Below are 72089 nucleotides of genomic sequence, written 5' to 3'. Positions count from 1 at the left end.
TTTAGGTTTGGAACCCATGATGTTAGAATTTACGTCTAATATTTGTCAGCAAAAACATTCTAGTGCGTTAAACTAACGAGTGGACCAATAGTGCAACAATATAAGCGCGCATGAAAACAATGTATATATACGGACATACAAAACCATGGACAGAAAACTTACACAATGTGATCGGCGAAAACAGAGAAATTGATGATTGTATAAGCGGCTGCAAATACGATCTCTCAGAATCGAAGAGGCCAACATTGCTTTGTCTTCTCATCTTGGAGAACATGCAAGAACTGAGCAAAGAAGTTTCTGGTTTTCTCTCTCTGAGAATTTGAACGTGAAAGAAAAATGAGGAAGATGAATGGGGATATATTTATAGACCCCCAAGAATGTTAAAAGTCGAACTAATCTGAGCCATTGGCCAGATTCCGTATCAGATCTGACGGCCAGGGACAAATGAAATGATAGTACCATAAAGTTGGCAGGCAAACGAACGTGGGCAGAGTTTCAAGGCACTCAAGTACTTTGATTGGCTAATACCCAACTGACGCGTGTCCATACTCGAGTGTATTTGATGGTACGGTTCCCAATGGGAGTAGTTCAAAATTTTCTTTCTCATGGGATTCGAACTAATACTTTTGAGGGGGAAAAATGTTACACCCAGATTTCGAGACCAGAGTATGACCTCGAAAAACTGGATTCATCAAATATAAGCTCGAAATTTATGAAACACATTGCATGGTCCAGTTGTAAAAACTCCGAAGTAAATGGCAATCTCGAAGACGTAACCTTGGGATTCTTTCTAGGCTCGAAATGGCATGACATCGGGATACATCCGTTATCGAGTGCCTTTAGATTGAGCAGCCCGAGCTTAAGAAGTGTAAGCTCGAGTGTGATAGAACCGATAGTATTTATCTGCTCCAAACAGGTCTAGGAGTAAGATGGCAAGTTCGTAACAAGTCCATAAGTCTTGACAGTCACGATGTTGATCGCTGACCTCGAAGATTCAATGAGTCACCTAAGATAGCCCGTTGTGTATGTATGAACATATTTATTGTTGTAAAATCCCAACATTAAGGGGATATTATTTAGTTTGTTATTCATTCCCAGGTCTTCAGGGGGCGTTTCCTTGTATATAGAAGATATAGCATTTAATGTCATTATTTTAAATTGATATACAGAATATCTTCCCAAAATATGTGGGAACAGACTCTGTAACCTTCCCTATAAATAGAGAAGGAATGACCATTTGTAAGGGATCGATAATCTGAGATCTTGAGAGAAAACTCTGGGTAATTCATCCTTGAAGAATTTCCAGAAAACTCTAAGTCTTAATAACACAAACTCGTGGACTAGGTAGATTTAACTGCTGAACCACGTAAAAACCTTCTTGTTCCTCTTTACTATTTGTTCGCACCATAGTTTATATTGTTTAATTGCTCTACGATTTAAGTTGACGAAAAACGGTGTCAACACCATTTTTCTAAATGCTCATGTTAAAGTTCTATCAATTAAATTCACATATTCTTATGCTAAATTCAATTTCAAGAACATAATTTTAAGTATCAATCCTTCAAGTTTGCATAGTGAATAAAATATCCCTAAATTATCCACTAATCAACAACATAGTTATCAACATGCATCAACTAAGCCTATCCACTAATTTAAACCCTTCCAGAATTCAAATTAGCTTGTAACCCACTCAAGTTTATCAATCTCTAGCAATAATTAGCAATAGATATAGCTTAATTGAATAAGAGCAACTTAGCATAAATTTAAAATCAACAATTTGGGGTTTCACTACAAATTAGGGTTCATCGATATCCTAGCTTTAAAAAGTTAGTTCATACTCAAAATCAGCAAAGAACCATGAACATCCACCATATTGTTCTATTAGTTCAAAACTTAGAGAAATAATACAAAATCAAAATAGAAGAAAGAGAGAGATTTTAGCCCCCAATGGTGGAAAGTTTCTTCTTCTCCTCCTTTATTCTTGTTTATCTTCTCTTCTCCACATTCTCCCTTCTTTTCTTAGTGTTTTTCAGCTCAAAAATGCAGAAAATATGGTCTTCAATGGTGTTGGGTGGCTGGGTCTTTGTTAAAGATGATCATTCTCTCTCTAGGGTTCCAAAAATGGGTATAAACCCTTCTCTTTTTCTTCTACACATGGGGACCACCTTTCCCCTAAAAAAAACATCAGTTATTTACCACCTCATCCTCCATCTCATCATGTCATTCCACCTCATTTAATGACTTGCCAAGTATGCATAACTTATGCTGTTGACTGTGCACACTTTGCTACAGCAAAGTTGAAATGATGCTACAACAAAGTAACAGGATTTCAGCTCCAAGATACTTTCTTTGCACATTTTTCACCAAGCTTTCCAAGCATCCTTTCTTTTTTCCTTCAAAAATAGATATCACATTTTTTTAGATCATAATCTCATTATTTTCCCACAAGATTTATCATTAATTAAAACAAAATACACAAACAAAAATTAAAAGATGAAATGACTAAAACCACACAATAACAACACAAACATTCTATTTCACTTAGATTTTTAAGTTCAAAAGCTCAATTAATAATTCTAAAATATAGAGTTATCAGTATACGTGTGCATATGATATATATATAAGTATGTGTATATTTATATATAAGTTGCATGATTAATAATATTACATATTAACGTTTATGTCTCGATGTTTTCTTGAACATATAAATTGTTTATATGAGAATTTTTTTGTGTTTAATAAACTAGGCCCACCACGCCATTTTTCACTGTGCACTCTGATTATTTTTCCAAAAAAATACCCCTCCCATTATATCAAGAATCTCTTTTACCTTCTCTTCCTCTCTCTTTTCTCTCTCTCTCTCTCTCTCACGAAATCCTAAAAAAAACCATAGATTTGTATCATTTTATTACTGAAATCGTTGTTAGCCATCTCCAGTGTCTTTGTGAAGTCCCCAATATCAAAGGCAGCATCCATTTTGAGGATTTTTGGAGGAGAAAAACCATGGGTAAGAAAATTGTTCATTTTTTGTGTTGGGTATTATTTGTTTACTTTTTTTTTGTTATTTCAAATAGATCTGAGCCTATATTGGTTTGTTTTTTGGGTTTCACGATCTGCATTTTTTTTTGGATTTTCTGAAACTTTTTTACTCGATAACATCTCAATAGGGACTCGATGCTATGTAGAAGACGGTTCTTTCATGAGCTCGATGTTGCTCGATATAGTTTGATTATAGCTTGATAGTTTTAGGCTTTGTTGCTCGATTGTGCTCGATGGCAACTCGATAGGGGTTCGATTGGACCCTAGAATATTTGGTTTAGTAGTTTTCTCGATATGTGCTCGATAGGGGCACGATAATTGGCAAATGGGTATATAATGTTTAGAGTTTGTTGCGGCTCGATTGTGGCTCAATGGTGAGTGCTCGATAGGGGCTCGATGAAGGTTTTGGTTAGGGTTATGTTCAGTTTAAGAACGCTTAGCTCGATAATATTATTTTTCATGACTTTGTGAAGAATTTACTGTTTTTTTTTAACAATTTCTTTGTTTTTTTTCCAACACAGGTTCCATTGTCTATGTTTTTGTATCTTATAATGGTGTTTTGGAATTAGAAAGGAAGAAGTGGATTTTCAAGGACCCTCAATGCATGGTGATACCAATGGAGGATAATGTAACGTACTTGCAACTTCTTGACATATTGCACAAGGAACTTAAAGTTGATAAACACATGTATGGGTTGAAATTGGAGGTTCCTTACACATGCGACGACCAACCGTTTACACCCGTTCATGTTGAAAGTGATCTTGGTATCCGTGCATTCTTAGGAGTAACATCTAAAGAAAGGTTAGCCTTGTGTGTCACTCCTGTTAAGAAGATTGTCATTGCAGATCCATATTCCACTCCTGGTTCCAGTGTTAATAAAGTTCATAGTGAGGTGGATACTTTTGTTCCAGAAAGAGATCTTGTCGGAGATCCTGCTGGACTTGAGGGAGCTACTTTAGGAGGTCCTATTGGTGACCTAAGGGACAACCAGTATGAGTACGACCCTTATGTGAATGATGATCTAGTAGCTAAACATAACGAGGACTCATGGTACATTTCAGAGGCATATTATAGTGTCAAAGTGTCGATTGACATGTATGATGATTTGAAAGTCGAACAAGTACAAGAACAACCAATACGTCTTATTGCACGGGCGAACCCACCAAGTCAAGGATGTCGAACACCTGGCACTAGCTCTAGTCGTTCTGGTGGAATAGAATATAACAATACAGGGAACGTTCCAATATTTTCAATAGAAGATCACAGAATATGGAGTGCTCCCATGTTTACAAAAGAAGATATTATGGCCCCTGGACGATCTGAAACACCCTCATCCGGTGTACCATTGGGAGGACTACACCTTGGGAAGACTTTTGAGAACAAGATGGCTTTGAAAACCAAAGTGACTCTCTTGGCAATGAAGAATAATTTTGAGTTTATGGTTAAGAATTCTGGTATTGATGTGTTGTATATCACCTGCAAAGATCCTGGTTGTGGTTGGAGAATAAGGGGGAAAAAAGTAGCGCGATCGGAGATGTTTGAGATCAATGTTTATAATAGTGTACATGCAAAGCTAGGCTATAAACTTTTTTTCACATTTGGACTTGTTGTTATTATTAACTTAGCTTGTTTTCCCTTCTTTTTTATTTAATTTTTTCTTACAAGTTATGTTTAGCTTGGTTGTAGCTTGACATGAACTCAATGTTAAGTCGATAGTGGCTCGATATGAACTCGATAATAGTATAATCTCACTGTTCGATAAAAGTTAGATATAGCTCGATGACAGCTCGATAGATGATATATGAAAGTTACAAAAAAAATATAAACAACAAAACACAAAATGACACATGTAAAGACCCTGTATATATACAGTCTTCAACAAAAAATGAAGAGCATATCATAATCGCTCTTATAATATATGTCCAAAAAAAACAAAATATACATGTTTCATACAAAAGCCAGTCAAGGTCGCACATTTTGATACCACAAGTCTGTCGTCCACTTATTCCTAAACAACTCTATATTTTCATCACAGATGGTTTCCAATGGAATGCCGACAATGAGATGCTCAATATGCTTGACAACATGCACACCACAATCTCCACTGTAGAAAAAATATAAACATTAAGTGTACAATAATATAATTTTCCTTACTAACAGATATAGTATGAAGATGATGTTCTTTACCTTCTCTTTGATTGAGTGAGCTCGTGTTGCTATCGGCAACGCCGTATGAACTGATGCAGCTTCTTTCCTGTTGCAAGAATCTTCAACATCAAGCTATCAGTGAACAGTTTACTCTGCAGCAACAAAGAATGAAACAACAAGCATCATGGCTTCATAACTTCCTCCATCTTTTCGTCACTAATCACCGAGATGTCTGAATCATAAAACAGTGAGTGTCCAACTAGAAATAGAAGCCTCAATGGCAAACCAATGTTGCTGTTCATAGTTCTGGCACCAATATACACTCTGAACTCCTCCCCAAGATGCCAGAAACCGCTGCTCGATGCCGGTCACCATGGAAAACACATCAGAATCCCACAAGAACTTTTTTTTGTTGGTACTCATCTTGTATTGATGATATTGGGCAGGTATCACTTGTGAAAAATAAACGTTCATCACAACAGCATTCTGGCGATATGTCATGGGAAAAAACTAGCAACGCCTACGAAGCATGTGATGTGCCACATTAATATGCTACAAAGAGAGTACAGTAGAAAAAGTTAGCAAAGATCATCATAAATGGCTAAAAAATAGTGCAAAAATGAATAAATTGAGTTATAATCGTGCACTACCGAGCTTATATCGAACTAAACATCGAACTCATCGATTCCATATCGAACCCCATCGAGCTCATATCGAGTTAATATCAGACAGTAAACAATAACCCTACAATACCCCCATCGATCTATTATCGAGCTCCCATCGAGCTAATGTCAATCAGTAAACAACAACCCCAGTTTAACACCCCAATCGATCTACTATCGAGCCTCATCAAGATAATGTCAAATAGTAAACAACAACCCTATTTTAACACCCCCATCGATCTATTATCAAGCTCTATCGAGTTCCTATCGAGCTAATCTCAAACAGTAAACAACAGCCCTAGTTCAACAACCTCATCGATCTACTATCAAGCTCCATCAAGCTAATCTCAAATAGTAAACAACAGCCCTAGATTAACACCCCTATCGATCTTCTATCGAGCTCCTATCGAGCTAATCTCAAACAGTAAACAGCAACCCTAGTTCAACACCCTCATTGATCTACTGTCGATATCCATCGAGATAATCTCAAACAGTAAACAACAGCCCTATCGAGCTCTTGGCAACCCCCATCGAGCCCTTATCGAGCTTTCATCGAACCTTATCGAGCTTTCATCGAACCTTATCGAGTCAATAAAACAGAACTTGTAAAAAATAAAAACAAAAAAAAAAATTGTTATGTTAACAGTCAATAAATAAATGTTACAAGAATCAAAACGTTTCACATAATTATTTCAGTATCATAGTCTATAGGAATTCTTCTTTAGTGTATTTATTTTGTATTAAATTAGGTCTATGATGAAATACTGTATATATACACTGTTATTATATTGTAAATAGTATCATAAAAAATAAAAACATTTTCTTCTCTCTATTTCGTTATGGTATCAGAGCCATAATGCTCTTTTTTTTTCTGGCGACCTACACTTCATCTTCTCCGGCGGAGTCCTCTGCAAGTCCAGTGTGCTCTTCTGTCCAAGCGCATCTCTGTCAAAACTAGGTGCATGTTCCAGTGGTCGCTGCTCCCTTCGTTTCTGCTTAGCCCAGGTCTGATGGCTCCTCTGATCTTCTTCTTCTCTGGCTAAAACTGGGTTCCCAACCTCTCAAGAACAGTCCTCGGCAATGTCCCCTTTCGAATCAGTTTGGCTCATTTTTTTCCATGCTTGGTTCATTTTTTGTCTTTTTCGAAGTTTGTGGCCTAAGCACGTAACGTCCCCTACAGAATCAGTTCTCAGCACGTTTTTCAAAATCTTTTGGCACATTTTGTTCTGGGCAATTATTTTTTGGTATTCTAGTTTTTTTTTACACGTTTCTTAGAATTTTTTTCTTGTTACTGCATCTTAAGTGCTTCAGGTCCCTTTTTTTCACAATGGTCACCACCAATGAGGTATCCTCTCAAACAAGTGGCACTCTTCAGCTAGTCCACTCAACCTCTCCTGCCCATTCCAGCGGTTCTATTGGGTCGATCTATAGCCATGACAATAACTCTCTTCATATCACTGCCCATAAACTTGATGGAAAAAATTATTTGCAGTGGCCCAATCAGTCAAGCTTGTTATTTTTTATCGTGGGAAACTTGGATATATCACTGGTGATCTCCCTACACCACCTTAAACTGATTCCAAGTATGCAATATGGCAAGCTGAAAATTCTATAGTTCTTGCGTGGCTAATCAATTCCTGGATCCCAAAATCAGCCCTAGATATTTATTCTTTAAGACCACTAAATAAGTGTGGGATGCTGCTCGAAAGATGTATTCTGATATTGGTAACGCTTCTCAAATTTTCAAAATTAGCATCAAACTCAAAGAAATCAAGCAAGGTACTCAAACTGTTACCCAATATTTTTTGAATTTACAAGACTTATGGCGGGAACTCGATCTGTATCTAGATACCACACCTCTGTGTGCTACCTGCACTATGATACAACGACATCAGTTAGAAAAAGAGCGAGTTTTTGAGTTTCTTACTGGCCTAAACAACAGTCTTGATGAAGTACGGGGTCAGTTGGTCAGTCGTTCCCCATTTCTTGACACTGAAGAAGCATTCTTGGAAGTACGTCATGAAGAAGCACGACGTTGTGTTATGCTTAATGATCCTAACTTGTAGCCCATAGAAAGCTCTGCCCTTGTCTCAAAATCAGGCTCACCTCCACATGGTAGACACAATCCTGACCCACAGCCTAATCACAAGGGTGACAGACCTTGGTGTGATCATTGCCAACGTCACGATCACTTGTTGGGAACTTCATGGAAAACTGCCAAACTGGACTCCTCGTCGCCAGAATGATAAAAAGGCCGACCAAACTCAGTCTGAGAATAAAACTAATCAGAGTAATACTGTTGTCCCTTCCTTCAGTAACGAACAACTCGAACAGTTGTATACTCTCCTGAGTCAATATTCCATCGCACCAAAAACTGGATCCAAATCTCATAGTGCTTCAATAGCACACTCTGGCAATTTCTCTTCTGTTGCCCAAACTTCATGGATAATCGATTCAGGTGCAACTGATCACATGACAGGTTTACCTCATTTGTTTGATTCTTATTGTCCCTACTCTACTACCTCTAGTGTTAAGATTGCAGATGGTACTCACTCACCTATTGTAGGAATTGGCACCATAAAATTGTCTACTGGTTTATTTCTTAAATCAGTTCTCTATGTTCCTTCTTTACAATGCAACTTAATCTCTGTTCAAAAATTAACCTTTGATAATCGTTGTCTCACTAAATTTATGTCTGATTCTTGTCAATTTCAGGATCTATCATCGGGGAGGACGATTGGCAATGCTAGGATTCGTGACAGACTTTATTTCTTTCAGCACCCGAACAAAGAGGAGCCTTTTTTGGACTGTTTAACTTCAAGTTCTATTTCTAATTCTGTTTTTTTATTCAACTTCTCAAAAAATTATGTTGTGGCATTGTCGACTTGGACATCCAAGTTTTTTATACTTAAACCATTTGTTTCCTTCTTTGCTTATCAATAAAAATGTTGCTAATTTTCAATGTGATATTTTCCAACTTGCTAAACATACTAATGTTTCCTTTCCTCACAAACTATACACACCCTCTAGCTCTTTCTCTCTTATTCATAGTGATGTATGGGGACCATCCAAGGTCACTACCTCTTCAGGTAAGTGTTGATTTATTACATTCATTGATGACCATACACGAATCACTTAGTTTATCTCCTTAAGCACAAATTCGAAGCCTGTCAGGTGTTCCAAAACTTCCACAAAATGATCCAAACATAGTACCAGACATCTATTTGGACAGTTCGTACTGATAACGGTAATGAATACTTCAATACCACTCTCGGTCCCTATCTTCTACATAATGAGATTGTTCACCAGAGCTCGTGTGTGGATACTCCGCAACAGAATGGAGCAGTCGAAAGAAAAAATCGTCACCTCTTAGAAGTAACTCGTGCCATTATGTTCAACATGCATGTTCCAAAATATCTTTGGGGTGATGTTGTACTCACTGCTACTTATCTAATCATTCACCTTCCCAATAGGCCTCTTCAGTTCAAGAGACCATAATCTATTCTTTAGTCTCTCTATCCTCACATTTCTACAAATACTCTGCCAATCAAAGTCTTTGGCTGCACCACCTTTGTCCACGTGTACTCCCAACACCCGAGTAAACTTGATCCCAAAGCCATAAAAACATTTTTCCTAGGATATTCTCCTACACAGAAAGGCTATCATTGTTATTGTCCCCTCACCAAGAAATTCTACATCTCCAGTTATGTCACATTTTTCGAAAATTCTCCATACTTCATTCCCACCTCGCTTCAAGGGGAGCACATTCTTCATGAGCAAGAAGCTCAGTGGTTGTGGGGTCTAGAATTACCCCTAGACATTTCCTTTCCTCTAGAGCACATTCCTGAACCGGAAAATCATCCATCTTCTCCTCCATCTTCTCATCCATATTCTCTTTCTCAAGATCAAAACATGCAGAAAGAAATTTGGGTATATACCAGAAGAGAAAGAAATAAAAAAGTAACGAATTCTCATCACAGTCAAGAGGCCGATCAAGTGATCGAACCATCTCTCCAAAAAGATTCAGGTACTCTACCCTCAAATACTCAATCAGATTTAGATATTTCTATTGCATTAAGAAAGGGAACTAGATCTTGCACCCAACACCCTATTTCAAAATTCATCTCTTATGCAAAATTATCATCTCCATTTAAAGCTTTTACCACTAGTCTATCAAATGTTGTGATTCCTAGGAACATCAGTGAAGCACTTGGTACTCCTCAATGGAAGACAACAGTTCTCGAAGAGATGAAAGCACTTGAGCAGAATATAACTTGGAGATTAGTGGAGTTACCACCAGACAAGAAAGTAATAGGGTGCAAGTGGGTGTTCACGGTCAAATATAATGCAAATGGGTCTATTGAGAGGTACAAAGCACGGTTAGTTTCCAAGGGTTTTACTCAGACCTACGAAATTGACTACACTGAAACCTTCGCTCCAGTTGCCAAACTCAATACCATCAGAGTATTGCTCTCGCTTGCAGTCAACTTGAATTGGGAATTGCATCAACTTGATGTAAAAAATACTTTCTTAAATGGTGAGCTGGAAGAAGAAGTGTACATGAGTCAGCCTCCGGGTTTTGAAGAATCTCCCAATACAACAAAAGTTTGCAAGCTAAACAAATCACTCCACAGTCTAAAACAATCTCCTCGAGCATGGTTCAATCGGTTCCTAAAAGTAATCAAAGGACCCGGATACATACAAGGTCAGCTTGACCATACTCTCTTCATCAAACACTCAGAAAGAGGGAAAATGTCAGTTCTAATTGTGTATGTTGATGAAATCATTGTCACTGACGACCATACTGAAAAGATGATTCAGATTAAAGAAATGTTAGCAAAGGAGTTTGAAGTCAAGGATCTCGATGTTCTTAGGTATCTTCTGGGAATGGAATTTGCTAGGAGAAAAAAAGAGATTTCTGTTTCCCAAAGAAAATACACTCTTGATCTCTTAAATGAGACAGGAATGCTAGGCAGTAAACCTAGCAAAACTCCAATCGAGCTTGGAGACAAGGGGAAAATGTTTGAAGGAAGTCTAGTTGACAAAGGGAGATACCAACAACTTGTAGGGAAGCTTATCTACCTCTCACATACCAGACCAAATATTTCCTTTGCAGTAAGTCTGGTCAGTCCATATATGCATGATCCATGTCAGGGACATCTTATTGCAGTATATAGAATTATGAGGTATCTAAAGAAAACACCAGGAAAAAAGCCTTTTCTTCAGAAAGACCACTGAAAGGAAGTTGGAAGTATTCATAGATGCAGATTGGGTTGGATCAGTTGATGATAGAAAGTCTACATCTAGGTATTGTACAATTGTATAGGGCAATGTGGTAACATGGCGAAGTAAAAAGAAAACGGTGGTTGCAAGAAGTAGTGCAGAAGCAGAATATAGAGCCATAGCCCACGGAGTGTGCGAAGCAATATGGATCAAACGACTGTTAGGGGAATTGAAGATTGAATATGAAGCTCCCATTCAGCTTTACTGTGATAATATGTCTACCATCAGTATTGCATATAACCCTATACATCATGACAGAGCTAAACACGTGGAAGTGGATCGTCACTTTATAAAAGAAAAGATCGATGGAGGAATTGTTAGCATAAGATATGTTCATACGGATCAACAGTTGGCTAGCATTCTCACAAAGGGGTTATCCGAGCGAGCATTTGATTTCCTAGTAAACAAGCTTGGGCTCATCAATATCTATAGTCCAGCTCGAGGGGAAGTGTTAACAGTCAATAAATAATCGTTACAAGCATCAAAACGTTTCACATAATTGTTTTAGTTTCATAGTCTATAGGAATTCCTCTTTAGTGTATTTATTTTGTATTAAATGAGGTCTGTGATGAATCCTGTATATATACAGTGTTATTGTATTGTAAATAGTATCAGATTAAATAAAAACATTTTCTTCTCTCTATTTCTTCATGTTAACTATTTAAATAGATGGCTTACCCCATCATTGAGCCACAACTGGGGTATCTTCCACGTCAGAAACCATGCTGGACCGTGATTCCTAGTCTGCACATCCCTCGGGGTCTGGTTGGGGATGTCTCCAAGCAGCCACTTGCTAACTGTCTTATATTGTTTGCGATTTGGCTTCTTGAAAGGGTCCAACACAATTGCCTCCTGTGTAGCCACCTATGTAGGTGCAACTGCATCAGTGCGAGGTCTTTTCCTTGTGGGATCAGTGTAGTCCATAAACCATTATGGCTTGCGTCTTTCGCGTCTAGTCCTTTGAAACCGAACCCCAACAACTTCCTCAGGGTTGACAATCATGACTCTCGAAGTTGCAGGATCAGGTGTCACAATGATGGTGGGAGGAGTGGTTGGATCATCAACATAGTCATCTGGAATATCTAGTGACTCTGAGTCTGAATCTGCCTTGGAGCCCCTCGGTCTCCCCTTAATAAACGTCAGGATCTGACTGACCGCGTCCATGGTCACTGACTGGTTCTTCAGGAGGGTCTCCTATTGACCCTCGACTCTATCCAACTGCTCGATCAACTAAGCTAAAATAGGGGCTGAGGCTGGGGCTGCAAATGGGGCAACAGGAGGGGTGGGACCTGCAACCTCCTCCTCCTCCGGGACAACATCATCAAATATCTTCGCTGCCTCGACTATCTAAGAAACTATCTCGGCAACTTTCTCAAAAGTTGCATCCTCCTCCTCCTCATCAGCCTCCCTGAGATCCTGGCCAAACCCGGGATAAAGGGGAAGATCTCACTCTATCAACGATAAATGAAAGTCCTTTTCTATTGGTCGGGGCTTCAACATCGGAAGGAAGATCAACTACAGACAACATAAAACATTTGGTTAACTCAAATAATCATAAAAGATAAGCATATAGATAAAAAATAATAGTTTAATGTTAATCAAATATAAGTTACATTCTTCTACGATAACATCGGTGAGAGGACAGACTTGGTGAAATCCTTGTTCTTACGATGCAACTAACTAAGCATCCTCGGGACCATGTTTCCCGAGCTCACAAAAAACTCTGTCGCAAGCTGCTGAATAGCCTCATATGCCCAATATTGTAAGGTCGGGGCATAACCATACATAATGTACTTGGACTCTTGCTGCACCTTGGCATCCTTCTTGTTTTCATAGTTTGCCTTTTGCTTCAGCATGTCCTTCTTACAAGACTGTAAAAGCCTCTCATAAGAGTACTTCCCCCATGGATAGCTGAAGAAGTAGTCTATGTCCTCAACCATCTCCAGAATATCTCGCCATACATGCAACTTGCCCTCTATGGCATTTAGAACCCCCTCAACCAACAAACATAGACAAAGCTTGTACACATCTTCCACAACAGTACAAGTCTTGAAAGCATTGTCTACCTGTGAGAGCTTTACTTTCTCAGCATCATTGAAATACTCCTTTATCAAGCGGTCGCTGAGATTACGCTCCTCCAACTCTTCTGGTACGAGAAGATACTAAAATTCAACCCCGTCACCAGGGAAAATTCTCCCATGCCGAATCTACAAGACTTCGATCCCAAAAAGAAATGCACCTCATCTTCTTTATTACTGACAATTTTCCTCAAAAGCAGCTGATGCACCAAAACTCCTGAGAAATTAAACTCGGAAGCCAAAAAGCACTGCTTGAAAGGAGATTCTTTAGCCCTTTCTATTAGCTCTAGGTCCACAAACCTAGTCTTAATGTGATTTAAAGTGCTGCTACCTCGATATGTGACTCAACCAGGAAAGTGATCTACAAATGGAAAAAGCAACTTAGGCAGCTGCAACAACACATGAAAAAAATTGGTAAGAAAACAGAATTGGGAAAAAAAATTTTAAAAAAATCATCAAAAACTGAAATAAACACTCTCATCGAGTTGTTATCGAACCCTATCGAGCTATACATCGAGCCTCTACCGAACTGCCATCAAGCCACTATTAAAACTAATCTTTTAGGTTACCATCGATCTTATATCGATCTAATATCGAGCTTCCATCGAGCCTAACTATATCAAGCCTACTATCGAGTTCATATCGAGCAACTATCGAACCATTCAAACTAAGCTCATATCGAACAACTATCGAATCATTCAAACTACCCTATCGAGCTCATATCGAGTAACTATCGAACCATTCAAACTACCCTATCAAGCTAGTTTCATCTATTACCACAGATCAATCGAGCCATCATCGAATCTATCTAGCCATTGGTTCAAACCCAGAAAAAAAAATCCCAAAAAACAATGAACACAATCCACAGATTCAAGAATATGCTCTATCAAAAATTGAAATGGGTTCAAGATTTTACCTTTGATTGTCAAACTTTGGAGGAAATAATGGCTCGAGGTCGACGCGGGTCTTGGTTTCACTGTGGGTCTCGAGGTTGATGGAGAGAGGGGGTCTCAGTTTCGCTGTGGGTCTCGAGGTTAGGGGCTCGCGAGGTTGGGGGCTCGACAGGGTTCTAGGACTTTTGTGAGTGAGAGAGAAACCGAGAGAGTAGAGAGAAAAGTGAGAGGTTGATTTTTTTGGGTGTGGAAAAATGAGAAGGATATTTTAGAAAATAAGGGAATGTTTAGCATCAATTTGAAATTGTGAATAGTGCTAGAATTGTTATATAATTGTAAATATTAGTATGTATAAAAAATAAAATCTCCCAATCGTGACCACACCATTTATGATTGCAAAGCCAGCCGCCAAGGGTAGCTTAGTTGCAACATTCAGTGGTGTTGTGCAGTGCAATCCCATAGTTAACCACAAATTACGATTTTCATTTTACACCTCTAATTAAGCAAACACAATTACTATTAATTATATCCAATTCTAATTAAAATGTGATTTTCCAAAAAAAGGAATTAATGAAAATGTAATAGTTGCATAAAGTACTTATGGAAGGGATTTTAGAATTTTAAAGGGAAATTATTTACAAAACAGTTTCAGAAGAAAAAAGGTGGTGATGGAACTAACATGTCATGCCTTTTCAAAACAACAAAAAAAACTGTCATGCAAAACAACATGATGTCAGATTAAGCTGCTTTTAGTATATTATTATTATTATATACAACAGTTTTATAAATAATTTCATAAAACAACATGATGTCAGATTAAGCTGCTTTTAGTATATTATTATTATTATATACAACAGTTTACCTACAACCGGGGTACATAGAACAACTTCATATTGATCTCAGTATCAGTCAAGGACTTTTGTGATATGCTCTAGTACATAAATGTCACTCAGAAGCATCCCTCCCATATATAGTGAACAAAAAATTGTGTCAAATTTTGAACTTCTTTTTCATAAATACCCCTGTCTTTCCAAGAACCAGAGAGCCCCTTCTGCAGCATGTTCAGCTGCTGCTTTCTTCTTGGGATGTTCTCCGCTACAGCATTCCAAAACCATATCAGAAGCTTCTTCTATTTCGACCAAAACCCTGTAAGTAAATCTGGAAAAAAAATGATACTTTTTATTCAAGCAACTTGTACAAAATGCAAAGAAAAAAAACAGAAAAAATTCCTGCTCAAAGTAATGGTCACATGTCATTATACTTACAACTTTAAGTGGCCAGGTCCCTCCTCTTTGCAGCATTCAAATTGAGGAGGCTTCCAAGAGTTAGCAGTGCAAACTTCGTACAAACGGGATTTTGCTGTAATAGTCGTTTCACTCTGCGAACCACCTGAAGATTATTTTTAAAAGTGAACGATTTCGTGATAATGCTCAAAACTTGATACCTAGAAGAGCTCTACAAAATATGTATATAAATATATATCAAATGTACCTGATGTCTGGGAGTCAGAGTCTAAGTCATCAATTTTACTAGCTTGGCCATTAGATAGGGGGTGCTTTTTGGTAGGTGCCTTGCATATTGAATTATTTTTCAGTTCATTTGTGGAACGATCTTCAGTAACAAACTTGAAGATGACGGGTTCTTCTATAATTAGATTGTCAAACTTAACGGAATCAGTGGATGGTGTTACATCTGTTGGGACTTCATCATATCCAATGAGCTTAGCTTCCTTCTTAGAGCTTGACTCTAAGACTTTCTCCAAGGATCTAGACTTGGAAATGACACCTTGAGCCTGCACATCAAGAAAATTCCCCAAGAAACTAAAACCAATGTTTAAAAAACACAACTTGAGGTAGTGAAGCAAATCGGCTTCACTATCATGCAAGTGTGACTGGTCAATCAACAAACTATCACTGGCTTTATGAAGAGCTAGATTGTTCACACAAAACAAGTTTATCATTAATGCAGAATAAAAACCAAATAACAACTAGAAGAACCAAAATATGGAATCACGTCAGTCCCACATGACACATGCCCAAGTAATCAAGTAAACAATATAATGATAAATAACTCCAATAATATGTAATTTTTTTCCAAATCTTCTCCACACAAAATCTACTTTTTAAAAAAATTCTTATATTCCTCTCCAACCAAATCTCAAAAGACAGGTTATTTATTTTTAAATTTTTGCATGTAAATTTAGTGTATTTTATTTTGGCTGCAACAATTTTTTTTTTTTCAAAAAATATCTAGTTCTAATTTTATTTGCCTCCTTAATTTTTTTCTCTATTTTTCCTTACTACACATAGAGGATGACTCCACCACTGAATATATCACATCTACGTCCAATAGGAAAATCTTAGCAAAATAATCATGAAACATTTAAAAATGGCAAGGGCATGTGAATAGTGAAGTCTCATAATTCTTCATCAAGGTAAATTCATAATACAAAATATAAAAAATACCGTCTCAAAATATAAAAATCACCTAACACTAGAAAATTCATTTTAACATCTAATATAAATTTAGAAGGGGAAAAGATGTTGGGGAATAGATAGAAAAAGAAGAAAAGAATGATAAATATATATATATATATATATGGAGATTAGATAGAAAAGAGAACAAAGAGAGCAATCTCAGTGATTTATAATTGATAAACAACCTATCTAACCTAATTGTTCCCCATTAAACAACACCTAATAATAATGATAAAATATACTTATCTAGCAATATCCAATTATCTTAATAATATAAATCCTAATTATCTAATACATAATAACTGATTAAGCACATGATGTCCTAAATTGAGCCAGCCTCTAGAGGTTTGGTGGGTGAATTTGTATGTAAGAGGTGCAAGAGGCCCCATAAATGTATCTTTTTTCTTTAAAAAAAATCCAGAATTGAGGCCAAGGTTAGTTTCTTGTTGTAGTAACCAATATAATAGTCCCAAACCTTCAAGAAAAGGAGGAATCAATTCAAGAAAATTTCTAGTATGCATGCTACCTGACGCATCACACAAGATTCACATTAAAATAAGGAATAAAAAGAAGACTCATTTCGTAGCTTTAAATAAATAAAGAAAATTTACCCTCAACTTTGCAACTATTTGTTCAGCAGCAATTTTCTTTGCTTCCTTTATGCTCTTGTTGGTTGCAGAAGCAGTTGCATAATCATTATCATTGCCCTTCACTTTTGCTTCTACTGTATATAGGCCATCTTTCTTTGTCACTGAAAATAAAGTATCCCCAGGACCAAAAGACGATTGGAAAAGTTCTTGCAATTCCCTTAAAGGATTAAGCTGCAAAGTGGAAAAGCTTATAATTCGATCCAGAAAGGATAACATTATACTCCAAACACAGTTCAAATTGAAACCCGTGTCAAGTAGAATGGCACCAACACAGGATTCAACCAAGTCACCCAAGGCCTGAAATCAATCAATACAAACTTTAAAAATACAGCCTGATCCTTCAGTGAAGAGCATAGCTAAGTCACTATTAACAAACAAAGAGAATTTGTCGAGAGTATGGGGCACATCTTATTTGTCAAAAAAGTAAAAATATGTCTAGATGTATACCTTAGGGCATTTTGGCCCATTTTTCAATGTAGGCCTCTGGATAGAGTCGACATAATTTTCTATGTCTTTGGATAGGCTACTGGAGTCACAGATAAGAAAATTTTGGAAACATCGATCAACTGCAACATTTGCAAAGGCTTCGTTATTCACATACTCTGATCTCAAATCTGTCAACTGACCAGGCTTCAGTTCTGGATAAACTGAATACAGGTAGGAAGTGATCAAATAATCCAAGACGGCATCTCCTAGAAACTCCAATCTCTGGTCAAAAGAACATTGTTTAAATTCCTCAACGTAAAATGCTGCAAGTTCTAGCTAGTCTGCAAAGCTCATCAGTGAGAGAGAAAATTATTGTCTAACACATAAATATAATAGGTACCTGGTAGCAGCCTCCTGCATGCTTGGTGTACGAAGGATGTATAAATGCCTGTAGAAGAAGACCCCTATGGACAAACTGGTACCCTAATGAACTCTCCAGAGCTTTAGTGTTCATTTCGGCAGCAAGTGTGATGTATTTATCGCTTGCTCTGCAAATATCAGTAACTTGTGAGGCTTGAAAGTCCACTTCTATGCCAATCCATCTAAGGAATGCAATTGCAGCCTTAAAGCCACTGTCTACAAGAAATGCTCCAACAAGAGCTTCAACAACATCAGCAACAGTTTTCTTGCGCAACCAGTGGTGACCTTTGCTGCATCTGACCTCACTAGTATTTGTCTTATTGACCGTGCTATTTAAATATTGAGAATGAATACTTTCCTCTTTTTCCTTGGTACATACTGTTGGACATGGACGGCCCAATGCAAAGAACTCACAGGGATCAAATTGTTGATCACGTATGTATACCTTAAATAAGAATTCAAGAAAATGCAAATAAGCCAATACTACTATTGACATAAAAAAGAAAATACATGCAATACCCTGCAAGAGAGCTGACAGCATCAAACTAGTTTTTCAGTGTTTTCAAAGTAGCATACCAAGTTCAGAATTGACCTCACTAACTAAATAAAAAAAATCAAATAAGAAACAAAATAAAAGATTACGGACAGGACAATCTACTTTATGTCAAACTAAAGTTACCATACTCTATCACGAGTGGAGTGAAGAAAGCAGATGGATTGCCTTGATGTATAAACAATTTAGATGAATTCTGGGAAATAAAGAACATATACAGAGAGCTCTTAACCATACCTGTAAGTTGCTCTTACACGCTAGCTTGCATAAATTCAAATTGTTTACTATGTTGGATCGCTTATTTGTAAGTTGACCTTCATCAAGAGTACCATGCAAGAGAAATAGACGCCTTCCAACAGCAAATTTGAGAAAAGCATCACCAAGTACTTCAAGCCTCTCAAGAGAAAAACGCTCCTGGCACTTCTCTGTGGTTAGTGCTTCAAGAACCTAATATGAAGATTCATAACAGTTAGTAGGAAATCAGTTCATGTCTAGCTAGACAGTCACAATTATATGATGAGCACTGTAATGAACATGTTGGAAAAATTCACTGCTTATACAACAAGTATCAGCCAGTAACTCCTTACTCTGTGAGAAGTAACTTCAGATGCCTCGGGGAATGAAATAGATAACTGGTTCTTCAGTTCAATGGCAACAAGAAGGTTTTCCAAGCGATGCATAACTGAAGGTAACAGAGAAACTGAACTCCCAATATCTTTTGAAAAGCCTATAATCTTCAACTCACAAAGCTCGGGAGGAAAATCGTTTAAGAACTCGTCTAGGTGATTTGACACTGTTCAAAATGAGACAATATTCCAAATAATTATTAGTGTAGAGGGTAGGAAAGAGAAGAGGGAAAATAAAAATGAATCTAGAATGAAGAAGAAAAAGAAAAGCTTTCTTAGACAACATAATCTCTCAAGGTGAAAAAAAGTAAGAAAAGAAGTTGTGAACTCTGCACAATGATGAAAGCACCTCACGTGTAAAATGATAAATTACAACTCCAATTCATGTCTGCCATCAACTTTACTTAATTCTTTTTTGGCATATGACCAATTCTTCTTGCCCAACAGCTTTTGTTTTCCCTATTTCTATGAATGTATCATATTTCCCCAGTTGAATTTTAATTTTCTAGCACCACATAGTGCTATACATAGTTCCTATTAAGAAACCCAATACCTTAATATTCTTGTGGAAAAATAAAACTTCTCGAAAGTTACCATGGTACTTATTCGCACCTTTCGAAGTTTACACTTGCCTGTGCTGCTCTCTCTCTCTCTATATATATATATATTATATATATATATGTCTAGAAGAAGAAAAAACTGAAGCAATTACAGTCTTGTATTGTAATTCACCCTTCTCACTCTTCAGACAATTATCTCAAGGTTAGAATCACAGTGCAACCATGGTTTGGTTCATTTCATCATCGTTTAAATACCAAACTAAGTTGTCTACAAGTTGAAATATCACTGCTAAAACAAATATTATTTAGTACTCAAAACATATGGTTGGTTCTTAACCCTTTGCAATCAAGTATATTAGATATATAAATGATCAAGTATAACATGTATAAACAATGTAATTGGTGCAATGTAAAAATGTGCAGCGTTATATTTTTCTATGAGAGAGTATAATACACAATTAAATATAGTCCAACTGCATGCATAGTAACCATCAGAATCTTAATTCTGATGTGAAAACCAAATCAAACAAAAAAGGTTACCCGAATCATCGTTCTTCCGGTTGTGCAGCAAGTTGTGAAGAGAAAAAAGAGGTTTTGCCCGCAAAAAAGGTTGTTCAGGGTATTTAAGTGTGATGCCAAACCTGACTCCCCGAGTAAACAAGAAAAACCTTAGTAAAAGAACTAAACTATATTTATATGTGAGGATATAATCCACTCAATATTATGAGTGCCAAACTCCCATTACATTTTTGCAACAAATATCATGTCAATAGACTGATATTTCAATTAAGATGATGAAGAATATGCAAGAGGAAGACAGAATTATTTAACGTGTACAATCATTAAGAAATTATTCAAATGAGTAAGACTTGCTACATACCTTTCAACTAAATGATTCATATAGGTTAAAGTACTCGAATCTTTGTATGGGCTGTGCCCATTCTTTTCATGGACAATGTCAGCAACAAAGTAAAAGCTTTTCGTATGAGTAGCATAAACCAAACTATTCTCAATATCACTTATTTTTCTGCGACCATCAGCAAGTTGCAAGTTAACATCTGATGCAAGAATATTTTTTTCCACAGTATTTCCTGGACTTCTGAAAAGTGGGGATGATAAACATTTTCTGATGATCTTCCAATCTATGCTCAGCGTATTTTCATTGCCATAAAAAGTTACTGGGAGCAACAAGTAGAAGGTCCGGGAGTCTAATTTAGAAAAGACATTCGTTCCCAATGGAACAAATTGAGAAACAAATTCCTCGCGCTCAAGAATGACCTTGAGAAACATTTCTTGAAATTTCTCTGCTCGAATAATCTGTAAAATTACAAAAGTAGAATATATTAACAAGACTTCAGCATATTAAATTTTATCTCAACATAACTCCCTACCTCATCTTCATAAAATTCTGTAACTCCCGATGGGACCAGCTTTGTCAGCACTGACCTCCCACGAGCCAATTGAAGCTCAAGTTCCATTTTCACAGCCTCGACTGGGAGACTAGCCTTGACAAATAAACCAAATTTTTTATAAATCCTATCCGCAGGATTAGGGGTAAATTCAATATAGTATGAGTGCAGATAAACAGGAGCCTCTGTGTTATGCCATGGCTCCTTTAGCAGAGCAGGAACTAGCATCTCATGCAATTCTACTCGTCCTCTGTCATCTGCAACAAAGAAAATTGATAATATTTGGTAAAACAGAAGGCAAGAGCAAGAGAAAACAATATTTTAATGCTTATTGTGGCTTAACCTTCAGAGCTATCAGAATCAGAAGAATCGAGCAATGGCTCTTCCAAATTCACATTCTCTTGCATTGGCAAAAGAAAGTCACTTATTGCACCCATTTTATGCAACTCTTCAATTGCTTTGAGACAAGCATCCTTTTTAGCAGCTTCTCTTGAGGATTGTGGTGTGCTGAAAATTACATGTATTGGAGCATTGGAAGGTAAAACTATATGACAGACAGTTCCTTCCAGATCATCTAGAAAAAAGAACTTTGGTTTAGGGTCAAAATACCTGCAAGCACAGATGGGTGCATCAAACATTGCCATACAATTTTCAAAAGCTTTCAAGTACTCAAAATTAAGATATGACTAGCAAAATAAAAACAATGCATTGAGCACAAGGGCATACTCATCATGTGGAAGTTTTGAACAATATTGGTGCAGTAATGATATGCTATGTCCAGAACTTATGGAAGCCCCAGAAGAATCAACTCTGTATACTCTTTCTTCCAAGCCAATAAACGTCTCATTCGATGTTCTGCAAGCGATTTCACAATTCATATGATGTTCATCTTGTTTGAAGTTTTCTATCAGATCTAGCTCTTTCTGATCACCACTGCAACAGCAAGAAAAACAACAATTACTTCAAAGAAAAAAAAAAGATGAGGAAACAAACCATTGTTCCAAGAACATATGCTTCAGAAAAGCACCTGTCCACCAAAAATGCATATTCAGACTCGGCCATTCGTGCACGACCTCTTGATTGTATAAAGCTAGAAACAGTCTCTGGGAGATCAAATCGTATCACCAGGCAGCATGTCTGAATATCAAGTCCTTCTTCACCTACTTTGGTTGCAATCAATAAATTCAACTGCCAAAGAAATCAGCTATAAAGAAATTAATATCTATAATCCATTAGAATAGAGTTGCATTAAAAGACATAATATTTCATTGACATACTGACAAACATGAAAAAGGAGGCCCCAAACTTTTCCAACAACGATTACATCAAAAACGAGAAAAACACATGAAAGATGATATGCTATTAAGCATTCTAGTTTTCCATTGAGAATTGGGATCACATGGCAGATAAGAACTGTAGAAATAATCTGAATTATTTGTTAGTGTTTTACAGTTCATTAGTTAGTATTTTACAACTAAAATGTAATTAATGTGTAAATTACTTTATACCTAGAATATAGCTTCGTACTCAGCCTATTTAAAGACTATTCCTTTAGAAATGAAAATAACAATCAAGAGTATATTTCTCACTCGTCGCCTTAGTGTGTCATCAGACGTCACTTTCAATGAAGAGCAACTTTTTTATCTCAACACTTCGCTTCAGGGAGAGATTGTTAGTGATACTCACTGTTGGGATACTAGTATACCAATTGATAGGACCTGAATTCAGTCCACCCATTAAGTCTAATCCGCCAATTGAGTCTAGTCCACCCATCGAGTTTAATCTGCCAATTGATTCTAACTCTGCGCTAAATTCTGAACAAAACACTCCTGAAATGTAAAAGACAGACCAAATAAATGCAGAAAAAAGAGGAGTTGATTTATACTAGACGACGGGACAAACATCAAGTAATACCGCCATTTACGGATCTCGTCTCCCATGAGTCTGAACCAATGACAAATCCCAATGTAAGTGATTTTTTGAGCCCAATTTCATTTGATTCTAATCCTAGTTCGAGTGTGATAGAATCAGATCTTCCCATTGCACAAAGGGAGTGAGGAATTGTACTTTACATCCTATATCTAAGTATGTGTGCTATAGCAGACTCACACCAAAATTCAGAGCATTTGCTGCCAAAATTAAGGAGATAATTATTCCAAAGAATATTGATGAAGCCTTGTCCTTGTCCATTCCTGAGTGGAAGAAAGCGGTCGAAGAGGAAATAGGGGCGTTGGAAAAAATGCAACCTAGAAATAGTTGCTCAGCCGAAAGACAAGCATGTGGTAGGATGCAAGTGGGTATTCACAGTGAAATACAAAGATGATGGTACTATAGAAAGATACAAGGCAGGGTTGGTTGCAAAGGGGTTCACTCAAACTTGCGGGGCGGACTATACAGAGACATTTGCACCAATGGAAAAACTAAACACAGTAAGAATTCTCCTATCAATAGCTTCTAATCTTGATTGGCCATTGCTGCAACTTGATATTAAGAACGCCCTTCTAAACATAAATTTAGAGGAAGAGATTTATATGAAGATTCCTCCTGGCCTCGAAGGAAAATATGGAAAAGAAACAGCATGTTACTTAAAGAAAACTCTCTATGGCTTGAAGCAGTCACCACGAGCATGCTTTGAGAGGTTCAATCGAATGATTAAGAAGCATGGGTATAAACAAGGTCAATCGGATCATACTCTATTCTTCAAACTTTCACAAGATGGTAAAATTGTAATTCTTATTATCTATGTTGATGATATGATTCTAACTGAAAATGACCTTAATGGAATGGATGAGCTTACAAGACTACTAGCCCAAGAATATGAGGTAAAAGATCTTGGTCAGATGAGATACTTTCTGGGTATGGAGTTTGCAAGAACCAAACAAGGGATTTCAATCTCTCAACGTAAGTATGTTATTGATCTACTCAAAGAGACAAGTATGCTCAAATGTAAACTAGCAGCAACACCAGTGGAACCCAAAGGAAAGTACAAGAAGAAAGAAAAGGAGAAACATGTAGACAAAGGGATGTATCAACGACTAGTGAGAAAATTGATCTATTTGTCTCACACTAGACCTGACATTGCCTTTGCAGTTAGCTTGATCAGTCAGTATATGCACAACCTTTTAGAAGAACACTTGAAGGCAGTTTACAGGATATTACAGTATCTAAAGATGACACTAGGAAAAGGTCTGTTGTTAAAAAAAATGGAGAATGAGGCATAGAAGCTTTCACAGATGCAGATTGGGCAGGTTCAATTGAAAACAGAAGATCAACATCTGGATATTGTACAAAGGTATGGGGAAACCTTGTTACTTGGAGAAGCAAGAAACAACATTTTGTCGCAAGAAGCAATGTTGAAGCTAAGCTTAGAGCTCTTGCTCAAGGAGTATGTGAATTGATCTTGATCAAACGAGTTCTTGAAGAACTACAACTTCAAAGGATGAATCCTTTGAAACCATACAGCGACAATAAATCAGCTATTAATATAGCACACAATCATTTCATAAAATATAAATCATCATGATAGAACCAAACATGTGGAGGTGGACCATCATTTCATAAATTAAAAAATTGAAGAAAAAAAAGTGTTGTTTATGTGCCAAGCAAACAACAAGCTGTTGATTTGTTAACAAAAGGATTATCAAAAAAAAGCTTTGATAAGCAAGTGTGCAAGCTGGGCATGCGGAACTTGTATGCACCGACTTAAAGGAGGGTGTAGAATAATCTAAATTATTTGTTAGTGTTTTACAGCTAAGATGTAATTAATATGTAAATTAGTTTATACCTGGAATATACCTTTGTACTCAACTTATTGAAAGGCTATTTCTTTAGAAATGAAAATAACAATCAAGAGTATATTTTTCTACAAGACCAATTAAGACTTAATGATATGGAGAAAGTAGGCCTAGGGAAGATATTCTTCAAGATGCATTAGTATAAAAGAATCTGCCATTAGCAAGAAGCCATTACGTCCTACCTCTCCAAACCGAAACTTCTCTAGAATGATGTTCAATGTCTTGCGAGACATACCCTTGAGTCCAGCATTTACTCCTACAAGGAAATCACATTTCCAATATGCCAAAAACTTGAGGCTTTGCAGCATGCATGCTAAGGATCTTGCAGTGACAATCCTATTAACAAAAACTATACATTTCATATTTGGTTGTAACCTGAAAAGTCAAGGGGAAACCATATTAAAAAATATAGCCACAAGACATAAAACATATCCTCAAAGCCATATCAGAAAGACAACTAGAAAACGTAAATCCATCTGTTTCTCTAAGAATACAACGTCAAATCCACGATTAACACTTTTTATTTTTACTTTTGAAAAGATACAAAGATCACATGTCCATGGGTGACCTCCGCCCAAGTTTATTAAAAATCCTCACTTATGGCGGAGGAAAATCGTTAACAATCAAGATTAAATAAAAAAAAAAGCAAAACAAAGATAAATTTTGCAAAACCAAAACATAACTAGTACTATTAACTTCTACTGAAATCAAGAAAAGATATGTGGAAATAATGCTTCTATATTTTATTGAATTAGAGTTATGCCTTTAAATAGGCACTATACAGAGAATGAGAAGATATTTAGTAGTTAATACCGAATATCCTAGCATAATTACAACAAAAAATAGGGTAACAAAATGAGCCTACAATAATCTAAATGTGGAAACTATACAAAATATAAAGCTAGGTTTCCCATTCTAAAAAGGGATACCGAATAATATTTCCTACACCCTCCCTCAAGCTGGTACATAGAGATTTCACATGCCTAGCTTGCACACTAACTCATTGAAACTTTCTTTAAACAAACCCTTGGTCAGTATATCTGCCTGTTGGTGCTTGCTGGGAATGTAGACAACACAATTCCTTTTCATCAATTTTTTCTTTGATAAAGTGTCTATCCACTTCAACATGTTTAGTTCTGTCGTGATGAATTGGGTTATGTGCAATGCTAATGGCTGATTTACCATCACCATACAACTTCAATGGATCAATCCTTTGAAGTTTTAGTTCTTCGAGTATGCGTTTAATCCAGATTAGTTCACATACTCCTTGAGCGAGAGCTGTAAGTTCTGTTTCAGCACTACTTCGAACTATCACTGGTTGCTTCTTACTCCTCCAAGCAACCAAGTTCCCCCAAACTTTAGTGCAATAACCAGTTGTTGATCTTCTATCCTCAACTGATCCTGCCCAATCCGCATCTGTGAAGGCCTCAACACCTCGCTCTTTATCTTTCTTAAACAATAACCCAGTCCCTGGTGTTTTCTTTAGATAGCGCAAGACTCTATACATAGCTTCCAAGTGTTCTTCTAAAAGATTGTGCATGTATTGACTAACCAAGCTTACAACAAATGCAATAGCAGGTCTTGTGTAAGATAGATCAGTTTGCCCACTAGCCGCTAATACATACCTTTGTCGACTGTCTTCCTTTTTTCCTTTATGTACTTGCCTCTTGGTTCAATCGGTGTTGCAATAGGTTTACAGCCACTCATTCCAATTTCTTTGAGAAGATCCAGAATATATATTTCCTCTGAGATACCGAAATACCTTGTTTTGTTCTTGTAACCTCCATTCCGAGAAAGTACTTCATTGGCCCAAGATCTTTAACTTCAAATTCCTGGACTAGCACTCCCTTGAGTCTTCCTTGCTCTTCATAATCATCACTTGTTATTATCATGTCCCTTGAGTATTCCCCTCTTGTGTGTGTTTGAAAAACAGGGTATGATCTGACTGAGCCTGTTTATATCCATGCTTTCTTATCACCTGATTAAATCTTTCAAACCACGCCCTTGGAGATTGCTTTAGGCCATAGAATGACTTTTTCAAGTAACAAACATTCTCTATTCCATATCTTCCTTCGAACCAGGAGGAATCTTCATGAAAACCTCTTCTTCCAAATGTCCATTGAGAAAAGCGTTTTAATGTCAAGTTGTTGTAAGGGCCAATCAAGATTGGCAGTAACAGATAATAATACCATTACTGTATTTAACTTGGCAACCAGAGCAAATATCTCATTATAGTCCACCCCATATGTCTGAGTGAACCATTTTGCAACAAGTCTTGCTTTGTACCAGTCTATTGTTCCATCTGCCTTGTGTTTGACTGTAAAGACCCACTTACACCCTACCACATGTTTGTCTCGAGGTCGTTTGATTATTTTTCATGCGGTGTTGGCTTCTAGTGCCCCAATTTCCTCATCCACTGCTTTCTTCCAGTCTTCCTATGTGAGAGCCTCGGTAATAGTCTTGGGAATCACTACTTGCTCGACTTTTGCTAAAAAAGCTTTATAGTGAGGATTCAGTCTACTATAACAGACATATCTTGACATTGGATGTTGAGTACAACTTCTAACGCCTTTCCTTTAGGCAATTGGTAACTCAGACTCGGGTTCTACCATACCTGAAGACTCAATATTAGAAATATCAGTAGGTACAAAAGGGTTAAGAGGAGAATTACTTACATCAGGATTGGTCTAAGTCAGAGTCATGAGATGTTGGAGCAGTAGTTTACTATATTACTTGATGATTTCTTGGTCGCCGAGAATAAACTAGGAGTTCCTTAGTTTTGGGCGACTAAGGTTGTGACGACTAAGGTTGTTGCTCAGAAGATAATTCAAGAATAGTCTTAGGAAGACAAGTATCCCAACTAGAAACATCACTTACAGTCCCTCCCTGAAGTGAATAGTTGGGATAAAAAGGTTGCTCTTCATTGAATGTAACATCTAAGGAGACGTACATACGTCGAGTAGAAGAGTCGTAGCACTTCTACCTTTTTTGGTAGAAGAGTCCCAAAAAAATACATTTTAGAGCTCAGGGATCAAACTTAGAACGATTAGGACAAAGAACATGAACATAAGAGATACATCCAAACGTTTTTAAAGGAAGATTGGAAACAAGTGGTGTATATGGATATTTTTTAAGAAGCACTGAGAGAGGAGTGTTATATTTTAACACTCAAGAGGGCATTCTATTGATGAGATATACGGCTGTAAGAATAGCCTCACCCTAGAAATGTTTTGGGACAGAATTTGTAAACATTAGGGCTCTAGCAATTTCTAAAAGATGCCTATTTTTGCGTTCAGCAACCCCATTTTGTTGAGGTGTGCCTGCACACAAGCTTTTATGCATAATACCATGAGATAAAAGATAATCACCCAAGATTGAATTAAAATATTCAATTCCACTATATGTGACTTGTAGATTTTCATTGAATTGAGTTTTTATCATAGAGTGAAAAAATTTGAATGTCATGGCAGCATCAGATTTAGTTTTAAGGAGAAATACCCAACTAACACATGTGATCATCAATGAAAGTAATAAACCATCTAGTATTTGTAGTATTTGTTATTCGAGATGGTCCCCATATATCACTATGAATAAGAGTAAATGGTTGGGTGGATTTGTATGGTATAGAATAAAAAACAGCATGTGTGTGTTCGGCCAATTGACAAATTTCACATTGAAATAAGCTCAAGTTTTTATTTCGAAACAACTTAGGAAATAAGTACTTTAAATATGAAAAACTAGGGTGGCCTAACCTATAATGCCACCTCATAATATCATTGTCACTAGAAGAAATACAACCAGAAACAAGAGCTTTATTGACTTGAACAGGAGGAAACAGATCAAGGTAATACAGCCCACTACATGCCTTCGCATTCCCAATCGTCTTCCTCGATGACATATCCTGAAAAGTACAACAAAGTGGTGAGAAAGAAGCAAAACACAACTGGTCATGAGTGATTTTACTAACAGAAAGAAGATTACAAGAGAGATTAGGAACATGGAAAACATCTCGTAGAACAAGAGAAGGAGAGAATTGTATAGTTCCTTTATCAGCCACAGAAGAAAGGGAGCCATTAGCAATTTTAATTTTTTGAGTACCTGGACAAGGAGTATAAGTATTGAACTGATTGGGCTGACCAGTCATGTGATCCGAGGCCCCCGAGTCCACAATCCAGGCAGTATTTTGAACATTGATAGCAGTGGAAGTACCTGGATTGGAGGTGGACAAAGGATCAACTGTAGGGACAGCAGGAGCAGTGCTTAGAAGTTGATGTAGCTGAGTAATCTGAGCTGGAGTGAATGGAAAAGGCTCTGGTGGAGCGGCAACCAAGGCTTGACTGTCAGAGTTGGGATGATTTGAGGGACGAGGCTTTCAATCAGTTGGTTTACCATAGATTTGCCGACATTTTTTCTTGGTATGACCAACCTTGTTGCAGTGGGAACACCATGGACATTCACATCTATTTCCACGAGGGTCATCACCATCCTTAATGTGTCGGGCAGCAAGAGAAGATTGATCAATTTCAGCAGCGACTTGGGGTCCCGTCTTGACTCTCTTCCTGCTCTCCTCCCGTCGAACCTCGACAAAAGCCTCACGGATGGTGGGAAGAGGATTCTTGCCTATGAGACGACCACGCACCTCATCAAGGTCTCGGTCAAGGCCATAGAGAAAGTCAAAAAGTCTCTCGATCAAGCAATTTTTTATAGAAAGAAGCATCAACAGAACATTTCCATTCAGGAACATAAAAAAGATCTATTTCTTGCCAAAGATTATAAAGGATGCCATAGTATTGTGTTACCGTAATGGAATTTTGTCGCTGATCCCGAAGTCGGGATTTGAGTTCAAAAACCTGGGCAAAATTTTCCAAGTCCGAGAAAGCCTCCTGAACAGTGTCCCACACATCTTTAGCAGTAGAAAGGAATAAATAAGTCTTACCAATGTCCACTTCCATTGAGTTGACAAGCCAGGCCATGATGAGAGTTTTCGAACTCCCACTTAGCATAAGAGGGATCATCAGCCTAAGGAGTAGGAACAAAACCAGTGAGATATCCCAAGCGTCCACGTCCTCGAAGGTACATCTTCACGGATTGAGACTATTGTAGAAAGTTCTGACCATTCAGCTTGTGTATGGTAATTTGGAGAGAGTTTTGGCGATCAAAGGATGTGGAAGAGACATCAGAGGGGGTTTTGTTGATAATGGAATCGACTGAGGTGTCATCAGTGACAGCGGCAGTGGGATTTTGAGTGTTTGGATGGGTTACAGTGGCCATGAGGGAAGAAAGAAGCAAAAAAAGAAAACAAGACAAAGGCAGAGAGCAACGGCAGCTTTAGGGTTAGGCTTTTAGGCTCTGGTACCATGTGGAAATAATGCTTCTATATTTTATTGAATTAGAGTTATGCCTTTAAATAGGCACTGTACAGAGAATGAGAAGATATTTGGTAGTTAATACCGAATATCCTAACATAATTACAGCAAAGAATAGGGTAACAAAATAAGCCTACAATAATCTAAATATGGAAACTATACAAAATATACAACTAGGTTTCCCATTCTAAAAAGGGATACCGAATAATATTTCCTACTCAATAAACCCTCAAATCCACTATAACACTAATATTGAAGAGCAGTATATAAATAAGATGTACTATACTATACTATAACACAGATTCTCTATCATTAATGTGCCTATTCTGACAATACTTAAGCCTGCAAAAATTCTTGGTACAGATTGCAGATTTCTAAGAAGAATCAACTTCTTTCCATTACTCTATATCAGAACCAATTCCCCTGAAATAGCTAGAAATATTATCTCCTTTCTGCTTGGAACTAGCAAATTTACCTAATAAATACTAAAAAAAAACTAGGTAAGAGAATATAGTTAAGCCTTTGTTGATTTTGTGCTCTAGACCATTGGTTTTAGAAATCATGCCAAGCCACAACTTGAAGAGGAAAAAGGATAATTCAAACTCTCCACATTGTCTGTGGTCGTGAACATTTTAATTTTATTCTCGAGCAATATATCTTATTAACCATATTTTAAGAAGTTGTTTTCAATGTCTCTTATCTTATCAATAGACTTCCCTCAAGCTCTTAATTTCAAAATCTTCTAAATATACTCTTCTTTCGTTCTATCTTAAGACTCGTCTTTTTACCAATTCACCTATCAAGACCTTCAGTTGCACAACATTTTTCATGTCTCAATACGTAACTGCAGCAAAATTGAAACACGAGCCCACAAATGTATCTTCATTAGATACTCTCCATATATAAATATATATGTATACATATACATTTACTGGCCAACTACTAAAAAAAATGTTTGTCACCCTTAATGCAACATTCTTTGAAGTTCAGTTCTAATATCCAAATCATAATCGTAAAGAGAATTTTAGTGAAGATGATCTTTAAGAAACTTCTTTTCTCTTCCTATTTTAAAAGACCCACTATCTTCAACCGTTCTTTCATCTTCACCCTCGTTAACTCCAAACAGTACATCACTCTTACCTATGATGTCACCAACTTGAGGAGTGTTGGAACTTGGAAGATCTATCTTTAATGGTAGATCAGACATGTATTGCATTGTATATTTTATAGCTATGATGAGGTGTATTACAGCTTGTGTATCACAGATTTGATATATTGTTTCCCTTTTAGTTCTAGTTTCCTTGGATTAATGTGTAATGTAATTAGATAATGCAGTGTTTTATTTTTGTTTCCAAACTTGTAAATGGTGGGATTAAACCTAATTTGGAGAATTGGAGACTGAAAATCTCCCTAGGCTATTATATTTTTTCTTCATGGAATAAGATTTTTATCAGATTGATTTCACATCATATTACGATAATGTTTGTGAAGAAATAAATACAAACCTGAAGGAGGAAAGAATTTCAATAAGTTTTAAAAGCTTGCTCGAGAAAAATGGCTCTTTTAATATCTCCAAGCAAGATAGATCAGATCCAACACCATCTGCAATAATCACAGTAATCCTAATCAGAAATAATACCAAAATACGATGCCGGTTTTCGTATCAAATTCTTTTTTCCGCTTACTAATTTAGATTATTTGTCATTCTAAAACAAAAATACCAAAAGTATTATATACTACACAACAAAATATAAAAATAAAACCACAGTATATTGTTAAACTGTCTATTCATCTAGAAGTGAATAACAATAAACTGATTTTAATACCTCTCCTACAGTCAGAATCAAGAGCATTTGCAGCCTTGGAAAGATATAAATCACACAAAGAATGATCACGATAATTTTCTTTGGCCTCTATTAGTGTATTCCGTTCAGAATGATCACCCTTCAAAAGAATGCGAATTGCCTTGGAAGAAGGGAAAACAGAAAACCAAGTTTAAACATGCCAGCAACCAAAGAACTTACAGGCAAAACCAACTGGGTCAACTAAATCAACGGATTAATAGAATAAGAGATGTAGAAAGCATGATTTATTTTATCCTCAAAAATCATATCTAAGTAGTTAATCACCGGTGATATATAAAATATTACAGGTTAATTTCAATAAACTCATCAACAACATAAGAAAGCACAGTAATTTCTATGATGATTAATAAGCCGTATACCATACACAGAAGTACAGAAAAGAGAAGCCTAAAAAGTTGTATAAATAAGTATATAGATCCCAGTAACATAACCTTATCTTTACCATTTTTTTAAGCAACATAACCTTGTCTTAGATATATATACTTATATTAGGAAGTATAACATACCCTTATTTCTAAGAAACGACTGAGAGAACAAAGAAAAGTTAGTGGAATTTATAGGAGCTTACTTGTAATGCTCCCCAAACGCCGAGACTTCTCAAGCAGAATATCATATTATCATGTAGTCTGTTTAGCAGTTTTTTTGTGCTCTTCAGACTTTGAAAGTCATCAGTAATGTTCCTACTAAGTGTTGATATGCACTGTAATACATCAAAAGAAAATGCAAGAAAGATGTGATGTCATTTGGAAACGTTATTCCTTTCTAAAGCTAGATGTAATGAGAATAACATACCTCACGTTTCACGTTTTCAAGTTTACTATGATAAGAGTTGGATGAGTCATTCATAGAACCATAATGATATACTCTAACTTTTGCAGATGCCACAAAACTATCCAAGTCTTTTTTATCTTTGACTGAATAAACCTTTACAAGGAGATTGAAAAGGGGATGTTAAATATATAAATTTGAGAACTTTAAACAATATAATAGCTTGAGGGCATTATCTTTTTTCTATTTTTTTAATAAGAAACAAAACCTTATAAAATAGCCTCATAGAGAATAGGTATCACTAATAACATGGGTGGGTCTTAGGTGGCTGTGTTTGTTTTGGGTCTGATGAAATCCAAAAAGAAAAATCTCTGGTGGTGGCAGATACATATCTGGCAGCACCAGCCATGGTCGTTTCAACCATGGAAGAAACAGAGCCGGAGGTTCAGCTCTAATACCATGTAAGCAGGGAAAAAAAATATTCCCTGATGTTTTTATTGAACCGCACACACCCTCTAAATAAAAAGGATAAAAAACAACAAATCATCAAATCTGATTCTTTTTTTTCGTAAAGAGACAAAGGTCACATGTACACAATACAACAGAATGAAAGACAACCTGGAATCAAATTCCCATATCTGATCCAATTACACAAAATAGGTGCAAATCAGCAATATTAATATACATATAATAGGAGTTAATATACTATCCTCCTAAAAATCACAAACATAATATCTATCTTTCAACACTCAATTCTATAGTCTAAACCAGATAGCTCCTTCATCCCCTTCTACATTACTGAACATTCTTTTATTATTTTTTTCCCCAATCATACAGAATACAACAGAATGAAAGACAACCTGGAATCAAATTCCCATATCTGATCCAATTACACAAAATAGGTGCAAATCAGCAATATTAATATACATATAATAGGAGTTAATATACTATCCTCCTAAAAATCACAAACATAATATCTATCTTTCAACACTCAATTCTATAGTCTAAACCAGATAGCTCCTTCATCCCCTTCTACATTACTGAACATTCTTTTATTATTTTTTTCCCCAATCATACAGCCCAAAAAATATCAAGTACAACCTCATTCCACAGCCTCTTTCTCAACGCCAAAACACCCGTGTCGCAACCTAAGCCCCTCCATATGCCTTGATAAGACACTGGCCGTGTCCAATCAACTCCCCTATGTTGTAGAAACTTGAACCAAACAACTCCAATAAAGGAGAAATGTAGAAGTAGATGGTCGCTAGACTGGGCGTTCCTTTCACACCATGCACACCAATTCGGGGAAATAAGGATGACTTACATCGGTGTAAGTTCACACAAGTACTTAACTTATTTAGAGCACCCAAACACCTTCACTTTTGTTAAAGCCAGAGATTTCTATATGAATAAAGAAGATTTGAAGTGGAAAATACATATGAACCATCATGCTTCAAAATCCTTCAATTGGCCACTGTAGTACAATGATTATAAGAATATAACACTGGAACTAACTGTAAAACTTGTAGAAGCTCCCTCTCACTTAAGTTCTTTAGGAACTTGAGAACCCGCAAGGACCTGCTTGATCTTTCCACTTTTATTTTAAACTAGGCTCTTTCACCTACCTAAAATATTTAGAGACCAGAAAACTATTATAATTGCTATGTAGGCACCCAACAAAGACTCGAACCTCAGACCATGTGGGAACAAACCATATGCCTAACCACTTGAGCTACCCCTTCCACTCTTTCATTTTTCTTTTAGTCTATAATAAAATTATTTTGTGAACTAACAAGGGAACTCAATAGTGTATGGAACAACAGTCAGTCATTTGATGGGCCATAAATCTTCTCCCAATCTAAGTTCCCTTTTTTTTTCAAAAAAAAAACATCAGAACTTGTGACCCGTTTGAAGAACTTATTGTATTATAATGAAATAAACTTTCACAGGCTTCTAAAAGAGAAGATTAGCAAAACTATCTAAGTCTATCAAAGCACTAAAAAAGATTTACAAGAAAAAGCCACAAAATTTTCACAAGTCCAAATCCTTTTATAGGAAGCAGAAGCATCACGAAAATTTTCAATCAAGTACAGTGTAATTATATGCTAGTTGATTAAATTACTTTGTAATCAGCATAAATAAGTCAATTACAATTGATTTGTCATCTATTAAATTATCAAATAAATACAATTTCAAATTTCTTTGTTCACTGTAACAAGAGGTGAAGAGATATTTACTTATGTTTTATTGAGAAATAAACAAATATTTATATACAAAGTAGGAACCTATTATAGGAAACTAGGAGAATATAGGAAACTAATTAATCATAATTTACAACTAATTTTACAGCTAATATTCACTTATGTTTTATTGAGAAATAAACATAGGGAAGCTATTCTAGGAAACTAGGAGAATATAGGAAACTAATTAATCCTAATTTATAACTAATTTTACAGCTAATATATACAGCTAACACTCCCCCTCATGCTGGAACATATATGTTAATCATGTCCAACTTGTTACAAAAATAATCAACCCACATCCCATTTATTGCTTTTGTGAAGATGTCCCCTTGTCGTTCGCTAGTCTTCATATATCCTCTGGAGATCAAGTCTTGCTAAATTTTCTCACCAACAAAATGACAATCAATTTCAATGTGCTTAGTCCGCTCGTGGAATACAGGATTAGATGCAATATGATGAACAGCTTGGCTATCACACCACAATTTTGTTGGTACCAAAGTCTTAAGTCCTACTTCAGTCAATAATTGATAGATCCACATTGCCTCACATAGACTGTGCCATAGCCCTATATTTCAACTCTACACTGGATCGTGACACAATATTTTGTTTCTTACTCTTCCAATAGACCAAATTCTCTCCAACAAAAATGCAATAACCTGGAGTGGACCTTGGAACCTACCCAATCTGCATCTGAGAAACACTCAATAATAATGTGTCCATGATCTGCGTACACAATACCTCGTCCTGGTACTCCTTTTAAGTAACACAAAATTTGCTTTAACGATGCCCAATGATGAATTGTTGGAGATGACATGAACTAACTGACAACACTAACTGAGAATGCAATATTTGGACAGGTCACAGTAAGATAATTCAACTTTCCAACCAACCTGCGATAATTTTCAGGATCTTCAAATGGTTCCCCATCTCTTGTAAAGTGCACATTAAGACTCATTGGAGTACTATAAGGTTTTGCTCCCAATTTTCCTGTCTCAGCCAACAAGTCAAGGATATCTTTTCTTTAAAATAGAAAAATACCTTGTTTACTCCGAGTGACCTCAACTCCCAAGAAATACTTGAGCATCCCCAAATCTTTCGTATGAAACTGAGTACGAAAGAAAGATTTAAGAGATGAGATTCCTCTAGTATCATTTCCAGTAATAACAATATCATCCATACACAACTAACAGAATGATACTGGCAACTGATCGTTTATAGAAACATAGAATGGTCCAACTTACTTTTCAACATACCGAATTTCTCAACAGCTAGACTAAATTTACTAAACCAAACACAAGGACTTTGTTTTAAACCATATAAAGATTTTCGAAGACGAAAAACTCATCCCGACTCCTCTGAGCAACAAAACCAGGAGATTGCTCCATATACACCTCCTCCTGAAGATCTCCATGAAGAAAAACATTCTCGATATCTAGCTGATATAAAGGTCAATGATGAGTAGTTGTCATTGAAATAAACATTCGAACAAATGTCAACTTAGCAACAGGAGAAAAAGTATCACAATAATCCACTCCATAGTTTTGAGAATAACCCTTAACAACAAGACGGCCATTTAATCGAGCAATCAATCCATCTGGATTGACCTTAACAGTGAATACTCATTTGCACCCTATGGCCCGTTTTCCTGAAGGTAAATCGACCAAGTCCCAAATACCATTGTCATCTAAAGCATTCATCTCTTCTATCATTGCATTATGCCAACCAAGATGAGATATGGCTTCACGAACAGTCTTACAAATCAAAATAGAATCAAGGGAAGCAATAGAAAAACAAGAAGAAGATGACAAGTGATTATAAGAAACTAAAGAAGAAATAGAATAAGTGCACTGACGTTTACTTTTACGTAGCGCAATGGGAAGATCATTGATTGGGACCAGATCTGATGACGAAGAAGCAAGTGCAGGATATGAAACAGGAGGTGGACGCCTGAAGTACACTTTAATAGGAGGCAGAGGCATATCGGGAGTTGTGGCTGAGACAAGTTGAGTAATAGGAGACTTGTCGGGAGTTGTGTCTGAGATAGGATGAGGAATAGAAGACTCATCAGTAGGGATGCACATTTTCCCCATGGGGACGGGGCCCCACGGGGACTTGCCTCTAATGGGGCAGGGAATCCTCGTCTAAATAGGGAACGGGCCGAGGACGGGGATAATTTTCAATCCCCGAATGTTAAATGGGGCGGGGACGGGGATAGCACCCCCTACCCCGACGGAACCCGTTTAAATTTTTATATATTTTTGTAATATTTTATATGTATTTTGTATCTTTTTTTTTGTGTTATTGTAGTATAGTAATAATTTTTTTAATATTTTAAATTTTATTTAGGATAATGTTTAATACTTTAAATAATAAATATTGTGAAATGTTTTAATTTACTTATAATTTATGACTTATTTTTAAATTTTAATATAAAATTTATTTTTTAAATAAATGGATTCCTCGTGGGAATTCCCTACCCCGTCCCCCCAACGAGGAATAAGCGGAGATGGGGCAGAGAAATAATTGAAAATATAAATGGGAACGGGGATGGGGGGAACACTCCCCGCCAATTCTCCGTCCTGTATGCATCACTACTCCTCAGGAAGTGTGACAGGGTCAAAAGATGTTATAGAATATACCAACAAATCATCATCCTACCCCTAACGAGTAGGAATAGATAAAGACAAAAAATAGGGTGTGTTTTCCATGAAGGTAACATCAATGGAGACAAGATATTTGTTAAGATTGGGACAATAACACCTATACCCTTTATGAAGACAACAATATCCAAAGAATACACACTTCAATGACTTAGGATCTAATTTGGTAACATGTGGACGAACATCTTTAGCAAAACAAGTACTGCCAAATATCATAGGGTTAGCAAGAAACAATGAGTTACCGAGAAAAAGAATTTTATACAGAATCTCACCAATAAGAACAGAAGATGGCATGCGAATGATAAGAAAACACATTGTAGAAACGACATCGGCCCAAAAATGTTTAGGAAAATACATTTGAAATAAGAGGGCTCGTGCAGTTTCAAGAAGATGACTGTTTTTACATTTTGCTACAACATTTTGGGATGTAGTATCAACGCAAGAAGTTTCATGAAGCATGCCATTAGAGACCATATAAGAGTTAAATAAAGCAAATGTATATTCTTTGGCATTATCTTTTTTTAAAAGAAAAGAGACAGAGGTGATTGTCTAAACCTGACCTCCTCTCAATAAAATTGAGCCCTCACTTATGGCGGAGGAATACCGTGGTAACAACATATAACAAAACAAGGCCAAATAAAAACACCAAAGAACCCCACACTCCCCAATAGTTGTTAAAGCCACAAACTACCCCACTCCCTACAAAGATCCAAAAAAGAAACTCACTCAAAACCTCTTGATCTATACACCCAATTGGCAACCCAGAACTTGATCTTATCCAAGATAATCTCCACTGTACAAGAAGTGTCTTCACAAATCCTACTATTTCTCTCAAGCCAAATAGCCCACAAAGTCTCAACACAGTACCGGTTAGATATTGCTAGTAATTAACAGTAAGGAATTAGTAACTGAGCTCAAAATGAACTCCTCAACAGCCTTTTCATTGAAAATACCCAAAATTCAAGAGCTGGGTTCTCTCCAAATACAATCTAATTTTCTCAGCAAAAGAATGCACACTCTGCTCTACTTCTCTCCTCTATTTATACTAAGGCTTATCAATTCTACCGTGTTCCCCTTACACAATACAAAATCCCTTCTAACTAACTCTCCTCACTCCTACTATCTGCTGACCTGTCATTCTTTCTGCCCTTACCCCTCCTAGCATAGACATAAGTCAATGGTGGTCTAACATTACCCCCGGCCCAAAGACACACCTTATCCTCAAGGTGGAAGTCTGGAAACTGCTGCTGAACCGTTGCTAAATCTTCCCAGGTAGATTCGAACTCAGGTAGATGCAGCCATTTGATCAACACTTGCGGCTGTTCATTATGTGTTCCTGGTCTCATATCCAACAGCGCTTCTGGTTCGAGGAGCCACTCCAGTTCTGCTGTCAGTTTCTTGGGCAAGGTGGTAGCTGTTTGGTGCGGCCCCAAAGCTGGTCTGAGCATAGACACATGAAAAACAGGGTGTATCTTCGCCTCAGCTGGTAGTTGTAGCTTGTAAGTCGTCATGCCTATCTTGGACAGAATCTGGTACGGGCCAAAAAACAAAGGTCCCAATTTCTGGTTCTTACGCTTTGCCAATGTCTGCTATCTATATGGTTTAAGCTTCACATAGACCTTATTACCAACTGCATATTCGATGTCCCGTCTCTTCTTGTCAGCCTGAAACTTCATCTTTTGCTAGGCACGGTGCAAGTTCATCTTCAACAGGTCCAAAACTTCATCACGCACTTGCAGATTTTTTTCTACAGCGGACACCATAGTTTGGTTACCTTCTAACCGAATTAATGGTGGTGGATCTCGGTGGTACAACGCTTTGAATGGTGTCATTCCTGCTGCCGAATGATAAGACGTATTGTGCCAGTACTCTGCCCAAGCTAACCATTTGACCCACTGCGACGGCTTAGAGCTTACAAAGCAGCGTAAGTATGTCTCCAAGCACCTATTAAGTACTTCGGTCTGGCCATCTGTTTGTGGATGGTAGGCTGAGCTATGCTTGAGCATTGTCCCTTGTAACTTGAATAGTTCCTTCCAAAAAAGGCTAAGAAAAATTTTATCCCTATCCGAGACAATGGACCGTGGAATTCCGTGTAACTTGACCACCTCCTTGACGAAAACTGCAGCGACCGTAGCGACTGTGTAAGGGTGTCGAAGAGGAACAAAATGCCCATACTTTGATAAGCGATCCACCACCACAAGAATTGAGTCAAACCCATTAGATAGTGGAAGACACTCTAAAATCCATTGAGATATCATCTCATACTTGGTCCGGTATTGGGAGTGGCTGTAGCAATCCGGCAGGTGATTGGGCCAAATACTTACACTGCTGGCATATGTGACATTCAGCGACGAATTTCTGTATATCTCCCCTCATCCCGTGCCAATATAAATCAGCGGCTACTCGCTGAAATGTACGAAATGCCCCTGCGTGACCTCCCACATTACTGCAATGATACTCCTGTAGTAATAATGGTATAAATGGTGACGAAGAAAGAATAACCAGCCGCCCTTTAAACTTCAGACAATCCTTAGCAAAAGAGTACCCGGCGCAAGTTTCTCCTGCCTGAAGTTTCTGAATAATCTTGGACAGCTTAGGATCAGTGGCTACATGGTGCTTCAAATCCGAAATTGAAATCATGTTGGGGAACGACAATGCTTGGCACTCCACCACCTGAGGTACCCTTGATAACGCATAGGCAGCCTTGTTTTCAAGGCCCGGTCTGTACTGTACCTGAAAATCATAACCCAGTAATTTCGTCAGCCACTTTTGGTGCTCCGTTGCTACCATTCGCTGCTCAAGTAAGTAACGTAAACTCCGTTGATCTGTCCGAACAATAAATTGGTGACCCAACAAGGGCGCCATTTTTGTATAGCTAACACCATTGCCATGAGCTCCCGCTCATATACTGATTTACAGCGAGCCCGAGGAGAAAGTGCTTTGCTGAAATATGCTATAGGGCGCTGATGTTGCATCAATACAACCTCAAGACCTGTACCCGAGGCGTCCGTTTCCACCACAAACGGGGCTGCGAAATTTGGCAGAGTCGAAACAGGGACTTCACAAATGGATCTCTTCAATGCGAGGAACGCGTCTTGTGCTTCCTTACTCCAGCCAAATGCATCTTTCTTTAACTGGTCCGTTAATGGTCTTGCTAACTGCCCATAGCCCCTTACAAACTTCCTATAATAACGGGTAAGGCCGAGAAAACCCCTTAATTCCTTCAGATTTTTCGGCGCTGGCCACCGTGACATTGCTGTCAGGTTCAGTGGGTCTGCTGAAACTCCTTCCGCCGAGACAATATGGCCCAAATATTCCAATTTGGACTGCGCAAACAAACACTTCTTTTTGTTTGCATAAAGTCGATGCTGGCTGAGGCGACTTGAGACTAAATCCAAATGCTGTAAGTGAAGCTCCAGTGATGTGCTATAAATGAGTATATCGTCAAAAAAAACTAACACGAATTTTCTCAAAAACTCACGAAAGACGTGGTTCATCAAGGCTTGAAACGTGGCTGGAGCATTGGTTAGGCCGAACGGCATTACCAAAAATTCGTAGTGCCCCTCGTGTGTCCGAAAAGCCGTCTTTTCTATATCTTTTGCTGCCACTCTTATTTGGTGATATCCGGATTTAAGGTCCAATCTCGATAAGACCTTCGCCCCATAGAGTTCATCTAATAGCTCGTCTATCACTAGAATAGGGAATTTGTCAGCGACCGTGTCGCGGTTCAAGGCTCTATAATCAACACAAAATCTCCAGCTGCCGTCTTTCTTTTTGACGAGGAGGACCGGGCTCGAAAAAGGGCTCGTGCTGAGCCGTACTATTCCTGCCTGTAACATTTCAGTCAACAACTTTTCTATCTCATCCTTTTGTATCTGTGCATATCGGTACGGTCTAACCGATATAGGACCCGACCCCTCCTTCATCGTGATATGGTGCGCATGAGAACGCGGAGGAGGCAACCCTCTTGGCATGTAGAAAACTAAATCATATTTCTGTAATATATCCTCAACTTCGGACAACGTAGTTGTAGACATGTTCTCGGTATTGGCTGCCAATGCCCCAAACTGAATCCAGTGTCCTTGTCCTTCTTGTTGAACCGAGTGAATCAAGGCTTTCAGGGAGATTTGTGATTTGCACAAACTGGGGTCCCCCTGTAATGTTACCCACGACCCCCCTACTTCGAATTTCATCACCATTGTTCGCCAGTTTACCTGCATATTGCCCAGCGTACTCGGCCATTGAATGCCCAAAATTGCATCAGCACCCCCCAAGTCCAAAGGCAAGAAATCTGTAACCACCAGTAACAAACCTAAATCCAGCTCCACGTTCGTACAAATGCCCTCGGTACGCACTCGGCCTCCTGTTCCCAGCAATACTCCATAAGCGTTTGTTGCTGTAATCAGTAGATGAACCGCCTGAGCCAACTCCTTCGACACAAAATTATGTGTGGCTCCGCTATCAATGAGCACCGTTACTGGATGCTTGGCTATGGTGCCTGATATCTTCATTATATGGGCTGATGATATTCTAACTAAAGAATTCAGGGACAGCATCGCTAGTTGCTCCTCTTGCAATGTTTCTTCACCGGATCCTGGGCTGGACGGGGCTATTTCTTGGCTTTCGGACCCTTCTAAGTCATCGGCAACCAACATGACATGGAGTGCCTTCTGTTCGCACACATGCCCTCTGTGAAACTTCTTATCACAACGAAAACAAACTCCACGATTCTTCTTGTCTAGATATTCGGCTTCCGTCAATCGTCGCATTATCGAGGGGTTTGTTTGGGTTCCCATCGTATGTCCAGTCCTTGTCGTTGGTTGGTTTGAGCCGCCGGAGAAGATGGTGTGCGAACTCCTCGTCGAAGAGGGCTGGGGTGTGAACCTTGGTATCACGATTGGGCTTGGGGCAGCCCTAGCCATGCCCCCTTTGTGGTGAAAGCCCAATCCAGTCAAGTGATGACCCTCTTCAATTCTTTGGGCCGTGTCCATGATTTGGGCTAGGCCCGCTGGCTGCAGCACGTGTAAAGGCCCCTTGATCTCCTCTTTCAGTCCCTTGATGAAACTGCCCTCCAGAACGTGCTTTGGAACTCCGACCACCCTCGACGCCAGTGCTTCCCACTGAATCTGGTAAGCTCTCACCGTCGTCTCCTGCTTGGCGGATAATAGCTCCTCCGTCGTCGACCCCACCGGAACCGATCAGAATCGCACCATCAGCAAATGTTTCAGCAGAGCCCATGAAGTGATTGGGCGCCTTGAATGTTCCCACTGGAACCACATGAGTGCATCCCCTTCCAACCCGATAATCGCCGCCTCTAACATGTGAGCTTCTGTGAGACAATTCAGCAAGTAACGCTCCACGCGAAATACCCAGCCATCTGGGTTCTCACCCGAGAACAAGGGTAGCTCCATCCGCGGCGGCCTGAAATCCCGAGCTGTGTGTGGCTCCAATGGCGGTGTCGGATAGCTCGATGAAGGTGCTGGTGGTGGATGCGTCTCCGACGGAGGACCCATCGGTTGATGCGATGACGAACTATCTCCTTCAACTGCCTTCCCATGCCGATCCTGCACCGCACTCAGACCAACATCTCCCACACGATTTGAAGATTGCAACAGCCGAGTGATATGGGTAATCAAGTACTCTACCTTCTTTTCCAATTCTGGGATCCTCTGTGTATCAGCGCGTAATGCTTCCAATTCTTGCGGAAAGTGCTGCATCTGTGCTCGAATTTCCGACACCTCCTGCCGAAGCTCCGAGTGAACTTCCTCGATCTTCTCCTCCACCAATTCTATTTGAAAAGTCTGCTTGGGTCCCATAGTGGATCTGGGCTCTGATACCACTTGGTAAGATATTGCTAGAAATTAACAATAAGGAATTAGTAACTGAGCTCAAAATGAACTCCTCAACAGCCTTTTCATTGAAAATACCCAGAATTCGAGAGCTGGGTTCTCTCCAAATACAATCTGATTTTCTCAGTAAAAGAATGCACACTCTGCTCTACTTCTCTCCTCTATTTATACTAAGGCTTATCAATTCTACCGTGTTCCCCTTACACAATACAAAATCCCTTCTAACTAACTCTCCTCACTCCTACTATCTGTTGACCTGTCATTCTTTCTGCCCTTACCCCTCCTAGCATAGACATAAGTCAATGGTGGTCTAACAAGTACTCTACCACAATCGAGCCACCCTCTTACCTCCCTCTAAATGGCACAAGAACAATTGAGAACAAGAGGAAGGCATACACCAAGAGACCCCAAACTCGGCAAGCACTTTAAACCACACCTTCCAAGTGAAAGTACACTCCATAAATAAATGTCGAGCTGACTCTCCTTCATTCTTACAGCACACAACAATTTGGCGACAAATAGCGAAAGGGTCTTCTCCTCTCTAAGTTAACATGGACATATAATTTATCCATGAAGAGCAACCAGCCAAACAATTTAACTTTGGAAAGAGAGGCTCTTCCACAATTTCCTAAATGAGCGTAGCTCAAACTATGAAAGGCGAACTTACAAGAGAACATTCCACTAGTGTCTAGAATCCAGAGCCTCCTGTCCTCCAAAATCGACAGCAAAGCAACATACTAAAGCAGATGTAACGGCTTGGCCAAGCTAGAAACCTCCCTGTCAAACAAATTCTTTCAGAAACGCAGACTCCATCCTAGGCCACCCGAACTCCCTTCACCTCCCGAGACAACTAAATATTTAATCAAGCAGTTTCAGCGAACACCGAAAATAAATCAGGGAATTGATTATCACTTCACAAAGTACGAATAGAAACATTCAATTGATTCTTAATCTCAGCACAAAATATAGAAAACTCGGAACGATTTTTCATTAAATATAATCAAGTTACACAAGAATAAATCCTCCTTTACTATTACATGCATATGAATTGTACCTATTATAAGGAAAACTATACAAACCTTTATATGGATTGTAAGCAAAAGTCTCTCTCCCTTGCGTGCTTGGGAAAGGCACCATATGCTTGAAGCCGGCTCTCCTTAAGATTGTTGGATTTGATTTTTTCTTCTGCAATAGAAAATGCCTTTTTTACCTTTCTTTCTCCAAAAGGATCTCTTGGTCCTATCGAACCAGTTATTTCACCCTTGTCCTGCCCTGGGGGAGAAGGACCAACAACGAATGATCTTGTTCATTCATTATCCACAAAAGTAACAAAATACTTGAATCCAGGTTTATTGACTCGAGAATGACAAAATAGGAGGACCCCAAACATCAGAATAAACTAAATCAAAAGGAACACTAGCACGTTTATTAACTCGAGAACTCGAACTAAGACGATGGTGTTAGCAAATTAACACGACTCACAATCTAATGAAGACACCTTACTATATTGCGAACAAAGTTTCTTGAGCAAAGGAAGAGACAGATGGCCCAACCAACAATGAGCCTCAAAAGCAAAAGTGACTCGAACAAGCAATAGAAGTTGGTGGCAGTATGTCAAGAACATAGAGGCCTCCAGGCTCGTGTCATTTACCAATAATCTTCTTCATCATAAGATCCTAAAATAAGCAATGATCGAGAAAGAATAAGATGCAACAATTAAGATTACGAGTGAGTTGACTAACAGAGAGCAAATTGAAGGATAAACTAGGGAAATGTCAGACAAATGACAAAGTAAGCAGAAGTGTAGGAGTAATAGTGCCAGACCCACAAACACAAGATGGTGACCCATCAGCTAAGGTAATAGTAGAAATGGAAGTGTGAGAATGAAAAGTAAAAAAGAGATTGAAATTACATATCATATGATATGTGGCACCACAATCAATGATCCATTTGGAAGATGAAGAAAGAAGACAAGCGTTCGATTACCTGAATCAGCAAAAACAGTGACAGAAGGAGATGACGACTTGAGTGATTTCTGATGTCGTGAGAACTTGGCAGATTCATCAGCAGAAATAAGGACCAATTTATCAGTGGTATCAGTAGTGCTTGCAACATTAGCATAGCGTTTTTGCTTATTTTTAAATTGTAGTTCTACATTCAAACTTGGTGTGGCCTGGCTTTTTATTGTAGTTGCAAATAATGCATCCAGAATCCGGTGTTCCGAGTTTCAACACATTGCGAACAGCCTTCACTGTGTCCATTTGGAGTAGAAGATTTCCCAGGCACATAATTATTACGACTTACCAAAGGACTATTAAGAGAAACACAGATGGAGTAATTTCCGTGCGAAGAATACAACTAAAGACATCTTGTAAAGAGGAAACATCAGAAAGAATCTGTGCCTTCGCAAAATCAAATTCAGGTGAGAGCCTTGCTAGAAAGCTCATAATAGCCATATGTTGTCGCTAGCGTTGTTGAATCTTCACATCAGGACTAAATGACAGCAGCATATTAAGCTCCTCATTCGTCTTTTTAAACTCCATAAAGTAGTTCATAAGAGCTAATCTTGTTTCTCCACACAATAGAATGCTTTGGAAACCTCATACATACGGGAGAGATTGTCTTTTCCAGAATACAAAAATTCCAAATAATTCATTAGATCTTTATCAAACTCACAAAGATTGATCAAACTAATCACCTCACTATCAATAAAATTCTGGATTTGAAGGAACATGCGAGCATCCTCCATGAGCTACGTCTGCCTTGAATCATCTTTTCCTTTAGGAGAATCATCAGTCAAGTGATCATCCTTGTCAATACTTCGTAGATAATGTCGAAGTCTTACACCACTCCAAGTAATTCAAACCAGTCAATTTATGACCGTGATTTTAGACATCACAGGAACCACATCAGATACAGCCACTGATTTTGTCTCTGATTTATACTCAGCCATAACTCCTTAAAGAAACACGGCAGCAAACACGAAAAACCAAGGAGAATCACAACAAAGAACCTAGAACAAACCTTGACAGTCGCAAGTACGGAAACTAGGTGAGCAAAACCGAAGCACTGATCAACCAGAAACACCGTGGAGACTAACCAGAACGAAAACGGCAGCCGGAGATGATGCCACGCGCTCTCACGCGCCTGCGTGGGAGGTGGGACTGCTGCTTGCGACAATGCGTGGGGCCCACACGTAGGGATTCTGACCACCAGACTTCGAGGGAACGGAGATCGGCGACTAGGGATTCTTTAGGTGTGGGCGGTGAGAATAGTAAACCAACAGAAATAAGGTTTCCGAAATAAATCCTAAAATAGACTAAAACCCTAATTTGTACAAAACCCCAAAAGAAAAACCCAAATTTTGTAGCAAAATTTGAATTTTATAAACTAAATGCTCTTATATCATGTAACAAGAGGTGAAGAGAATTGTATTCACTTATGTTTCATTGAGAAATAAATATATATTTATATACAAACTAGGGAAGCTATTCTAGGAAACTAGGAGAATATAAGAAACTAATTAATCCTAAATTATAGCTAATTTTACAACTAACATCCAAATGCCTACAACGAATATAAACTTCTACATATTTTTCTTTTGTTGTATCAATATCTATTATTCTAATTCTTGATAGGATTTTTTTTTAAATTGTGGGAGTTTGGCCACTTTGTACACACCTTGACTAGTCCTGCAGGGCCCTGGCCACTCAACTAGTAGTCTACCCCAGTGACCCCAAGAATTTGACGCTAGGGAGAATTGAACTTGGGACCATTCGCCTAACCACACATCCCAAGTTCTCAACCTTCACCTTTACACTAGGCCAACCCCTTGGGGTTAAATTCTTGATAATTTTAGAGTACAGGGAAAAGAAGAAACATAGAATGTCTCAAATTGATAATCTTAACAACCCACCTTAGCATTAAGTAATTCTTCAAGACTATTGATGCTTTTTGGTAAATTCCCTTCACTGGAAGCATCTGAAATGATAACACATGCACAAAAAGATAAATAACATGAAATGAGGATAGTGTACATCCAAACCTAAGTCATGAGCATAATTAGACCAAGAACAATCTGGCAAACAATGTGATGGATTCATCCAACACCAAAGATCCTAGATACATATTATAAAGGACATAAAAGTATATGTATAGGTTGATTTATAATAAATTATTGAAAAACAAATAATGTATGAGAAAAGACATGGATGTTATACACATGTATACTTGGCCATGTGCAAATGGCATATAAGTTAAGGTTAAAGATTCCCTCCCATCCAACTCATCCTCCAAAACTAATGATGATGGTGATGAATGTTACACCTTCAAAACAAAACCGAACAACAGGCTCCTCTATTCTATACCTTCAAACCAAAGAGCCCAACAATTTGCATGTATAGCAACAGTAAATTTTTTCTTTCTATTTGAATGCAGCCCTATTTCTCCTCAATGCACCACAATATCTTGGCAGTGGAGACCCCATACCCAGTGAACACCAAATGCCTTCAATTGCTTTGCCCACAAAGAACACACGAATCTAGGGGCCTGCTGTTTGGCTTGTTTCCAGCATAACAAAAAAATTCAAGATATAGAATAGGCTGGTTAAAATCAAGGTCGCCCCATAAAAAATATTGGTTCTCCTACCAAGAGTCCTAAGACCAATGTCAAAAGACCAAAAAAAAACTTCCAAAACAAAAGCTAGAAATCATTTTCAAAAGCTCAGCCAAAAAAAATTAAATATGGAATATATAGTTTAAACATGCAAATTCAAAAAACAAAAAGGCCTCAGGACCAGCTCTTGTTACAAATGTAGGAGAATATCAAATTTTGGGTGGCTGTTTGCATCTTTACTAGGAAGGATTTACAGCATCTTTTTCCCCCAATTCACTTAGAGATTGGATCCTTAATTGTAATCTAAGTTGTTCCCCTGTCTTTTTCCATCGTAGTAGATTATATATTATCATTAGTTGTAAAGATATTGACTTTTACTTTATCTAATACAATCTCTGTTTAAAAAAGAGTAAAAGAAGACAGAAAACAGAAAGTACAGATGCCTTTTCTATGATACCGTTTGCTAATAAGGACAATATGTGTGCATGTGTGTGTGTCAGAGAGAGAGAGAGAGAGAGAGAGAGCAGATGTGAAAATTTACAAAGTAACTGCAAGTTTTTTTTTTTTTTTTTTGATATGCATAATTGTGTTTTCGAATACAAAAAATATGCAAGAACTCTGGTATTTAGCACCAAGCACAAATAGAGTGAGCAAATAATAAATATTAAGTGCAAGTGCAACCCACACCTCAGTAGGAGATATTTTAGCGTGAAATGCTAAGCACAAAGGGTATCTCTTGCCATAGTTTTTTTTTCCAAATGTTAAAGGAGATACAGGCAATTGTGCACTTTAAGATCCTCTTAAATTTTGACAGCAAAAAATTTATAGGTAATACACGGACATAATAATAGCAGCTTTCACTATTCATTAACTGCACTTTGTAAATAGAAACTTCTATTGAATATCCCATGTTAAACTATTTAGCAATTCTGCATTCACACGGTAAAAAAGATTTAATGCTAAATAGTGACAAGTACAGTGTAAGATAATTCGAATAAAAATAATTACCTTTTCCAATAACTGGAGATGCCGTCATGCCAAATATACGGGGACACTTTTTTGCTTCTTTATTGTAGAAACCCTGTAAAGTCCCAGATCATCTAATATCATAAAATCACATAAAGGACCAGAGAGCAAATCAAATAGTGTATAAAGGTAAATATGCATGAAAAGAGCCACTTACTCTCATAATTCCTGCATATGGATGGTTGCTTTTGATTTGAGCATGATGACACTCATCAAATATCAGAAGTGCAATGGAATCCATCTTGATGTGACAGTGAAATAAACAGTGCAGTAGAATATCAGGAGTCATAACAAGAACCTGTATAAAAATTCAGCTGAAATTATTCAAGTGCAAGGAAGATTTGGCATCATGTGAGAAAACTTGGTAAAAAGAAAGAAAGAAAAAATCTCTTTGTTTTTGGTGCTATGGTATTGACCAGGGGTAATTGTAAAAATAAAAATAAAGATACAAAAAAAGCATCAGTTGAACCACACAAAAATAAGGATGGTATCTAGTTACATTTCTTTATGTTTATTCAGAAGCTTTATATTTCCAAAAATAAATAAATACAATATTCAATCAATTACAAAGCACTCTTGCATAGATTGTGATAAATGTTATGCGTGCTAACAACATTCATAACAGTTGAAAGGAACTTAAAATGTGAAAAAAAAAATATTGTAAACCTGAAAACAATTGTCATTAATATAGTACCTTAATCTTTCTTGGTCAATAAAATTTTCTTTCATGCCCAAAAAAGGATAATAATAATATTAGTACCTCATATTGCTTCATATCTTTTTTCCAATGCTCATTGCCCCTGCTCTTCAAGTGCTTAGAGCTCCCACGGCAGATTCCAACCTTGAAATCAACAGAGTCTTCTATAACCCTCGCTTGCTACAAATTATAGTGGGTTCAACTTAAAACCAAGTAATAGTGAAACAAAAAGATGTATGTTTCAAAATAGCATATCAGCCAACATCAGATCACAAAAAATAGCAATCGAGATCATAATAGTCCCTTTTCATCATTTTTGTTTTCAATTATTATTATTATTATAAGAAAGAGATTTAGCACAAAAGCATAAAATTTCGCTGATTATGAGAGTATAGAAAGGAATAGGATGAGAAGTTCACAATCAAGAAATCAAAAAAGAAATCAACAAATTAAGCTCCCCAATATAATAAAATAAAAGAGGAGCACAGCGTTAAAACTCTTTAGAGTTAGCAATCCACAAATAAATAAAAACCCAAAGTTTAAGCAATTGCCAAAGGACCTCTATTCATCCTCATGCACCCAAGACTTCAAAGTTTCTCTTATTTCTTTCTACTCATTACACCCAAACCAAAACAGAGATATTTGAAATGATAAACTTATGTGGTTACTTGAAAAGCAAACTATCACAAAACCCAATGAGAAAACATTAACTACTCTTTTGGGGATACTCAAAGCCTTCCCATTTCCTCCAAAAATTTATTCCGAAATTTCAATGACATCGCACATTGGGGAGAAGCTAAGACCATTTGCTGTGCATTCTTACAAAGAACACACTGAGACAGAGAAACCATCACATAAAGCCATCTCGCTTGCAACACCACATGAATAAAAATACCAAGAAGAACCAACATAAAACAAGATAAAGTAAGCAATCAAGGAAGCAACCTAAGATTACAACTATAGGACTTAAAAGAATCAATAGCCCATAATTTTATCAACAGAAACACAGTAAGGATAAAAAAGAAGTGACATCTGCTAATTTCCCTACATTAATATTAAGAAACAACTGAATGTTCCAAGCAAAAAAATTATTAGAATTGATAACTCAAAAAGTAATCCAACTTTGAGCAAAAGTCATATATTTTATATGAAAGGGAGCAACATTTAACCTGTTCAACCAAAGCCACGGTGGGGGCAAGAAAAACACAAATGTCATTCTGGGGTTTCTTTATCTCATTCCTTAACTCGTACAGAAGCAGCACAGCTATGTGAGTCTTCCCGCAACCAGTCCCTAAATACACAATTATGTTCTCCTCCATTGCTTTCTTGCAGAGCTCTAATTGATACCTTCAAAATATATATAAATATATATATATAAAGTGATTAAGCATATCTCAAAGATTGCAGTTTTACATTCAGCAACAAACAATCTCAAGCAAACAAAAAGCGAAATTCCCAGTACTTTATTTCCAATATTTGTTCAGAAACTGCAAAAGAAATGACAAAATACCCAACATTTTTATAAATTAACTAAGTCAAAAACAAGCAATTCCTTTACTTTTACTAAAAACATGATAAACAATTAAACATCACATAACACAAAACTTCCACATTGTTTTCTATAATTTCCCTCTCTTTTCTTGCCACCAAAATATAAGAGAGAGCGAGAGGAACAGGCAACAAAACAAAAAAGTTAACAAAAACCCAAAAAGGAAAACATTCTAAACTATGAGAAGGGAAAACAAAAAGGAGAGAAAACAAAAATCCGTACTTTCTAGCAATCTTTCTAGGATCCTTGGCTTGGGGACGCGTTTCCACTTGATCATCAGCAACAACAACAACCCCATCAGCAAGACTCGGAGCCGCTTCACCTAAGGACGACGTACTAGCGTGACAGTCCATGGTACCAACGGCGAGAGGATCGGCTTCTTTGCCGTCGGACATTATCGGAAGACAGCAAAACACAACCTTTTGTCAGTTCTTCTCACTCTGTCTCTCTCTCTAGTAGAGAAGAGAGAGTGAGAAAAGTATATATGATCAACGCAAAGCAAGCAAAGATTCTCGAAATGTAATATATGTTGGTACGAGAATGAGAATGGCGTAATAATGGGGAACTGCGTAATAAAATAGCTTAGAGAGGTGGGTTTTGTCTAAGTGGATGTACGGTAGCAGTGAAGAGTCAAGTCAATACTTTTAACCAGTCAAATCTCAAGTCTTTGCTTTTGCTTTGCTTCGTGGAAAATTCTTGGAAAAACCATACCAATTTTTTTTTAACTATTAATTTTTAATTATTTTTTTATTAACACTAATTTAATTAAATTCTAGCAAAAAAAACAAATTTAATTAAGTCTTTTACTTTTAATCACGCATTCAAAAATTTATACCAATAATAAAATATATATAGAATAAGAATAATATTATCCTACAACTATTAATTATAAAATTATTTTATTATTTTTTATTTCTTTCTCTTTCTATATTAATAGTTTCTTTCTCTTTCAATTTTTAGTATTTTAATGAATAAAAAATAATATTTAAAATGTGTAAATAAAATATTGAAAAATTGATATATAGTATAATATAAATATTTGATATAAAATAGAAAAAGTAAGAGGTTGTTTGACATCTTTACTAAAAAACTGTTTTTTGTTTTTAAAAGCTAAAAATTGTTTTTTGAAAACAAGTTGGAGTGTTTGGCATTGTTTTCAGAAAACAATTTTTAAAAACAAAGTTACAAAAAACAGAAAATTTTGAGAACAACAAAAAGTTGTTTTCTATTGTTCTCAAATTTTCTTTCCTAACTTTCTCACTTCTTATTTTTCATCATTTTTTCTTTCAAATTATTTTATCTCATTATTTATTACAAACTTTTAAAATATTTTTCTCTTTGTAAATATATTTGTTAATTTTTTATTTAAGATTTAAAAAAAATAAAACTAAAAATTATTTTCAGAAAACATTAACCAAACACCTCTTGTTTTTTGAAAACTACAAAAACAGTTTTTTGTTCTCATTTCTGAAAACAAAATTTTGAAAACAAAAAACAAAAAACAATGCCAAACAGGCCCTAAATATCCATTGGTGCTCACTGTGAGCTAAAATAAGACCAAAGTAAAAATGGGTGAGCTATTTTATATTTTTTTTACTTTAATGAATAGTGTACTACTTAATATTTAGAGACAACTATTTATTTAGCTAAAAATATTTTATTATTTTTTCTTTCTTTCTCTTTCTATTTTAATTGTATTTTATTACTTATTTTTTATTTCTCTCATTTTTTAGTATTTTAATAATTAAAAATTAATATTTAATAATGTAGAGAAAATATATATTAGAAAAATAGAAGTTAATGTATAGTGTAATGTAAATATTTGATGTAAAATAAAAAAAAATTAGAGTTTTGGTAATGTATTTTGAATGATAGAGTAGAATATTCATTATATGTGCTAAGGTGAAGAAAATAAGATAAAGATATTATTAAAATTGAGAGGAAAGAAATCAATTTGACTTTTTTTTAAATGACATTTTTATGCTTATATTAATATTTATATGTTATTTATTTTTATATTTATGTATCACTTATTATTTAAAATTACATTTTTACTTCATTTTATCATAATTAACATAAATATTTGGGATAAAAAATATAGTTTTAAAAAGTATGATAATTTATTTTGTAAAAAAAAGTATAATTTTTTGAAAAAGGTAATTTTACTTTCATATTTTTTTTAAAAAAATAAATATAAACAATATATATTTAAAATTTTAAAAGAATTAGAGAAAAATTAGAGGTGCCTAGGTCATTTTGGTAAAATAAAAATCTCATACTTTTCTTTCTAATTTGGAAAATGGGCATTATATTTGCACCCCAAAATTTAATTAAGATACCCTGTTTTTATTAAAAATTAATATATAATATATTTTTTTAAACTTATGCTCATATTTTTTTCTTTATCATATTCTAAAAAATACATATAAATAATGTATAATTAAAATATTTAAATAAAAAAATATAAAAACTTGTTAAAGTAAGTTTTTTCTAAAAAAAAATATACATTATTTTTTTTTTAAATTATGAAAATAAGATAAAATAAAATTATTGAATTCAAAAAAAAAATTAAAGAAGGAAAAAAAAGTATTGAAAAAAAATGTTAAAAATTATTTTAATTAATGGAGTGTCATATATATTCTCCGAGTGCAAATATAATGCTCTTTTGGAAAATGAAAGTTTATTGTGAGTCCCACATATTTTTTTCTCTTCATTTTCATTTTCTTCCCATTTTCTCTTTTACCAAACCAATCTTCATTTTATTTTCTCTCTACTTTTTTATGTAAAACTTTATTTCCTCTCATTTTTCACAAATAACAAAGGATAAAATTATGGGTGGTGCGACAATTTTAATAATACTAGGAAGTAGCAGTCATTTATAATAATTAAAAATGATATAAATTTCTTTAAAAAGATATATTTAAATAATTTTTATATTTGTTGGGTTAATTTTATAAATATTTATTTTTTAGAGTTGTTGAACATTTTTATTGAATGAGTGACCTAAAATAAATCACCATTGTTTGCGTTATAGTAATCATACTAATTTGGGATAATTGTGGCATAAGTACCCAATGTTTGAGTTTTGTATGCGGCATAGACTGAATGTTTATTTTTAGTGGCAATAGTACCCAAAGTCAGTAAAAATGTAATTCCGTCAGTCTCCTCTGTTAGGTCTATTAATGAGCTAATTAGGCAGACACGTGTCACGTTTTTATTGGTCAAAATCATAATTATTTTCAAAATATTATTGAGCTGAACCAATCACGGAGTGACACGTGTTGGTCGAGTCATCACGAAACGGAGACCTAATGGAGGAGGCTGACGGAATTACACTTTTACTGACTTTGGGTACTATTGCCACTAAAAAAAAACATTGGGTCTATGCCGTGTACAAAATCCAAACATTGGGTACTTATGCCGCAAATATCCCTGCTAATTTTAGACCAATAATAAGTATTATATTTATTAAATATATGAAGGACATAATGTAAACAACGATTTGCAGTAAATAAAATCATATGTAGTATTATGTTAATTTGATGTGTAGTTAAACAAAGGGAAACTTGATGTTTTATGCATCTTAATATATCATATTTATTCTATGTGACAACTTTTATAATCATTTAAAAGATATGTTGTTACACCCTAAATTTTGAGATATATTTATTAACCTCAAAATGTAGGCTCGCAAGTACGGATACCAAATACGCAAAGGGTGTTCAGCATGATTACGTACGCAGACAGTTAATCACTTTAAGATGCCACGTCACAGGCACTCGAACATGCAATTTGAGCTCGAATGCAAATGTCATCTCTGAAGGACAAACTCGAAAGTCTGGTAGATGAGGAGGCGACGTTATTGTTATTGTTGACTGCCTTTTTCGCTATCAACTTAATTTAAGAACTCGACTGAAATTATAAGAAAATAACACAGAGGTTTTACGTGGTTCAGGCTATAAAAGATCCCTAGTCCACGAGTCTTTGATATTAGTGATTTGGAAGCTTTTTTGAGCAAGCTTCAATGGAGTCTCAGGCAACATATATATTGCTCTGAGTTTACAATGCTTAACTAGCCAAAGTTTTGAACCCTTTACAAGGAAATACCTTAGTACTATTTATAAAGGACTGGGTCATTAATGCCCTTAATCAACATTTAATACACATTCCTCTATCATTTGGGGAGTAAATTGCTAATTAAGCACTAACAAAGACTGTGGGCCCAGGCAGATCGCACGGGGCCCATTTGTAGAAAGTTTCCCACCAACTTCATAGGGAACAGATATCTGACCATGTCAGGATACGACGCACGTTCGCCCATGTCAGGCGACGTTGTGGGAAATGTTGATTGTCAAGGGTACGAACTCGACACCACTAATCGAGGCTCGCCAAAAGTTGTCAGATGATCTTCTGGTGGGCCACAACAACAGTGACTGACACATAGTGTAATGACCCAAATTTCCTAATAAGGTTTAGGATCTTGATTAGGAGGTCGGGAAGGCCATAATTGATTTATTATGATATTAAATGATTATATGCATGATTATGTGAATTATATTATTATATGATGATAAATGCATGCATATGGGTCCACTTTTCATTATAAGGGCATTTTGGTGATTTGGCCCATTGAGGGCAGATTTGTATATTTTTATGCATGTTGGTGAATTATGAATAAGGTCACATTATAATGTGGATTTTTTCGAGCCATTCGTCATGAGACGATCTTTGAAGGAAAGTTAGCGGTTTGGTCATAACAGGGTTAATTTCGGGGCTCGGGGTGAGTCTCGAGGCAATTTGAGGATTAGTACATTACCGAGAATTAAAGGGTAATGGGATATGATGTATTAGCATTTTAGAATATTTGAAATAATAGGAATTGGAAAGCGTTAATTATAATTAACGAGATAAGCGGGGAAATGACGATTTTTCCCTTGGTGGCTGTTTAGGGTTTTACTTAAGCCTAGGGGTATTTTGGTCTTTTGACCTTAAGGATATATATAAACCATTAGAAGTTGTAGAAAGCTTAAGAAAACAGAGCATAGTTTCTTCTTCTCCCGTTCATCTTTTCTCTTTGAATTTTTGAGCTCCATTTGAGGAATCAAGCTAGGGAAGTGAGCCTTGAAGGTCTAGGGTTGTGTTCCACCATTGAAGAGGGTTCCATACTGAGCTTGAGGTAAGTTTTTAACCATTGAAATTCTGGTTCTTGCTCTGTTTTCCTTTTAATGTTCAATTGGGATTTTGATTTGGATAGTGAGAATTGATGGGAGTTTTTGGCAAAGTTTGATTGGGTTATGATGCCTAGGACTTGTATGTTGGGTATTTGGGTTCTTTTGTGAGTTTGAATGAAGTTTGGAATCAGGTTTTGAAGGTTGGAAAGTGGAGAAATCGAAGGAGGAAAAACCAGGGCTAATCAGCCTGATCCTAGCGCTACAGCGCCCAAGGGAGGGCGCTATAGCGCTAGCCAGGGCCAGTCATCCCTGTTTGTAGCGCTATGGCGTTAAGGGAGTAGTGCTACAACGCTACCCTGTTTTTCTAGGGTCCTATTTTGGGCACTTTTGAGGGTTTTTGGCTCGGTGTTTAAATTCCTAAGGCTCGGGATTGAATCTACTAACCGTTTGAGTACGCTTCGAGGTCTCGGGAGTGAGGTTTAGGCCAAGAACCTTTTATTGTTAATTTCATTAATTGGATTCCATATTTGGTTATGACTAGGTGACCGCTAAGGGATCAAAGGATCGATCATTCTCAAGGGTCGTTCATTTGTTATTTCTCGCTCGAACCAGAGGTAAGAAAACTGCACCCAGTATGTGACATGCATGGTTATTAATGAGGCATGTTGAGTGTTATATATGTGGACATTGATTGCATATTAAATGCTTAGCAATCTTGCTTATCTGTGAATGGCACTGACCAATGAATCAGGAATCGGCAATGGTGTCAGTACTGATTGTGAAGCTGACTTATTAGTTAGGTTCGGCAGTAATACTAAGCATTGGTCGTATGGTATTGGCTTATGAGTCAAGAACGATATTAGCATGTTTAACGCAAGCTGAAAAGATTAGATCTAATCGACATAAGCATTGAATGAATCATCATGAACATTAATGCTTGACCGACCTCAAGTTCGATGAAAATTAAAAGCACTTGTCTAGTCTAAAGGCTAGTTACTTAGAGCTAGGGCCAAAAGGCTCAGGTGACTGCAACGTCACATGGCTATGGGTGTTGAGCCCAAGTTTGTGACTCACTAATCAGTCACTTATCTGATTAGGGTGCAGAGCCCAAAGTATGACCCACTCATCTGATTAGGGCTACAAGCCCCAGCATGATTACCAGAATCTCAAAGTGTTAATCACTCATCTGATTTGGGCTACAAGCCCCAGTATGATTACCAAAATCATAAAGTAATATTCACTCATCTGATTAGGGTACGGACTCCCAGTCGTGACTTAATTGTCACTTATTTTAGATGGACACATTGGCCATCTATTTTCATTATGACTTGATAGTCATCTATACAACGGGTAGGGCTCATAAGTCAGCTATACAAAGGGCAGGGCCCACAATCATTATTTGGACTTATTTACATGCATGAATAGGGATATTATTGCTAGGCATGCCTATTATGATTTAGTACATTTTATTACTATTCATGAGCATATTGAGTTTTCTTGCTGAGCTTCAGCTCACGGGTGCTATGTGGTGCAGGTAAAGGCAAAAGAAAGCTGGACCATCCTTGAGTTGGAGAGCTTAGGTGACGATGTGTACATATGCGGTTGCTCGACCGCCACGACCGAGGGTTTAAAGAGGAACTAAGGTTAAACCTTATTTTGCCGCTTAGGTCGGCTGGTTGTAAATCTTTTGTTATGATTAACCTTTAAATTATATTTTTGGGATCCCAATGTATACAGTAAACGTTTTAGTGAAAACGTTGTATCTTTAACCAAATTTTTAACCCTAAGCTATTAATCACATTTAGTTACACGATTATGCCCAAATGACTCGATTATCGAGTTTAGCACTGTTTAAAATGCACACTGTAACGGTCCCTGGAGATTAGGGCGTTACACCTGGCAGCTACTCTAGGTCAGAGGACAAGAATCCTAGACCTGGGGGATTGGCAAATAAAGAGAGCGAGGACCATCTGAATGGTCCTCGGGGCATGACCTTACTTGGAGACATTCGTGTTTTGGAGACGGGTCACGGGACATGGCTTCTCCCGGAGACATCCGCGCCTCGAGGACATACCTCGGGGCGTGGCCTTACTTGGAAACATCCACGCCTTGGAGAAGGGTCACAGGACGTGGCCTTGCCTGTAGACATATGTGCCTCGAGGACATACCTCGGTACGAAACCTCACCAGCGCTCGAGGAGCTTAATTACTCCTCTAATGAATGCCATATGCCCTCTAGTGAAAACACGAACCATTTTCCCCCCAAGTCTTCGCTTGTCCTCGGACAGTGGAGACTTAAACTGAGATGAGTAACTTTGCAAGGTCTTCAAAAGGAGACGCTTGGGCTCTTCATGGCGTCACTCCTGGTAAAGGAAGTGACACGTGTCGACTCCATTTTGCTGGGCCCATCAATTTGTGCCATTAATGAGGAGTTCACTTCATTTCCCAAAACATTTAATCCGTACCCTAAGTGTCTTTTCGCTCCGTATGTGAGGCGTCATTTCCTCATGGTAATGATCACGATCCATGCCTCTTGGACTTTGACTGTTGGATCACTCCCAAGTGCCTAAGTCGTAGGTGATCAACGGTTGGGGTGGAGTTTCTTCCACCCCAAGTTGTTCGAGTATAAAACCTTGACAACCGCCTATTATAAATCACTTTTAGCATTCAAAATTCAAAACCCTAGAACTCTCAAACCCTCTCTTCTTCTTCATCTCGCTGCTTCCCAAACTTTTCCCATTTTATGAGTTCTCAACGCTCTGGACGGTTGGCGAGAATCATCGTACTTCTGGTCAGGCGGCAAACAATTTTTTGAATCAGGAATCGCTTTAGCACGTACAAGCACTTCATCTCGAGTAAGTTTTACTTCTGTCTCCTGTTTGGTTTTGTGTTTACTTTTGAATTATGTTGAGGGTTTTAGCTGGATGTTTAGGATTTTGAATTACTGGCACTCTAGAGGTCACTTTGACCTCTTTTAGGTCTTTTTGGGCACATTTTGATGTCAAAAACGATCTAAATGGTCCCCCACGCTCTATACGCGACTTTCGCATTTCTAGACATCCGACCTGAATCTGGAAAATTCCCAGATTTCGGTGATGTTCATAATTTCTGATGGTGCTCTCTGGAGACCATCCTTTGGTCCTGAAGATACCCCAGTCCCTTAGAAACTTTCCTTGTCATCTTCTCGAGCAGTAGTCTTAGAGGTTCTCGTTCTGGCCTATCTTTCTTCGGGTGATGACGCTAACTGATTTGTTTCTTATTTCAGATATCCGAGGAGCTTCAACAGCTACACCAGCAGGCATTCTACGCATTTGACGCTGAGGTACTGGAGATGGCCTAAGAGGTAGGAAGACTCCCCGAGAAAAGGAAACAGTTAGAGAGTAGTCAGGCTCTTGTGGTGAGAGAAGATAACCCGGCCTCTCTGACACGGAACCTTGGAGGAAGAGGCAAACTCCAGCCCTCTACTATTGGACAAAACACACGCTGCCGTCGTGGGTTTCGAGGCGGAGGTCACCCCCAACAAGCTTAGACACCGAGGAGCTATGTACATGATTGTAACCCACCACGAGGTGGACACTGCGATATTGGTGCACCTTTCTTGAGAGGACGAGAAGACGCATGAGAGCATCCACGACCTCGAGGGTTAGAGCTCGTCTCTTCTTCAAGATGGTGCATCATTGCCACTGCACCAGTATTATGTCGATTTTTTGAAGTTCGTCGGCATAGCTCCATTCCAGCTATCCCCGAACGGATATTGGGTGCTGGCAGGGTTGTATGTTCTGTACAAGAGGCAGAACTAACTGGTTCCTTCCCCAGTTGAGATACTATACATCGACAGCTTTTGATCATGTTCGAGGAAGGACGATTGGGATGGGTACTACATGCTCGTGAAGCATACGTACTTGGGGATGAAGTACAAGGCCCCGTGCGACAATGAGAACCATGTGAGGGACTACAAGAACCACTTCTTCTGGGCAAGTGGCTTCCCTATGCGGACCAACCCGACTCTTCTCCTAGACTTTGCCAAGGTTGGTAAGTGTCACCTCTCGAGTTATTCAACTTATTAGTCCTTCACCTGTAGTTGTTCCTTAGTCTCAACCATTTTCTTTTCAGGTTCATTCCGCCACACACATCGTTGATGCATACAACGAAAGGTTCAAGATAATGAACGCACTACCCGAGGAAGAGATGAACCTCGGTCTTCTCGTCACCGAGACCAACCTTCGACAATACGGCCAGCTTTGGGAGGGTAAAAGGATAAGAACCGCGACCCTCATTGGCTTTCGTGATTCGAAGAAATCACTTAATGAGGCGAGGCTTCACACACGGTACATCACGGCAAAGGCCCAATATGAGTATGAACAACGTCTTCGCGAGGAGCGTATGGAGAGTGCACTCGCTATCCAAGTCACTGTGGATGCAAAAGAAGTAAGGAACTCGAAGCTGAGCTCAAGGCTAGGATCAAATCATCCTCTATGCCTCAAGGTAAATCCCCGATAGTTGTTAACTACGCCCATCACGTAAGGGAGGGAATTAGCCCCAGGCACTCATTATTCTCGCCATCACTCCTTAAGTGTGGGCAAGTTTCGAAGCGTTCTTGGATCGATGAGGAGTACCAGGACTACCAAGATCTCATCGACATCTTTCTTTGCCATCCAAAAAGGAGGAAACACCCCCAAGGGCTCGTGCCTCCGGACGAGGTGACGTCCATGCATGTGATATGGTTTTGTCAATACGACACCAGCACAACACAGGAAATGAGCTAACTCGTCCGTGAGTTTGCCCATTCCATTCTTCACCCGGAGGAGCCTTATCGTGGCAAGGCTCCCAAGGAGATTTAATTTGTGCCTTACATGTGTGCTTATTTTTATAGGTATCTTCCTTTCTTTTCTTCCAAAGACTAACCTTTCATGTTTCTTTGCACATAAAACATGAAACACCCCAGAGGCATTGACTACGATGCCCCTGCCCTCAGTGCCCATTCCCTTGGCCCTGATGGCCGGTCCTCCCGCTCTTGCAGCTCCCACAGTCTCAAAAGCTGCCTGTTGGCCACTCCCTTGGGGCCAATAATTACAGAAGAGGTCATTAACCTCGAGGCCTCCCCCCTCGAGATGAGGGGCCTTCTTGGAAGGGAAAAGAAATCCCTTCTAGGGCGCCTAACCATCCCTCGGCCAAAACACCTCGCCTAGTGGTCTTTTTCGAACACTTCAAGGGAGGAGACTTGGAAAAGCACAGGTGAGTAGTTGAATACTTCAATGCCCGTCTTGACGAAGGCAATGAGGATTTCAAACTCCTCGCAAAATACCTATGGGAAGACATACTGCAGGGCCCGGTTGCTCCCCTAGTCGTGAAGAGCTGGAGCCTCTACTTGCGGGGAGAGTCAGTGCGAGGATGACCCCACTTGCCACAGAGTTACTCCAGGGATTGGCAGCATCCCTGTGTGACATGCCCTTCCATAACTTCGCTCCTTGTGGACGTGACAACGAGATCTCGCTGATAGTTGTCGGCCGCCACATCTCCCTGGGGGTATGTCTCAAAAACCTCTTACTCCCATTTTGCTTGTCTGAGTTTTTGACTGAGCTAACAAATATTGTTCTCATGTAGAATGCGGCCTTCAACCAGCGACTCATAGACATTGTGACCATGAGGTCCTTCGAGCTGAAGGAGCTTCAGGAGGATATGGCTCAACTTAAGGAGACTGCGGTCTTGCTGGTGGAGCACTCGCTAGTTCAGAAGGACTTCGAGGATCTTAAGGCCCGTGCCTTGGAGTTGGAGACTTAGCTGGCCACGGAGTAGTTGAAGCTGTCGTCACTTGAGGACACCTCCGTGAAGCCGCTGGAAGATGCCGCGAGCCAAACCCAATCTATGGAAGAGGCCAAGGACAATCTGTCGGAGGAGCTCACAACTGTTTGGGAGGAACTGCGACTGAGCCGCGATGAGTCCTCGACCTGTGCCACCGAGTTGGCTAGAGTTCAAGAGGAGGTTGTTAAGGCCAGAAAAGAAGCTGCACTCACTGCATCTTGTGCCGAGAACCTTAGGCTTTGAGTAGAGGAGTTAGAGAGGGATCTTGATGTGATGGCAGATGATACCATGTTTGTGGCATGGCAAAGCAATAGGGACATGGACCTGTCATTCACCGAGCAACCCAACATGCAGATGATGATCGAGGAGCGTCTTCGCGCCGAGGAGACCAAGGCAGCTCAATCAAGGGAAGCCACGGCGGTCGACCGCACTCCTGAGTCGAATCTTGTCATCGAGGTGGTGGCGTAAGTTCCTCCGGGTGAGGGCCCAAAGTAGTTTTATTTCCCTTTTTTTAAGTAGGTCTGTGTGCCTTTGTTCATTGGGGTATATACAATTAAATGCTCAAGCTCCCGAGCTCAATTGTAAATACCCTTTAACCTCTGGAGCTTTTTCTAATTTTCTTGCCATTATTGTTTTTTTTATTAACATGGTAACATATAATAATTATGCAATTTGGTATCATTAGTTTAGCTGGGTTTTCACGCCTCTCAACATGACGTAACGCCGCGAGAGTCCGAAACTTCAACCCACCCACACCTTGTGGGCCTCGAGTGTTAGACTCAGTTCTTGTGCTCGGATCTTAGTAGCCCGAGTTTTTATCAACTTCTCTTAGTATTTAGATGGGCTTAGACAATTAGTGTTGTCCCCCAAGCCCATGGCCCTTAGGATTAGCTTTTAGTGCAGCCAATTGGGAACACTTAACGCAGCCTTATGTCCCCGAGTCCCAACAACTTGGGGTTTAGGCCACCCATTATACTTAGAGCTTGAAGATCTTCCTTTTAGTGTTTAGACGCTTCAAGCGTTTAGTGTTGTCTCCCAGGCATGCAATCCTTGGGACTAACTTTAACGCCTTGCCAAATGGAACATTTGACGGTCCTACGCTTCCGAGTCCCAACAAATCGGGCCTTAGAAGGTCTTGCACTATAGGGTTCTATGTTTCTTTATCTCATAATTGACGCTCTGGACGTTTAGTGTTTCTTCCTAGACTCATTGTCCTAATGCCATCCGGTATCCTTGAGTGTCAATCACTCAGGCTCTGGGAGGTCAAATGTATTGAGATAATCGTGCCCCGGGGCACACTGTCCCAGGATGTTATTTTGGGCTTTTCGCTCTGCCCCCCGATTATAGCTACTCAGACCTCTACCACATTGAAATCATGAACTCGTTGTCCATGGGCTCTAAGTCCCTGGAGAATGCAACCGAGTGTCATGTCCTTAGGACGAGCCTCGTGACGTCAGATTTTCGTTCACATCTTGAGTCAGCACTCGGGTTACTTGGATTTCTTACCGCCGAGGTGATTATTTTGGGGTTATGCCTGAGTCCAAACAACTCGGGATTCTGTTCACATCTCGAGGATTGGGACCTGATTTTCGCTCCTCGGGTGCACGCAGTCCTCAAGAGAATACCTTAGGTCAATCCTCGCATTACTTGGATTTTTCCGATGCTAGGATCTTTCCTAGGTCTTGGCTCGGGGGTCCCATGGCACTTAGGTTGCCTTGCTCATCGACTAGCTTAGCTTTCCATGTCATTGACTCCTAGCGCTAGGATAACCTTATGGTGCTCAAGTTTTGGGCCCGAGTACAGATAACTTGGGCTTCGGTTCACATTTCAAGTTTTAGGAACTTGGTCATACCTCCTCCCACTCAATATCCTTGGGAGGTAACCCAAGTTTGCCCTCATGCTACTAGGATTTTTAATCTTTGAATTTCTGTGACACTAGGCCTACTCCGCTCATGCCCAGCTTAGTTTCCTAGGTCTTTAGGCCCAAGTGCAAATGATTCAGGATTCAGTTCGCATCTCGAGATCTAAGAACTTGGTCATGCCTCCTTGGGCTCAAAGTCCTTGGGAGATAACCCAAGTTCGTTCTCATGCTACTAGGATCAAGTCATGGGCTTCCCTAGACTTTGTTTAGTTCCCTATATCTTTCTATTCCCTGGGTATTGACACTAGGTTTACTCTTCTTTGTGACGAGCTTAGTTTCCTAGGTCTTTAGTCCCAAGTACAGATGCCTCGAGATTTCATTCGCATCTTGAGATTTAAGAACTTGGTTATGGCTCCTCAGGCTCAAAGTCTTCGAGAGATAACCCATGTTTGCTCTCGCGCTACTATGATCAAGTCATGGGCTTCCCCAAACTTTATTTAGTTCCATAGATTTTTCTATTCCCTGGGTATTGACACTAGGTTTACTCTACTTCGTGACAAGCTTAGTTTCCTAGGTCATCCTCCATGAAACACTATACTCTGTGAGGCTGCCCTAACCCCATGCCCCCCAAGTGATCGAAAACTAGTCTGCGTTCACTTGTCTTGGTCAGCGAGCGGGGGCTCTACAAGTAGTACAGATAGAATAAAAAAGGAACTAAAATATAAGCATATTCTTTTAAATTCTCTACTGTGCTTTGCCTACATGATTTCCATTAATTGTGCTCGGAGGCTACAAAATGATTACAAGATTTAACAAAAATGCATTGCTTATATCATTGGTAATACCGACGGAGATGCTCAAAATTCCAGGCGTGGGGTACCAACTCCCCACCCAGTCAGGAAAGTTTGTAAATCCCTGGACATACAACGCTCTCGACTTAGTATGGACCTTCCCAGTTAGGGCTCATCACTTCAGCACCAAGATCTCAGTTGGCTAAGAAGACTCTTCACAACACCAAATCTCCGACCCCAAATTTTCTATACTTCACTTTAGAGTTAAGATATTTTGCTACTTTTTGTTGGTAGGACGTTACCCAAAGTTGAGAAGCTTTGCAGAGCTCCTCCACGAGGTCCATAGACTCTTGGAGTAAAGTGTGATTTATGGTCAGATCATACGTATCTATCCGGTGCGTGGAGATTGCTGCCTCTACTGGGAGCATGGCTTCGTACCCGTAGGCCATGGAGAATGGCGAGTGGCCAGTGGAGGGCCTGGTAGTGGTGCGATAACTCCACAATGCCCTAGGCAGCTCCTCGGGCCAAGCTTCCTTCGACTGCTCCAGTCTTTTCTTCAAGGTGGCTTTGAGCGTCTTGTTGACTGCTTCCACCTGCCCATTTTCCTGCGGGTGAGCTACGGAGGAAAAACTCTTCACCACCCTATGCCTTCGATAGAAATCCGTGAACAACTCACTGTCAAACTACAGGCAATTGTCGAAATCCAGCGCCTACTTGGACGTGATGGTAGTAAGGGGTTCGGCCTCGACCCACTTTGTGAAGTAGTCGACTGCCATAATTGTATATTTCACTCACCTCTTCCTCGTGGGCAATGACCCGATAAGGTCGATGCCCCAGACTGCGAATGGCCATGGACTAGTCATCTAAGTGAGCTCAGTTGGAAGAGCTCGGGGTATGTTGGCAAAGCATTGGCACTTGTCACACTTCTTGACATAATCCATCACATCACCATTCATAGTGGGCCAGAAGTACCATTGCTTCAACACTTTCTTGGCAAGGCTCTGCCCCCAGTGTGGTCCCCGCAAAAGCCATCATGTACTTTGGAGTATAAGACTAGCTTCTTGCTTAGACACACATCGGAGTAAGGGCAATGAATATCCTCGCATGTATAGCTTACTGTCCATGATGGCGTACTGAGGTGCCTGGTAAAGCAGATTTTGAGCTGCTTTCTTATCCTGCGGAAACTCCCTAGACACAAGATACCTCACAATGGGCTCCATCCAACCATCCTAGGGCTGGACTGCTTCTACCTCGTCAGGGGCTAGGATGCTCAGAGTAGCCAAGTAGTCAATAGAGACTACATTGATTAGCTTGGCATCCTTCGTGGTAACAAGCTTAACCAGGGCATCAACATTAGAATTGTGTTCTCGTGGTACTTATCGTATGGTAAATTTCTTGAATCTATGCAGCATTTCTTGGACTATTGACAGGTAAGCAGCCATCTTCATCCCCCGGGCCTGGTGTTCTCTGAGCACCTAATTGACTAAAAACTGTGATTTGCTGAAGATTTTGAGACTCTCGGCCTTAAGTTCCAAGGCCACTCGGAGTCTAGTGATGAGTGCTTCGTATTCAACCTCGTTGTTTGAAGCATCGAATCCAAGCCTCAGGGCACCGTGGACCCTGTGTCCCTTAGGGGAGACCAAGATCAAACCCGCTCTGAATCCGTTCTCATTGGAAGACCTGTCTACGTATAGCTTCCATGTAGGCCCGTCCACTGGGGAATCCCCAGGCCTTTCGTGACTTCCGGTGCACTCAGTGATGAAATCTACCAGTGCTTGCCCCTTGATGGCTTTCCTCGAGTGATAGGTGATGTTGAATTGACTCAAGTTCAACTGCCCATTTAAGGAGTCTTCCAGATGAGTCTGGCTTCATAAGGACCTGACACAAGGGATGGTAAGTGAGGACCTTGATGGGATGTGCTTGGAAATAGGGCCTTAACTTTCGAGAGGCCACCATTAGACAGAAAGTTAACTTCTCCATAAGTGGGTATCTGGACTTCGCCCTGAGGAGTCCCTTACTTGTATAGTATACGAGGTGCTGGACTCGATCTTCTTCACACACCAAGGTGGCACTGATGGCACTATCCTACTCAGCCATATAGAGGAGGAGGGGTTCTCCATCTACGGGCTTCGAGAGGATAGGTGGGTTGGCCATGCGCGCCTTTAACTGCTGGAACGCTTGTTCGCACCCCTCTGTCCATTCGAACCTCTAACCCCCCCCCCCCCCCCTCGAAGTATGTTAAAGAAAGGTATGCACTTATTAGTTGCCTTGGAAACAAAGTAGCTCAGGGTTGCTATCCTCCCAGTGAGGCTCTGAACATCTTTATGCTTACGGGGGGATGGCATATCGACAAAAGCTTTGATCTTCTCGGGGTTTGCCTTTATTCCTCGAGTGTTGACAATGAAACCCAAGAACTTCCCAAAGGGGACTCCAAAAGTGCACTTTTGGGGATTCAACTTTATCCTGAACCTGCAGAGTACCGAGAACACCTTCGCCAGGTCTTTTACGTGATCGGGGGCCATTCTGGATTTAACCAACATGCCATCCATGTAAACCTCCATGTTCCACCCTAACTGGTTTTTGAACATACGGATTACCAACATTTGATAAGTGGCATCACCATTCTTGAGCCCAAAGGGCATCACCCTATAGCAATACACTCCTTTGTCAGACCAGAAGCTGGTGTGCTCTTGGTCCGCGACATGCATGGAGATTTGGTTGTACCCCGAGTACGCATCCATGAAGGACAAAAGTTCATATCCAGAGGTGGCGTCGACCATTTGATCTATCTTTGGTAACAGAAAGCAATCCTTTGGGTAGGCCTTGTTGAGGTCGGAAAAATCTATACATGTCCTCCAGGTGTCATTTGGCTTGGGCACTAGGACCGGATTAGATACCCATTTTAGATACTGAGCTTCTCGGATGAACCCATTCACGAGAAGCTTGTCCACCTCAGCCTTCAAAGCCAATGCCCGAGTTGGGTCGATAGACCTATGCTTTTGCTGGATTGGATCTTCATTGGGATCATTGTTCAGGGCATGGCATATGATATTCAGGTCAATGTCCATCATGTCAGAGTGAGACTAAGCAAAAACACCTTGGTTCTCCTGGAGGAAGCTCACCAGCCCTTCTTGCCCTCTACCTTGAGGTTCTTTCCAACCTTGGTTTTTATGTCGGGGAGGGATGAGTCCAGAGTTACCTCCTCGGCCTCCTCCATGGGCTCGACAACCCTCTCTTATTGAACTCGAGGGTCCAATTCCTCAAACTTCCCAACTTGAACAGCCTGCACCTCCATCTCCTCAGGGGAATGTTGCTCCGGGTCTGTTGCCTCGATCACCAATACTAGTTGCTTGAGGGATATGTTGTAGCATTTTCTGGTCTCAATGGACAATGTCGATTCCTACCTCCGTGGGTAACTTCATCCACAGGTGGCGAATTGAAGTGACCGCTCCGAATTCTACCAAGGCTAGACACCCCAAGATGGCATTGTACACCGATGAGCAATCCACTACAACGAAGGTGCAGTACTTGAAGGCCTGACGAGGCAATTCTCTGATTGTCATAGACAACTTAATTTGCCCCATCGGAATGAGCCCTTCCCCCGAGAATCCATATAGAGTCGAGGTGCACGGGGACAGGTTACTCGTGGTCCATCCAATCTTCTCGTAGGGTGACTTAAACATGATGTTCACCAAACTTCTGTTGTCCACTGGGATCCAAGCCCCCATCATAATGGAAATTTGACTCTCAACCACCAAAGGATCGTTGTTGGGAAAATGGACCCTTCGAGCATCATCCTCGGAGAATGTGATGGCTTGGCCAGTCATCCTAGGCATCTGTGTTGGCAGCTGAGCTAACGATAGCTTCATCGTCATGTTTCAAGGCTCGCACATATCTATTTTGTGAACCCCGGGATGTGCCCCTAGGTGAGGTCCTCCAGAGATAGTTACCACTCTTCCACTCATTGGGGGAGGCCCGTGGACTATTTGCTGCTGTGGGGCTGCAGGTACCGTTCCCAGAGCCTGGGAGTTGCTTGCTAAGGAGGTACTCCCGTGGTTGGGGCTTGAACTGGTCGTACTCCGCCCTGAGCATACTGATGTAGATGCCCTAGCTTGATGAGGTTCTCGATCTCATCCTTGAGTTGTCGGCACTCTTTGGTGTGGTGTCCCATGTCATTATGGTACCGACAAAATTTGTTGAGATCTCTCCTCTCATTATCCCCCCGGATGGGTTGTGGTTTATTGTAGTGGACGTGTTGCTCCAAAACCAAGAAGATGTTCATTCAAGACTCCAGCAGATCTGTGTACTCAAAATATTGTGAGACATACTTGTTTTCGGGGGTCGCTCCTTGTCCTGCCGACGCTGCCCCAATTCTCTTAGGATTTCTGCCCTTGGTTTTGCCCCTGCGCTTACTTCTGCTGGGGGTCCTGCTTGGTGCTACCGACTGGGCTAGAGTCATAGTTCCAGCACTGAACACATGCTGAAATGTAGTGTATCCAATGGGTGTGACTCCATATCCTGTCGGAGCGACACTGAAACTATCATGAGGCATGGCACTAAAGTTGACTGACTTGACAACTGGGCTGGACTGCGAGTTACCCACCACACTTTGTTGGACGAGAGTGTAAGGGGGTACTGGGTCCCTAGAGCCACTGGGCTTGGAGCTAATGGAGCAGGGAAAGCGATGGGTCCACCAAACGCCCCAATCTGGGCGTCCTCCCAGTTTATGTACTCTTGTGCTTGACGAATGAAGTCATCAAGTCTGCGACACCCTCTCCACTGAAGGTCATCCCACAAAGGAGACCCTGCCCAAATGCTCGCTTGCAGAGCCATCAATTGCTGGTCATCATAGACTCTCTTGGTTCTAGCGGCTTCCTCCTTGAAGCGCTTGATGTAGGCCTTGAGGGTCTCGAGGGGTCCTTGCTTTATGTTGTCCAAGACGTTGACCTCAAAGCTCACCCTTCTAGCTGCTATGAATTGTCTTCAGAATAAAGATAAGAGCTGGTGCCACGAGTGAATGGATCCTGGTTTGTGTTTTTGAACCATTCGTCTGTCGGGCCTGTCATGATCAATGGGAACACGTGGCATTTCTCATCCTCAGAAACATGATGCACCAACATCAATTGGTTAAACTTTGACAGATGGTCGGTGGGATCCGCGGTGCCATCATAAGACGTGATGGCAGGCATCTTGAAGCCTCATGGCAACGGGGCTTCCACTATGTGGGGAGCATATGGCTCTCCATCCTCGTCTTCCGAGTCATAGTCCTAGCCTTGTCTTCGGGCCATTCTGAGCATAATCTTTTTCAAGCTCTCCAATTCCACATGGAGAGGGTCGCAGTCTTGATTGGAATTCTGTGCTGTGTTTTCACTCTTCCAAGCATTGAGATCATCTCAAAGATATGATTGACCTTTCTTTTCGGGGTTGTTCCCGAAGCCTGCTATACCTCTACGAGCATTTAAGCCATCTCACAGATCTGGTTGACCTCAGTAACAACCATTGTCCTAGGGATACCCTATCTCAGTCTCCCCATCGGACTCGATGTTCTTGTTGTTAACCTAGATGTTGAAGCCTTGCTGCTCGATGAATGGAAACGTTACTCCGGCCGGCCCCTGGGCCTCGGGTCTTGCAAGGCTGGAGGGGTGATGAGGGGACATCTCCTCTAGGCCTGGTGTGGCCTGCCTCAGTGTGTCTAGGCAGAATGCCTGTGGCACCCTAAGCGTTGGCGGCTTGGCGATGTCCTCGAACATCCTTGCTTGTCGGCCTCGGGCCCTTGTTGTGTTCGGGGGCTCAACGAGCCTTCTTTTGCCTCGGAGCATAATTTTCATTGATTTTTCCCTTGCCACGTTCTTGTGGCATAAGTGGGGCTCCAGCTCCAGCTGGGTGTGTAGGCGACACACCAGCTAACGGATCTTGCGCCACAACATCGTGGTGCTCGATGTCACGGGCCGCCAATTTCAATACTCGAAAGGACGGAATGTGCGGCACTTGTTAGCGCTCATAGCTAGCAAGTCAGCCTAGAATTTACACCTGCGGCAAGTAAACTCAATGGTTAGCCACGTTACAAGTCTCACACGAGTAAGGGAAATTATGAAGCGGGAGCAGACACGAGGCAAACTATCCAGAGACAACATCCCACGCAATAATCAGAGCATACAACACAGTCAAGTGGCACACAATGGCCCAACAAAGGCAACAAACAAACAAACAAACACATAGACCGTAAAGAAAGCATACACAACGGGACATGGAAAAGCATCATTTTATTCATATAAGGCCTTGATAGGGCAAGGGAGAACACAGCTTAAGCCCCTATCTGCTGGTGACCATGGTGCTTCCTTAAGTCACCAGGTCACCCCCCCTCCCCTAAGGAGCATTCTAAGCAAATGAAGTCTTCCTAGGAACATATATGATTTTTGTCTGGGAGACATATGCATAATTACAAAAGTGCCATTCCCTACCCCTGAGGTTACTTGGTGCAAGACTTGACTAATGATCAAGCACCAAGGCATGCTCATACATACAAAATGGCCCCCTGGAGATGTGTCATGACGCAGCACGTCACACTCGGGAGGCACACCTCTTATGTTAACAGGTGGCACTGCATCTGGGTGCACGGGTGGCACACTAGCTGGCTGCCTAGATAGTACTTCGCCGTGTGGGTCCACTCGCAGCCACTGGGTTGCCAGAGTGGCCATATTTGCATCAACCATCTCCTGTAAGGCAGCAATATTTTCATCCTGAGCATCGAGTTTTTGTTGCTAGGTAGCTACCTAGTTGCAGAGCACTGCAACCTCTGGGCAATCCTTT

The 72089-nt window shown here is 39.1% G+C and overlaps 1 protein-coding gene across 5 annotated transcripts; it reads right to left on the bottom strand.

Annotated features, from left to right (window-relative positions):
* Positions 1 to 14814: 14814 nt before the first annotated feature.
* Positions 14815 to 52196, bottom strand: LOC133782881 (dicer-like protein 4). 5 transcript variants are annotated; one of them, XM_062222315.1, is made up of 25 exons: positions 51878 to 52196; positions 51276 to 51453; positions 50170 to 50286; positions 49567 to 49707; positions 49392 to 49464; positions 47686 to 47750; positions 33042 to 33173; positions 32818 to 32949; positions 32211 to 32349; positions 31890 to 31986; positions 25201 to 25393; positions 22252 to 22412; positions 21951 to 22157; positions 21568 to 21833; positions 21207 to 21481; positions 20696 to 21132; positions 20356 to 20456; positions 19217 to 19422; positions 18867 to 19076; positions 18057 to 18521; positions 17678 to 17938; positions 17192 to 17527; positions 15595 to 15895; positions 15369 to 15492; positions 14815 to 15198 (listed from the first exon to the last, which is right to left on the bottom strand). In XM_062222315.1, exons 1-25 carry the CDS (start codon positions 52048 to 52050, stop codon positions 15114 to 15116), a joined length of 4875 nt encoding a protein of 1624 aa, XP_062078299.1. In that variant the 5' UTR covers positions 52051 to 52196; the 3' UTR covers positions 14815 to 15113. The 5 variants fall into 5 exon arrangements, with proteins under 5 accessions (XP_062078299.1, XP_062078301.1, XP_062078300.1 ...); XM_062222317.1 differs by having other exon boundaries at positions 14815 to 15261; positions 17192 to 17401; XM_062222316.1 differs by lacking the exon at positions 25201 to 25393 and adding an exon at positions 28817 to 28919 and having other exon boundaries at positions 14815 to 15261; positions 51878 to 52195.
* Between the last annotated feature and the right edge of the window lie 19893 nt (positions 52197 to 72089).

The sequence above is a fragment of the Humulus lupulus genome, chromosome 6 (genome assembly GCF_963169125.1).
Source record: "Humulus lupulus chromosome 6, drHumLupu1.1, whole genome shotgun sequence".
Classification (NCBI taxonomy): domain Eukaryota; kingdom Viridiplantae; phylum Streptophyta; class Magnoliopsida; order Rosales; family Cannabaceae; genus Humulus; species Humulus lupulus.
This window is presented reverse-complemented; position numbering and strand designations above follow the sequence as displayed.

What these genes read in the sequence shown, in the direction of transcription:
- LOC133782881 (XM_062222314.1), bottom strand. Translation starts at nt 52,050, where the DNA reads ATGTCCGACGGCAAAGAAGCCGATCCTCTCGCCGTTGGTACCATGGAC. An exon ending in CCGTGGCTTTGGTTGAACAG is followed by an intron (nt 50,287 to 51,275) that starts GTTAAATGTTGC and finishes TATAATTTGTAG; the next exon opens with CAAGCGAGGGTTATAGAAGA. An exon ending in AAATAGTTGCAAAGTTGAGG is followed by an intron (nt 15,896 to 17,191) that starts GTAAATTTTCTT and finishes CTTGATGTGCAG; the next exon opens with GCTCAAGGTGTCATTTCCAA.